Source organism: Poromitra crassiceps (genome assembly GCF_964638095.1).
Source record: "Poromitra crassiceps genome assembly, chromosome: 9".
NCBI lineage: Eukaryota > Metazoa > Chordata > Actinopteri > Beryciformes > Melamphaidae > Poromitra > Poromitra crassiceps.
In genome coordinates, this window is record NC_139630.1 from 43,156,952 (window position 1) to 43,229,040 (window position 72,089).

Sequence of the window (72,089 nt, forward strand, 5' to 3'; positions counted from 1 at the left end):
TGTCATCACAGAAGCACAGAAGGTGAAAGGCTGCAGGCTGCCAAAGTGTGAGCTGCCAGTGAATCGAGGTAAGGTGCATATTAGCATATATTATAGTCTGACCCTCCACAATCAGCCACAATGTCTCTTTACTAGAGCCCGACCAATACCGATATTAGGGAGTAAAAAAATTCCAATATCGATATATTGGCCGATATTCTTATATTAAATATACACATTATATTACACAATGTTTTTGCAATGATCCCTCAAATATCAAACACTTGACAAAGATATGACTTGACATGACTTAAGATATGTAATGTAGGCATGATATTTTACAGCTTATCAATAAACTTTATTGTCCAAATTGACATCAATGCAATGAAACAGTAAACTTAACTGGGGATTTAATAATTATAAATAACTAGAAATACAAAAACACAAATATAACAAATATAAAATATAACTTGAATTAAGAAAAAAGATCAAATATACACAACATGTTGTCTATGACTTAAAAAATACAAAATAAAAAAATATCGGCATATCGGCCAATAATATCGGTATATATTTTATCGGTAATATATTTTCACTAAGGAACCGACATTCTGTGGACGATTACCAACTGATTCCCAAAAGTGATCAGTGGAGTGTGGACTGCAGAATACAAGGAGATAGTTTTCTCTTTCTTTCAATTTCCTGTCTCTACCAAAGCCTGGAAAAAGGGAGCAACACACAGGAGAGAAAGCCCTTAGTGAAAAATTGCTGACATGGTGGTAGGGCTTAACACCTCCTCCTACAATCCTCATTAAAGGCCTCCTCTCCCGTATCCTGACCTGATCACTGCCTCAAATGACTGAGCTTCACTGAGAACAGTCCATCTCAAACAGTGATGTAGGATCATCTCCACAGTCCATCTCAGATCATCTCAAACATGATGTAGGATTATCTCCACCGGTCCATCTCAGATCATCTCAAACAGTGATGTAGGCTCATCTCCACAGTCCATCTCAGATCATCTCAAACAGTGATGTAGGCTCATCTCCACAGTCCATCTCAGATCATCTCAAACATGAAGGATTATCTCCACCACTCCATCTCAGATCATCTCAAACATGAAGGATTATCTCCACCGGTCCAGATCAAAATTAGACTCAGGCGCACATAAACTAAACCAGCTGCTCCTTCTCCCACTGCCTGAAATCAGTTGTCAGTCCTACTTTGCCTTTGTAAGCTGATGTTTTTCTGCAAGGCTCGTTTGAAACCTTTCTAATTGTTCGTGAGGTCGTTGGAGGTGGGCTTTAAAAACACAAAGTGTTTCTTGCTGCCCACTAGCGCATAAATAACTTAAAAGATGTCTTCTCCTGAACTCATTTTCACCTTATACAAGGAACTGCAGGGTTAGCAAATGCAACAAAACCTCAGAGCTGCAATTTCAGTGTGCGGATATTGTTGAAATATCGACATGTGGACAGATACAGTCTACAGAGTGAAAAATAAAGAAATAAAAAATTGCAAGTTAGCAATCCTCAAACAGAGGCAAACTTCTCAGACACCTAAATCAGCAGCATAAACTACATTTCAGCAGCACTAAAACAAACAGGCAGTCGGCCTAAGTTATCCCACCATATTTAACACACACACACACACACACTGGGGACGTCAACCCAATAGGCTAAGTGCCAAATAGCCCTAGTAACATATTATGTTACTAAACCCACCAACAACACAGTCTTGATAAAGCAGTGTAGTTTATAGTGACACAGCCGCAGAGGAATGGGAGGTGGTGTTTACGTGGCCGACAGAACAGCTTTCTTGATGAGCCAGAAATTCGGTGTACCGATGAAAGTATTATCACTGGGCTACTGGTGACTCCAACCTTCTGCAGTAGTACCTTCTGCTGCTGCCCGGTTAGATCATAGCCCAGCAAGATACCATCTCCCATACAAACATAATAGAATAAAAGCCATCTTTCACTCGCTCTGTGCCAGAAAAAACAGGAATCCCCCCCCACTGACTCCATCTGACTGGAATTGCCAATATGCGGAGATGACTCAAAGTCTTGTGGTGAGTTGGAGATAGTAGTGTGTCAAAGGGACGAGTGGGCAGAGAATACAGATCCCCACCCACCTAATAAATAGAGCATCTTGCAATATGGTGCGTATGCTTTCCTGCTGAGTGTTAGGGGAGAGGCCGTAACATTGGCTATCGGTCTGTCTGCAATATGGCAACGCTCACTGACAACGGCCACATGACAAGCGCATGATCTCATCTTGCCTAAACATTACATCCTGTTGGGAAATGCAAAATCCTTTAGAGACCAAAAGAGATATTTTTTTTATTTTAAACCAGGAAGTAAAAGGATATCGAGGTATCTTTGATAGATTTGCATTGATTAACATCTAAACTCTTTAAAAAAGCAAAATAATATATAAACTAAACTTGCTCCAAACTCATAGGTGAAAATCATCGTTTTGACCCTCACTCTAAGTCAGTGAATAATGATCAGTGAGCTTTAATATTTGGGATTTCTCCATCATTTATGTATACTAGGTGAAAAATGATAAAAATGATAAAAATTCATAGTTCAAAACATCAAGCTCTGGTTGAGCTGACACAGAATGACCCAATATTGACTCATTATAGCATTCACAAATTAATTGTGAAATAGGCTATCTGTCCATTGCTTATTAATAACACCTACTGATAATTTGCATGTATGCTCCTAAAATACTTAACTTATTTACTTAATTAGGTTTATTTTTTAATTAGATTTTTTTTTTTTACTGTTGAGCCCTGACATTGCATGTTTTCTGCTGACTACTGTGGTTTCTATACGGAATATGATATATTTAGACAGCTCTTTCTACACATTTTCATTTTCGGGTTAAAGTGTGTGGAAATCAAACACTGAATACTTCAGATTTTCTTGGTTTGAAATCAGTTTCGATAGGGATTCTGCACAGCACCAAACTTTATTGACCTTATTTCTCTCAGACTGCCTACATGATCACTGAAGCCTTGTTAAATAGAGTTGTGTTATTCAGCAGCACTGAGCGTGAGGCCAGCTGGCAATGGCATGTCTGCGTTTACATTGCTGACCTACTGTCCAATAGCCCGTCGGTGCTTATTGATTGTCAGCTGCACAGCCAATCATGGTGTAGCAACAGGCCAATCACGGCGCGGCAACAGGCGTTACACATAACGATGCTCGTACGGGATTGGCTGCTGGTGGACAGTGCCACCCATTAGTTCAGCTGCAGCCAATGTTTCTGCGCTGACAGATGAGTAAACATAGGGACCCAGCTTAACATTAGCCAACATTTCTCTGCTGGAGAATGACATCTGGCGAGTGGTTTCTGGAGTTTCTGCAGAGTTACATGCCTCCGCACAGTAAAAACTCCAAGGGTATGTGACCCTGTGACCCTTGACCCCCACCCTGCTGATCGGCCGTGTGCCTGGGGTGCTGAGTGACAGAGCAGAGTGGCAGATTAATTGCTGCGGGGCAGCGGCTGCCAGTCAGTGTCCCGAGGGTAATGGCAGACAGATGCTGGCAAACGCTGCTGCTAGGGATGTCAATTTTCGGTTAATTTCACTTTCGATTAACCGACGCTAATAATCGATTAACCTATCGGTTAATTCATAATTTTTTAATATTAAAAACAAAAAAAAAAAAAAATGTTTTTTTTTTTTTTTTTTTGTCTATTTACTCAATGAACTCATGCCCAAACAAGGCGTGTCTATTTAGATGCTGAAATGTTAATGCTTTTTGTGTTAGAATTTCTAACACAAAAAGCATTAACAAGCATTAACAAAAAGCATCAACATTTCAACACAAATTATTTTTGTGTTAGAATTTCTAACACAAAAAGCATTAACATTTCAGCATCTAAATAGACACGCCTTGTTTGGGCATGAGCTCATTGAGTAAATAGACCAAAAAAAAAAAATTTTTTTTTTTTTTTTTTAATATTAACTGATAGACCGACAGCAATAACCGAACAACGACGTTAGCGACGGTTAATCGATTAACGGTTAACCGTTGACATCCCTAGCTGCTGCTATAGGCCTAATCTGGGGCCATAAACACAGTGATTTAAAGATCTGCCCGTGTCTGCTTCTGGGATACAGAGCAACAGAGTGACAGACACACAATCTCAATCCCTATCCCTGCCTACACCCGTGGCATCTCTCTAATCTGCAGAATGTCTTCTCTTCACTCAAACTCTGTTTAATCTGGAATCTGGATACATACTGTGTCTGTATGGGTGGAAAACACAGGCAAGCATCGATCGCACCGTACTCTAAGTCACTTTGCCAGGATCAATGATAATGCCATCATTACCAACCACTGTGCTGTGAGGTGGTCTGCTGCTAAGCACCTGAAAGCTGCTTTAGAAGGAAGGCAGCACAGCACAGGCATAGAAGAGTGGCTTAAAAAAAATAGAGAGGCACTGAGAGGCACTGCATCACAGAGAGGCACTGCATTAGACTCACAGAGAGGCACTGAGATGCACTGTATTAGACTCACAGAGAGGCACTGAGATGCACTGTATTAGACTCACAGAGGCACTACATTAGACTCACAGAGCGGCACTGAGAGGCACTGCATTAGACTCATGGAGAGGCACTGAGAGGCACTGTATTAGACTCACAGAGGCACTACATTAGACTCACAGAGCGGCACTGAGAGGCACTGCATTAGACTCACAGAGGCACCGCATTAGACTCACAGAGCGGCACTGAGAGGCACTGCATTAGACTCATGGAGAGGCACTGCATTAGACTCACAGAGAGGCACTGCATTAGACTCACAGAGGCACTGAGAGGCACTGCATTAGACTCACAGAGAGGCACTGCATTAGACTCACAGAGAGGCACTGATAGGCACTGCATTAGACTCACAGAGAGGCACTGAGAGGCACTGCATTAGACTCACAGAGCGGCACTGAGAGGCACTGCATTAGACTCACTGAGAAGCACTGCATTAGACTCACAGAGGCACTGAGAGGCACTGCATTAGACTCACAGAGAGGCACTGCATTAGACTCACAGAGCGGCACTGAGAGGCACTGCATTAGACTCACAGAGCGGCACTGAGAGGCACTGCATTAGACTCACAGAGGCACCGCATTAGACTCACAGAGCGGCACTGAGAGGCACTGCATTAGATTCAGAGGCACTGCATTAGACTCACAGAGAGGCGCTGCATTAGACTCAGAGGCACTGAGAGGCACTGCATTAGACTCACAGAGAGGCACTGCATTAGACTCACAGAGGCACTGCATTAGACTCACAGAGGCACTGCATTAGACTCACAGAGCGGCACTGAGAGGCACTGCATTAGACTCAGAGGCACTGAGATGCACTGCATTAGACTCACAGAGGCACTGAGATGCACTGCATTAGACTCACAGAGAGGCACTGCATTAGACTCAGAGGCACTGAGATGCACTGCATTAGACTCAGAGGCACTGAGATGCACTGCATTAGACTCACAGAGAGGCACTGCATTAGACTCACAGAGAGGCACTGCATTAGACTCAGAGGCACTGAGATGCACTGCATTAGACTCACAGAGGCACTGAGAGGCACTGCATTAGACTCACAGAGGCACTGCGATGCACTGCATTAGACTCACAGAGAGGCACTGAGATGCACTGCATTAGACTCAGAGAGAGGCACTGCATTAGACTCACAGAGAGGCACTGCATTAGACTCACAGAGAGGCACTGCATTAGACTCAGAGGCACTGAGATGCACTGCATTAGACTCACAGAGGCACTGAGATGCACTGCATTAGACTCACAGAGACGCACTGAGAGGCCCGTCCTTGCTTTCACCTTAAACTGCCTGCATCAACAGTAATGTGTGAAGCCAGTGGCTGATGGTATGAGGGAACTTGAGCCTGCTTTATTTCACAGAATGGCTGCATGATAAGGACAAAGCAAGCACCAAATTGTCATTATTTTTGAGAAATACTGCAGTTGCGATATGAGTTGCAGGATACTTTTTTCAAGTGTAAAGTCTACATTACATTTGGGTGTAATGTGATATAGTTTGTGGGAGTATCTCCCCACTGATTATTATGACCATTCTCTCTATTATTGCGCCAGACGCTTCTCATTCTTGCTACCACACTGACTGAGTGTATTAGAAAGAAAAGAAAATGAGTGCAATTTTGCTGCCTTTGCGATATTATTCATATTGCAAATCAATATAATTATCCAGTCCTATTTTGGAGGCCAGAATCCTGCAACATTTTCATATCTGGAGGTCTTTGCACTTCTCGGGGGAAAGGCACAGCCTAGTTGATGACCCAGATAAAAAGCCTTTGCGCTACATGGTGAGCAAGCAGTGCCTCGGTCAGCACATTATCAGGCTCGCCTGTGAACAAAGCACGCTGCTTTAGCCTGCTAGTCTCACTTCATTTGATATGGAGCTATAGAAACTGCCATAGAGGCAATCAGGATCCAGGTCTTCATGCATGTTGGAGCCCAGATCAAAGAGCACAGTCAGTCTGTGAAATGAATGGAATTCTTGTGCTCATCTAGTGATGAATATCTAACAGGCCCTCGCCTGCAGTCTGGTTCCCACACACTGCAGGGCGAGTGCTGTATCAATGTTTGAACAGCCTCTGGGCAGCCTGGCACGGCTTTTTTTAGCCAGTCCTGACTGAGGTACTTGACGAATTGACCTTTTTCACGGCAGCATTTTGTGTCTAAAAGGCAGGGTAAACGCAGGTGCAACCAAAACATTAATGAGGGTTTTCCAACTTCCAATCCATTTAGGTGTTCCAGCGCTGCTGGGGCCCTCATTGATGTTTTGGTTGCACCCGTTTGCCCTGCCTTTTAGACACAAAATGCCTGCTGTGAAAAAGGCCCATGGAACAGGATTGGGAACACAGAGAGAGACGTGGCATCCAAATACAACGGGTTTGTACTTGACTGAAATCAGCCAGACTCAAGGAGGGTACCATCTCATCAACAACGTTAGCTAGCCCATCCGTGAGCGCAGCAGCTACTGAGCAATGGAACATCCAGCTCCAGAGTTCAGAGCCAGGCTGTTTGGGGTTCCTGCTCGCTGCTGACATGAGCTTCTGACAGATAGCGAGACGTGGGCTGAGGGATTTGAGGGCAGACAGAAAGATCACACAGCTTGTATTTTTAATAAGGCCCAGAGTAGCAAGGCTGCTAGCTACTGAAAGCACTGAAATATTCACAGGTTGGCTTTTTGATTTCTCTTTAATGTCTCTCAAGAAAATGAAGCAGCAGCTAACTCTTTGTGATAAGTATGACGGTAAGACCAGACCACTGCAAGGCCTCCATTCCACCAGCCTAATTAGGAATCAAATAATACCAGAATCACAATCTTGACTATGGCAATCTTGATTTGTCAGACAGCTTCTTTCTAATAAATTATTCTGGTACTGTGCAGAATCCCATACAGTTTAAATTGCAATCATAGAGGGAATTTTAAAATTGTCCGATTATCTTTTATATGCACAGAAAGCGCTGTATCAATGTGCATCACAATTTATATCCCAATCACAATGTTCTGGGGGGAAACACAACTCCAAGGAAATGTGACGCCCTACTACACAATAACAGTTACACACATTCACAGCTGAGTCGTTGTCTACTGTCGGCCACTGAGCACCTCCATCGCAGCAGTTGGGGAGATTAAATGCCTTGCTCCGGGGTAGACGTGTGCAGTGTTGGGGGTAACTCATTACAAAAGTAATATATTACATGTAATATATTACTTTTAGCATTAACTCAGTAATGTAACTTATTACCGGTAGGATTTCAGTAATATTATACCAGTTACTTTGTCAAGTAACAGAAGTTCCAAATTGAGTTAAAAACTTTTTTTAATCAAAGCACATATTTAACACATTGAGTGCCAGCCATGTTTTCATTCCTGTAGGTAAGTTGTGCCAGGGGTGTTTTTGATGATTCTGGCTCATTTTAGAACAGCCGAGGATTCTTTTCTGTTAAGAATTCATGAACACCAATCATCTAAAAATAACTAATAGAATGTGTGCTTTCTCTGTCTAAAAGAGTTAGTTTGCAGAGTTAGAAGTTATGTAGATATTAGCCGTTGAGTACAGCATGGTTTCAGCGTCTGGAAATTTATTCAGAGATAAATGGCTTTTTGTGAAACAGTCACTTTAACCATTCATTTTTGGCATCAGTAAGACCGTCAGACATTCTAAACAATAGTTTTGAACAGTAATTTCCTCCATAACAACAGGAAACACCCCTCTCATTCAAACTCCTCCCTCCGTGTGTCTTCTCCTCCTTCCTCCTGGCTCTAACAGCGGGCGTGTCAGAAGCGCGTTGCTGCTGCCTGCCTGCCTGTCTGCCTGTCGGGCAAGACGAGTCTGAAATGGATTACTGTAAAATCGCGTCGCCATTTCCTTGAATGGCTTGCTCCCGCGGTGTGTGTGTGTGTGTGTGTGTGTGTGTGTGTGTGTGTGTGTTCGCGCGTTGCTCCGCGGCTCTGGGGGGAAGGGATCTCTGTCCGTTCTGTGTGTGTGTCTCCGCGGCTTCTGACTGTAAAATCGCCAAGCCATTTCCGCGGGAGGCGGCTGCTTTTGGTCCCGTGGCTTTTGGGTCCCGTGGCTGTGGCTTCTCTCTGTCTCTGTCGCCACTTAGTGGTCGGTAAAATAGATTACACACATGCTCTTGCTCCAAATAGTTATCTCGAAGATGTAAAAGGGGTTGATTGATGTCCCACCGTCAAAAAAAAAAAATGTTTATGTAAGACGAGTTAGCTCGTCCTTGGCACTTAAGCGCTGGATTATGTAAGACGAGTTAGGTCGTCTATGGCACTTAATGAGTTAAATAAAGATAATAATTTCCTAATCAAATTGTGTATTTTAATGCAAATAACCACTATAGATGACAATAACAAAGGAAAAGGATAACATTTAGAATTTTGGACCGTTTACTGTGTAAACTTTACACTGACTTCAAGACTGTTTAAATTATTTTTCGGCATGGTTCTGGCACAGCGATGTCCTTCGGCTACTGCAGTTATTTTGCTGAAAGTAATGCAAAAGCACAAGTAGTGTAATAAGTAACAAGTTACTCTACAGTCACAGACAGTAATACTGTAAAGTGACGTATTACTTTCAAATGGAAGTAACTAGTATTATGTAGTATATTACAATTTTAAAGTAACTTGCCCAACACTGGTCGTGTGTTACCGTTTCTTTCATTTTCCCCGGCCCGATTGTCCCAGCCGATCTGAAGACGTGACCCAGCGTCCAGATTCTCTCATCTCTAGGCTACGGTCTGTCTGTCTGTCAATAGTGTGCAGCCCTACTTCCATGAAAAACTCCATTATATATATATATATATATATATATATATATATATATATATATAGGCTGGTGCAAAACACAGCATGTGAGCAGTGAAAATCGTTATACATGCAATTTTCTAGTGTACTGCAGCAACTGGCACAGGCCGACAAGCCTGCTGGGACTCCATGTTACCGTGTGCTCAGAGACTAGCCTTCCCATAATTAATTGTGATTTCATGGATGAGTTGGAGGTAGCGTGAGGGGGGGGGGGGCATGGAGGTAGCGTGTTCCCTGTGGAGTTGATGGAGGGGGGGGGGGGGATGGAGGCAGCTGCAGGGGAAGGCACAGTCATGGCACTATGAGAAGGGAGCAGCTGTTGCAGCCATGGATCATCACTCATCTGCAGAGGGCTGACTGGACCGCCCCAAGGACCTCTCTCCCCGCACCATGTTACAGAGGTGACTGTGGGACTATGGGCATAGAAAAGACGAAAACGATTGATGCTGCAGCTATGCTTGATATCAATATCGGTTTTAAAGCATCAAAAAAGTTCTGAAAACAGTGAAAAGTCAGAAAATGTAAGAGAACTCACATTTTCCTCTAGTTTATGGGTACCAACAATAAGCAAAATCAACTGATTCTATTTAGAGAAAATAATCTACTTTGTGGCAAAGACAGGTAAACAAAGTGCAGTTGTGGAAAGTGGTATCCTATTTCAAGTACCGCAGCAGGCCTGTATAGACCCTTTTCACGGAGGGCCATTTTGTGTGAAAAGGCAGGGTAAACACAGGTGCAAGCAAAACACTAATGAGGGTTTCCAACTGCATGATTGGAAGTTGGAAACCCTCATTTGTGTTTTGCTTGTTGCACCTGTGTTTACTGTTTACCCTGCCTTTTAGACAAAAAATGGCCCCCGTGAAAAGGGTCTATTTTCAGGGAAACATGTCCAGCCTTGGTGGTGGTGGTGGTACCGCAGCCAGCCTGTAGGGGCAGTGAAACATGTCCAGCCTTGGTGGTGGTGGTGGTGGGCGCCGCTTTCTGCTGTTGCTCGTTATGATCAAATACCACTGCAGTGATGACAATGAGGCCGTTATGATCGTCAAGAGTTCCTGTGTGATGATGACAACCCAATGCTGAAGCAATTAGACTGCTGTCCGTGTGGACCACCTCCTCCCACTCAGCACAAAGTGTGTGTGTGTGTGTGTGTGTGTGAGTGTGTGTGTGTGAGAGTGTGTGTGTGTGTGTGTGTGTGTGTGTGTGTGAGAGAGAGAGACAGAAGAAAACACCCTAAGCTACGCAGCTATTTAGAAACAAGGCTTCTCTACGAGTGATGCGTACTACGTATTCTAAGTCCATAACTAGTCATGTAGATATAGATAAACAGAGAGATAGAGAGAGAGAGAGAGAGAGAGAGAGAGAGAGAGAGAGAGAGAGAGAGAGAGATAGAGATAGAGATAGAGATAGAGATAGAGATAGAGATAGAGATAGAGAGATAGAGATAGAGAGTGAATGTGTTCATAATGACAGATGGGCCTGGGTGCAGTATGACAAGCTGACATGGGACAGCTGCTGCACATGTTCCTGTTTGAAAAAGAGAGCAGCCAAGATCTCATCTCATCTAAAATGGCGGCAAGGAAACGTGCTTTCAGGTGACTCGTGCCGTGGCATTAACCCATTGATACCTGATGCAGCATTTGTGTGTGTATCCCTTTAAGACCGCGAACCGCGCCACGCGGTCTTAAAGGGATACACACACAAATGAGGGATATACACGCAAATGCTGCAAAAACAGGCTGACAAAGCTGAGTGGATCCGTCCACCACTACAATGGCAAGTAGTGAGGCAAATGATGTGTGATGACCAACACAATGTATCATACTGGCTGGTGTTAATGTGTCCGCGTCTGCTGCTGTAAAGCTGGTGTGTCACAGGCTGCCATGCAGGAGGCAGGCAGCAGCACAGGTGAGAGTGGAGAAAGTGACAGCTAATTAAAGTCAGGCCAGACATACAGACACACAGCACAGCACCGACTCCCCCATGTCTCAGCACGGAACAACTCACATATCTAATGAGCTTGAACTGACATGGGGGGGAAACACCTTATGGGACACTTTGACGTTTTGAATTTGAGTTGGCTATTTCTCTTCTACCAGAAACTCACAGTTGGCATAAATGTATACGCTCTTCAGTTTCCCCCAAAAAAGGTTAGTTAGCATTGCTCACTCACTCCTCCCTACATCCATGGGACACGGTTAGCTGAAGACTTGCAGTTTGTGCTACCCCGTGCTTTCAATTAGGGTTTCACCAATATGTGTTTATTAAGTAGGCAGTTCAGAGTGACACCCATAACTTTGGATTGAATCTGCTATTTTGGCAATATTTTGAGCTGATATCTTATATATTTAAAGTCGACGCGGAGTCGCGGACCGTTAGTTTTCACGCCTCAGAAATCCTTTATTTGGCAGCGCGGAAAAACCTTTGAAATAGCATTAACTTCTAGCCTGGTAAACCCATCCTGATCACATGACCTCACATTCTGTTTGGCTGAAGAAGAAACGAATGAAGAAAACCATCCAACTACATGTAAAATCCCATGTGTCAAAATGTCCCTTTAGTTTAAATGCTTTGTGGTGCATCCATGGTCCGTGTGATGCTGCACCAACTGTATCGTCAAGCCGAGTGTCTTTAAGGGGACCTTCTGGGCTGGATGATTGCAACTGGTATTTGACCCGGTAATTAGCCCAAATCTGATTACAGGCTGCCACACAGTACTCATCTACAGGCTGCCACATGGTACTCATCTACAGGCTGCCACATGGTACTCATCTAGCCATCAGAGTCTGTCTGCACAATGAGGTTAGTCAGAGAGAAAGAGGACGACAGGGGAGTCTGAGAGGGAATTTAGCCTACAAAGTACAAACAGGCCCATCGGACACTCGTGAACTGTGAAGTAAACTAAAATCAAGTTCACGGTAAAGCAAGCAGGAGATACCATGCAATGTGTGCGCATACACTTTATATCAAAGGTGAAAAATAAAAGTGTAAATTAACTAGAGAGATGAAAGCAGAAGAAGACTACACAGGGGAAACGTGACAGATATTTGGCAAAAAATTGCAATAATGATAAAGAGAAAAAGATGACTTCAAAAGTAAGGCTGGTACACATGGCACTGTGTGGGAGAACATCTTAAAAAGAGCCTTGAGGTGAAAAATCCCAGCAAATGAACTGCCACAGACATCAAAAATAGATGCAGTTCCAGTCTATTTCCTGACAAAAATTATGACACACAAAAAATAATAATTTTGAGAAGCGCCTCATCCATGCCCAGCAGTTAGCCTGTGTGCAGCAGCAGCAGCAGTGCTTCTGACTGGCTGGAGACATCTGTCTGCTCCAGATAGCGGCAGTATTTCAGCATGATGAGAGTCAAGGCCAGGGAAGACCAGGGGGCACGTATCAGTTTGAATTGAAAGGCATTGCGCGCTGCCTCACTTCGATCACAGACCTGTGCCTGCCTTTAGCACGATCTTTTACCATAAACACAATGGATTTAAGGCTTAATTAGCATTCATTGCTGCACTTTGAGACAGTGTTCTGAGTCCATGTAAGCCAGGCTATATGACTTCATGCTACACTGGACCAACGCAGCAGTATTGACTGATTACTCACTGCACTGCCAGCTCAGGTGAAAACACATTTCCGCACCAAAGTCACAGAGAAAAATCCCTGTACAGCCGATTCATTGCAATTAGTGATTAAAGCAATTCTCTTCCAATCTACCGGACTAGAAATTCTGCTATTTCTTCCAGTTTCCACCCAGACACAGATCAAATATCAAGCCTGGTGTTGTAGTACTGAGTGAAAATACATCCCTCTCATTCATCAAGAGCTGGGGACATTTCACAAGCCACAGTGTCACAATTTGGAAGGGCGGGGCCAAACTTAATGAGTGGACAGGGCTATAATCACGCTTTATCTGGAGCAAAGTGAATCCAACCGTCACAACTGCAAAGCAGCACCTCCAAAAGCTTAGCATTAGCATTAGCATTACAACGGTTTGTCCAAAGCAGGAAGAAGAATGAGTGCAGCAGAAAAGAAGAGTGTTTCTGTATTCCACAGCGGAGGCTTGCTTCAGTGATTGAATACATGTCAAGCTCCCTGCAGCAGAGGCTCTCTGTGTCAAAGGAAATCTCTCTCTCTGTAGCATTATCTAAGGTGAAGCTCTGATGTCTGTAGCATTATCCAAGGTCTTCTCTGATGTCTGTAGCATTATCCAAGGTCTTCTCTGATGTCTGTAGCATTATCCAAGGTCTTCTCTGATGTCTGTAGCATTATCTAAGGTGAAGCTCTGATGTCTGTAGCATTATCTAAGGTGAAGCTCTGATGTCTGTAGCATTATCTAAGGTGAAGCTCTGATGTCTGTAGCATTATCTAAGGTGAAGCTCTGATGTCTGTAGCATTATCTAAGGTGAAGCCCTGATGTCTGTAGCATTATCTAAGGTGAAGCTCTGATGTCTGTAGCATTATCTAAGGTGAAGCTCTGATGTCTCTAGCATTATCTAAGGTGAAGCTCTGATGTCTCTAGCATTATCCAAGGTGAAGCTCTGATGTCTGTAGCATTATCTAAGGTGAAGCTCTGATGTCTGTAGCATTATCCAAGGTCTTCTCTGATGTCTGTAGCATTATCTAAGGTGAAGCTCTGATGTCTGTAGCATTATCTAAGGTGAAGCTCTGATGTCTGTAGCATTATCCAAGGTGAAGCTCTGATGTCTGTAGCATTATCTAAGGTGAAGCTCTGATGTCTGTAGCATTATCTAAGGTGAAGCTCTGATGTCTGTAGCATTATCCAAGGTCTTCTCTGATGTCTGTAGCATTATCTAAGGTGAAGCTCTGATGTCTGTAGCATTATCTAAGGTGAAGCTCTGATGTCTGTAGCATTATCTAAGGTCTTATCTGATGTCTGTAGCATTATCTAAGGTGAAGCGCTGATGTCTGTAGCATTATCTAAGGTGAAGCTCTGATGTCTGTAGCATTATCTAAGGTGAAGCTCTGATGTCTGTAGCATTATCTAAGGTGAAGCTCTGATGTCTGTAGCATTATCTAAGGTCTTATCTGATGTCTGTAGCATTATCCAAGGTGAAGCTCTGATGTCTGTAGCATTATCTAAGGTGAAGCTCTGATGTCTGTAGCATTATCTAAGGTCTTATCTGATGTCTGTAGCATTATCCAAGGTGAAGCTCTGATGTCTGTAGCATTATCTAAGGTGAAGCTCTGATGTCTGTAGCATTATCTAAGGTGAAGCTCTGATGTCTGTAGCATTATCTAAGGTCTTATCTGATGTCTGTAGCATTATCCAAGGTGAAGCTCTGATGTCTGTAGCATGATCCCTTTCACATCTCTCTTCTCACTGCTTCAGAAGAAGCAGTGAGAAGCGCTTCTGTTTGGTAACAGAAGAAGAAGATAAACCACAGAAGAAGAACATAAGCACTGTAAGCCCATCCGGGGCAGGTCAGAGTTGACTCGTTCTCTGTTGTGTTGTTAGCTTAGCAGCCTAGCTTGTAGGGGTGGGGGAAAAAATCAATTCACCTAAGTATCGCGATTTTTAATGTCACGATTTTTTGGATCGATCTTTTATTCCAGAATCGATAATCGCAAATTAAAAAAAAAAAAAAAAAAAAAAAAAATTTGGGTGCTTGCAGTCAGGCCACTCACTGAACAGCAGGCCAGGCACCGCCTACTGGTTTACTAGTGGTTTTATTACTTTATTAGTTAGTCTGAAGTAATAATTACACTTCAGGGTTAAAGTGGGTGCATCTCATTGTAAAATTGGACTTCAAACGGCCCAAATCTGGCTTCAAACGGCCCAAATTTCACGCGCGTTGGCCCATATCGGCCTGGCCTGCTTGGTATCTAATGCCCGGCCTGAATTATGATCCCAGTCCGCCCCTGTTTTTAACTATATCGCCCAGCCCTACTCATGATATATAATATACAGTCTCTAGTGTATGATTCAACTTTTCCCATGTTCTAATCTAGTGTAAAAAAGCAAACAAACTGAAAAAAGAAAAGAAAAAAATAAACAAAAATCGCAATAAATCGTAATATCGAATCGCAATAATCGTAGAATCGCAATACTTAAGAATCGCAATATAAATCGAATCGGCACCCAAGAATCGTGATAGTATCGAATCGGGAGATAAGTGAATCGCCACAGCCCTACTAGCTTGGCATATAGATATGATCTGATGTCAAGATTATGGACGATTCAATTAAATTGCCGCTCGTGTGGAATAAGGCCACATATCGACAACAACGGTTATCTATGTGATGGACACTCGGACAGTAAACAGTAGGGATGCACGATATATCGGCAATCATATCGGTATCGGCCAGTATCGGCCGATTTTTTTACATATCGGTCATATCGGTATCGGTCAGATGTTGCAATGTTAATATCGGTTATCATTATCAGCCAAATTCTTCACATTGATATGAAATAATGCAGTAAATCTATGATTTATGGGCTTTTCCAAAGGCTTTGCACATAAAGAAATGCATAACTTTTTCAAATTCAGTGTTAACATGTGTTTTTCAGTATGTACAAAATGTGATGATCATAAAAATGTGGTTTTATACAGATCATATCGACATCTGTAAATATCGGTTATCGGCCATAACAGCAATGTTAATATCGGTTATCGGCATCGGCCAAAATTTTCATATCGGTGCATCCCTAGTAAACAGAGCAGGCTGTCGACAGCACAGGAGGTTAGTTAGATAGCTATTTCATGTTCTCATAATTATATAACAACCATAATGAACTGCGATGTGACAGAAAATGTGTTATTTACAGAGCGCATGCAGCTTGCCCCGTTTGCAGTTGTATTGAGGTATTTAGCCCACTTCGTAGAAAATACAGAGATACTGTATATATCATGCCTGGACAAACCTGGCTTTAACCTGCAACCGTGTGAAGAGAACACAGTTAGTGGGGAAGGCAGAAACATGAAGACACCTTCCCTGAAAGCGTGTTCTGCTAACTAACAAATAAATCCTGCTGTTATCTTGCCACAGCAGTGGCAGCTTGCTGTGCCCCCCGCCCCCCCGAGAGCTCTTCCTCCCCCCTTCCTCCACCCCCGAGAGCTCTTCCTCCCCCTCCCCTGAGAGCTCTTCCTCCCCCCTGAGAGCTCTTCCTCCCCCTCCCCTGAGAGCTCTTCCTCCCCCCCTGAGAGCTCTTCCTCCCCCTCCCCTGAGAGCTCTTCCTCCCCCTCCCCTGAGAGCTCTTCCTCCCCCCCGAGAGCTCTTCCTCCCCCTCCCCCGAGAGCTCTTCCTCCCCCTCCGAGAGCCCCCCCCCCCCGAGAGCTGAGCTCTTTCTCCCCCCCGAGAGCTCTCCCCCCCCCCGAGAGCTGAGCTCTTCCTCCCCCCCGAGAGCTCTCCCCCCCCCCCGAGAGCTCTTCCTCCCCCCCTGAGAGCTCTTCCCCCCCCCCCCCCCCCCCGAGAGCTAAGCTCTTCCTCCCCCTCTGAGAGCTCTTCCCCCCCTGAGAGCTCTTCCCCCCCCCCCCCCCCCCCGAGAGCTCTTCCTCCCCCCCTCCGAGGCTGCACAGGCCGGCCGGCGTGGGCCATAGCAGATTGACTCAGCTCCTGACAACAGCTGCCAGCACCCCGCGAGTCTCGTCTTCCACACACACTGATGGATCGTGGGAGACGAGCCAGGGTGATTAGCCCGTGCCATGGGGGGAATTATTGCACTATACCACCCCAAAAGAGATTGCACCTGAGTGTTAACACTGCCATTCACAGTCACGCTATGTTAAACTGTGCTGTTGAGCCTGAACAGGGCTTGAGCTACGGCATGTCAATAACTGGCAGTGTTGTGCGTGTGGGGGCAGTTATTCATCGTCACACTATCTGGCACTGGACAGGACAAAGAGAGAGAGAGAGAAAGGGGAGAAAATCAGAGGGCAGAAAAGTGATGGCTTCATTGTGAGTGTGAGACTGTGCTCTGTTCACGGGACACCGTGTTCTGTTCTGGCAGTCAAACATTTACCTCGGCCCTCGCAACCAGGTGTTTATTTTCAACAGCTTTATACAGTATATACTTACTTTGTGCTTGACAGTGACACAACTATGGCCCACTGGAGGTGGACAAATGGGGATTCTATTTGAGGGGAAAAGTGTTGGTGAGAAAATGAATGAACTGAGAAATCCTAATGCTACAGCTAGCAGGCGAGGTGGTGTGCAGCTCTGCTGTTTGGCTAACTCTGCCAAGCCATCATCACCCGCCCTCTTTTCCCACAGCATTCTCTCTCTCTCAAACAGCACTGAGTTCACTCTGCTACATCTGTTCATCTCAAACAGCACTGAGTCCACTCTGCTACATCTGTTCATCTCAAACAGCACTGAGTTCACTCTGCTACATCTGTTCATCTCAAACAGCACTGAGTTCACTCTGCTACATCTGTTCATCTCAAACAGCACTGAGTTCACTCTGCTACATCTGTTCATCTCAAACAGCACTGAGTTCACTCTGCTACATCTGTTCATCTCAAACAGCACTGAGTTCACTCTGCTACATCTGTTCATCTCAAACAGCACTGAGTTCACTCTGCTACATCTGTTCATCCCAAACAGCACTGAGTTCACTCTGCTACATCTGTTCATCTCAAACAGCACTGAGTTCACTCTGCTACATCTGTTCGTCTCAAACAGCACTGAGTTCACTCTGCTACATCTGTTCATCTCAAACAGCACTGAGTTCACTCTGCTACATCTGTTCATCTCAAACAGCACTGAGTTCACTCTGCTACATCTATTCATCTCAAACAGCACTGAGTTCACTCTGCTACATCTGTTCATCTCAAACAGCACTGAGTTCACTCTGCTACATATTATTCTCTCTCAAACCGCACTGAATTCACTCTGCTACACCTCTCTCTCAAACAGCACTGAGTTCACTCTGCTACACCTCTCTCTCAAACAGCACTGAGTTCACTCTGCTACACCTCTCTCTCAAACAGCACTGAGTTCACTCTGCTACACCTCTCTCTCAAACAGCACTGAGTTCACTCTGCTACACCTCTCTCTCAAACAGCACTGAGTTCACTCTGCTACACCTCTCTCTCAAACAGCACTGAGTTCACTCTGCTACACCTCTCTCTCAAACAGCACTGAGTTCACTCTGCTACACCTCTCTCTCAAACAGCACTGAGTTCACTCTGCTACACCTCTCTCTCAAACAGCACTGAGTTCACTCTGCTACACCTCTCTCTCAAACAGCACTGAGTTCACTCTGCTACACCTGACTCTCTCTTTCTCTTGTCGTGCCTGCTGTTATTCAATAACACACAGAACAAGCCGTTGTAGGTTAATATATCTTAGCCTAACTTTCCCTGTCTCACAAAGCCCATGTTCATTCGAGTAGAAGCACACGCTCAGCTCCATACCGGAGCATTCAGCCAGGCAAGCAGAGTCCAGCCTGCTTCTCAGATGGACCGTTTGACAGAATCCTAAGCCAGAGGCAGCACCTCTGTTCACTGATTCACGCAGGCCCACATGGCAAGGACTGGTCAACTAATAATGACCAGGGCCCCGTTCCAATACCCATACTTGTACTTCTTTCTTGTAGTATGTACTGCCGCTGCCCTCACAAAGTATGGATTGTAGTGTGCAGCATGCATGCAAAATGCATACTATTGGGACACACTACATCTGTCGTCACGTGAGCTTCCTGAACTCCGACCTCTTGCTCACTTCCGCCGATGTCCGCAGCGCCACATTTGAGTTTTTTTTTTTTTTTTTTTTTTTTTTTCAATAAACAAAGTCTGGCAGTAACAAACAGTACATTATACAAAAAATTCAGACTAAACATTTACAAAATTGGAACAGACAATCAAATAAACAAAATAAAATAAATAAAGCAAAAACATTAAGTCAGAGATCTAAACAGGAATCAAGATATGCATGTTTTGGTACACACCATGCTTGTTTGGTTTTAACATATCTCAAGGCTTTCTTAAAGTTAATTATCTCATTCATGAACACGCAGCTCAGTCAGTGCAACGTAACTCCAGTAGGTGGCGGTAATGCACAAAAAGTTGTTTGCCAACCGCCATAAAACATTAGAAGAAGAAGAAGAAGACATAACTTCCTGCTGCGCAAAGGATTGTGGGGAAGTTTGGCTGAAGCAGCATGCATCGATGCATACTCCGAAATAGGAGCTGATGTAGTACAACATCCTGGTACTCTTGGCATACTGCATCTGACATACTATGTATTGGGACATACTAAATCTTTTTTTGCCTACTAAATAGTATGGAAGTATGGGTATTGGAACGGGGCCCATGTCTCAGTGTGCATTGTGCAACGCCACGAGGCAACATTTGTATACACTCATCTTATCAGCTCAATGCCAAATCACAAAGTGGGGTTGCAATAGATCATTTAGGCCCTGTGCATTTCACACCATTTGCCCAGATGACATTCTGGTGTTGAAATGAAAAACGGAACTTATCTCCTACACTGCAGCACGTGAGCGCTCCGTCTGGAGGAAGCTGGACTCACTCATTACATCTTTTGCCTATCTCATCCCTTTGGTATTCTTTGCTATAAAGCATCACGGAGCAGCTGGGCTGTGTGCAGTTTACTATCGTCACATTGAGCCCAGGTCAGACCTACTAGACTAGACTGTCCAAAAGAAACTTAGACAAACTTTATTGTCATTCAGAGAACAACAAGTGCATGCTAAATGAAATTTTGTTGCATAGGACTCAGCACAGGGTTAAGATAGGCACAGCCTAGGATTAAAAATATGGGGGTTAAAGTGCATGTAAAATATATAAAAAATATTGTAATATACTGTTTCTTGCTTTGTGGCACAGAAGCTACAGTTACGCCTATGCTAACTCAGTAATGAAGCAAAATGCTAGAGGCGCCTTTACGCCTATGCTAACTCAGTAATGAAGCAAACTGCTAGAGGCGCCTTTACGCCTACGCTAACGCAGTAATGAAGCAAACTGCTACAGAGGCCTTTACGCCTATGCTAACTCAGTAATGAAGCAAGCCGCTAGAGGCGCCTTTATGCCTATGCTAACTCAGTAATGAAGCAAACTGCTAGAGGCGCCTTTATGCCTATGCTAACTCAGTAATGAAGCAAACTGCTAGAGTGGCCTTTACGCCTATGCTAACTCAGTAATGAAGCAAACTGCTACAGAGGCCTTTACGCCTATGCTAACTCAGTAATGAAGCAAGCTGCTAGAGGCGCCTTTATGCCTATGCTAACTCAGTAATGAAGCAAACTGCTAGAGGCGCCTTTATGCCTATGCTAACTCAGTAATGAAGCAAACCGCTAGAGAGGCCTTTACGCCTACGCTAACTCAGTAATGAAGCAAACCGCTAGAGAGGCCTTTACGCCTACGCTAACTCAGTAATGAAGCAAACTGCTAGAGTGGCCTTTACGCCTATGCTAACTCAGTAATGAAGTAAACTGCTAGAGGGGCCTTTACGCCTACGCTAACTCAGTAATGAAGCAAACCGCTAGAAAGGCCTTTACGCCTACGCTAACTCAGTAATGAAGCAAACTGCTAGAAAGGCCTTTACGCCTACGCTAACTCAGTAATGAAGCAAACTGCTAGAGTGGCCTTTACGCCTATGCTAACTCAGTAATGAAGCAAACCGCTAGAAAGGCCTTTACGCCTACGCTAACTCAGTAATGAAGCAAACTGCTAGAGTGGCCTTTACGCCTATGCTAACTCAATTCGGGGCAAGAAAAACACAACGCGTGTCAACCTCACTGGGTCTTCGTCAGGCTCTCCAAATAAATACATCACTCTGTAAAGAACAGAGGCAGTAGTGTCATGCCAGAGACTGGGACTTGCAGACTAGGTGAGAAACAACAGATATATCTACAATTTACACCTCTGCCCGAGCTCAATGCTGCCCAACACCTCACACAGTCAGAGGCTCGGTTAATTAGCCAATAAAGCCATAGGGATTCGGACAAAGATTAGTGAAATAGCAAATAGGCCTTTATAAATCAGGCAGTGTTGTGAAATAGTCTGACTCTTTTGCACATTAGCTGCCTATATACATAGCAGGTGATGATTTGAGATTGAACACTTAATAGGAAAGCCTTCTTTGTTGTTGCCTCTGAAACATTACATTAGTACACTGCATTATGCACTTTGTTTCACACATTAAAAGACATACATCAATGATCAAAATGTAATGAAACAACGACAAGTGTGAAAAAAATGGAATGTGAAAATGTGAATTGTCATGTTGTTTGATCAAATTATCCAGTCTAGAAAAAAAAAAAAATAGTGATAAAAGTGATTGAAAAAAAAGTGATAAAAATGCGAATCTATAGGCTAAATGGACCTGCAGAGACATGTTCAGATCATGCAATGGTTCAATTAATGTACCTGACTGAGACAAATTAATTGACAAGAAACATTTCACGCAACTCCTCTGGTAAGGCGGGAATTCATTTAGACTGTGGTCTCAGAAAAGTGAGTGAGGACTGATTTACTGATTAGTGGTTACTGAAACATACTTTAATATCATCATCAAAGCTGCTTGCAGGCAGCCACTGTTAGTTATCACAGACGTGCTAAGCCCCACCCTAATGACGGCTACAGGGTATATATCCCAGATGGCAGGGGTGAGGGAGCAAGAGTTCAGAGAAGATGTGAGCCGAGTCTACTAGGTTTGCATGTTGAGTCACCTCATCCTCCTGGTATTCTCAATATAGGATGTAGGATGCTTTTCACCACACTTTGTCTTTTATAACAATACCCACTCGCTTTTTGGAGCAACTAGGGTTGGGTTTTCTGATATAATAAGGTTGCCCCATGCGACCCTACCTGTGACTTCAAAGTGCAGAAATAAGGTGAGTTTAATGCCCAACACAGATTTCCTAAAGGATTTTGGCTAGGCGAATGGAGGGCTCTTGTGTAGTGTTGACATGCAGCATCTAAGAGCCTGAGGGTTAGATGTAGGGAAGTCCTACAGGTCAAAGAGGGCTGTGCTCAGCGCTTCTGTCAAATGACTCGTTGGTTCCCATACATAAACTACAACATGGATAGGCCTATTTAGATCATAAAGGGCAAGTTCACCAAAACGTTGGAAGGCTAAACACACATTATTAGCAGACCAACACAAAGACATTAAAAACATAGAAGGACCAACTTGAGTATGGGGACATGGTTTACATGGCAATGTTTTACCATACAATTACTTATTTGTTACAGCCAATGCCAATTTATGATTTCCAACTGTATTGTTCATTCATAAAAATAAATAATAATAATAATAATAATAATAGAGTAGAGCAGTGAAGCCAAATTCCATTCAAAATTGTCAACTTAATGCTGCCTTGGTGATCAGCTGACAGAGCCGACTGAAACCTTTTCTGAATGTTTGGGAGCCACTCTTCAATTCTGCATACAACAGACACACCAAACAGCACTTAACCTAGTTCAATAAAAATAACAAAATGAATGCACTTTTAGAATTGGTTCGTCAGTTATGGACACAATTTTCTCCCACAAAAATAAATTGATGGACAGTATCGAACATTTTTAGCTAAGCAAACATTTGAGATTGTATTGTAATTATGCGTATGTCGATTTGACCAGAACACACTTGTGAATCTCTAAAGGCCTTAAATTACCGGGTAACGTTATGTATGCTTGCTCATATGCAGGAGGACAACATTAAATTGGCATATTTTTGAATGGAATTTGACGTGCCTTTCTCTCCACACTTTAGAGAACGACAACTATCGAGGTTTGGGGGTTTGGCAACCGAAGAAAGGCCCGAATATTAAATTGTGTTCAGGTTCCAAACACTTCTAGAGGCACCCGTGGCAACTGGCAACCCAGTAACGTTAACGTTACCGCTGTAACGACAATGCACCGCCTACAAAGTAACGTTACACCGGCTAGGTTGACGTGTGCCTCTGTGGAGATCAAAGCAAAACACACTCACGACTTCCAGTAGCTGCACAACTGCCTCAAAGTCTTTAATAAAACTAGATAGCTTTCGCATTTGCAAAAGGTAACGCTAGAATTCCCACAAAGACAGGAAAATATGAAGGAATTTCAGCCTGAGCTGTGCTGAAGATGGAAAACGCACAAGGGGCCATATCATGTCTCATCTGGCCAATTAGCTAGCCTGCTAGCCAGCAGCAGCGGTCACAACAAGCTGCTGCAGCTCTCTACTACTACCAGACCAACGTTAGCATCGGTAGCTACTCACCCAGTATCAAACTCCAGCACGTCCCCAGACGGCGCCACGGACGTCTAGTAGGTTTGTCAAACTGGACACATTTTGCGATGTGCAATTTGCACGAGTAGTCTCTCAGACAGCCTACGGGCTTTAGCGTTTTCCGTTCCCAGTCACAGCACCATTAAAAGCTGCATTGTTGGAGCGACGGCTGGGCAAATAGCACACACCAAAGCATTGTGGGAGACGGTGTTGATTAACTGCGATGCTGTCCGACGTGAAATATTGGGAAAGCCCTCCATCTCGTGGTCACCCTAGATACTACATGTATGAAACATCACAGATGTCTTGGGAAACTGTTGTTGCATTGCAGCAAATGAAAAAATCACCGTGAATTAAAGAGCTTTTAACTGAATTTACTGAAACTCATAATAATAATAATAATAATAATAATAATAATAATAATAATAATAATAATAATAATAATAATAATAATGCGTATAACAATAATATACTGTATATTTCATGTGCCGTATGGATAAAGTGGAAAGTGCAACAAACGAGACGAAAATTAGAATGAAGAAAGATGTGAAATGATACCATACATGATGTGCAAAAAATAATGTGCTTCATATTCAGGTGGGCTACTACGGCTAAAAAAGGCCATATATCGCTTTAGTGTCTGCACTTTAGAAATAGCTTTGCTGTTCTGGAATATGTATATGTTTACAATCTTAATGAATGCAATGTACTATTCCTACCTACGAGAAATTGTATCGAATTGTTGTCAATAAAATAAAATATATAAATCAGCCGTACCGTAGGTGGCGGTAGAGAGCAAATTCACAGCCAGAAGAAGAACCTCCAGTCGTGGGGTGATGACGTCAAACGTGGAAAATGGAGAAGAGAAAACACATGTCTGCTTTTGCTTTGTATCAAACGTTGTCACCACCGTCGCCTCCTCCAGTCAAGAAGCCGTCCCTGCAGGTAGACTGTGAATGTGGTATATATTCTGGGTCTGTGGTTAGCGTGTATTAATGCTAGGAGCCTCCTAGCATTAATACATAATAGCCTCCTCAGAGGAGGCTGTTGTATGAAAATAGCACAGTCCTGTGTCCTATCATGTGCAAACTGTATGTTGAAGTCACTTGTGTGTTCACCCTGATTGCACAGCTGCATTTGAGTTAGTCACATTGCAAGGATACTCCAGTTTTTGTATGCACTGTAACATTAGGTAACCTTACATATCTTCATTGCCTTTGTCTCAGTGTTCTCATGCTTGTTTTTCAGGTGCCAGAGAAGAAGAGAAATCGAAAGGAGAATGCTGTCACAGCCACTAAAGTCCCCGCAAAAGCCTTCACCAAGGCAGAGAAGAAGAAGATGCGGAAGAAGCGCACCAAATCTGCACAGAGGGAGGAGAGCTGGAAGAGCGTGACAGAGGTGGGTAGTCGGCACCCTCCCGATGGGTAGCTGCTAGTCTCAACGCCAGACCCATGAGAGTTCTTACGCTGATACACTACGTTACTGCATGCGTTACTCTCTGGGTCTGGGACACTTTCCCACAGAGGGCTGGTTATGGGAGGGAATCGTTCACATGGCCAGTCATATGCCAGTGATGGCTTCAGTCCTCTCCAATCAGTAACGACTTTGCGATCAGACAACACGGCAGGCGCAGCACATTTTTCTAACAGCTCTCTCATCGGTGCTACAACCTGTCACTCATTAAATTTCAACCCGCCTTCAAAACCAGCAGTGGCTGTTAACTGGCACAGACTCACTTATGTAGTATGCGGAGCGCAGCGATTCAACATAATATTTGAGTCTGGGGAGAGACTAGGTAGCTGCTGACTGTGTGTGTGTGTGTGTGTGTGTGTGTGTGTTTTTAGAGAGAGTGAGTAGGGCTGTCACAATAGCCGCAATATTGCAATACCGCGCTTTAGACAATCCAACCGTGGTGGATGGCAAGCCGTTCGCGTTCACTTCTTTACCCCTGCAGTGGTGCGAACTATCCAGGGTGGGAATGTCCCTCGTACTACAGCGCATTACATGAGTAGATGGTTAAGTTAAGTTATCCTTTATTTATCCCCACGGGGAAATTCATCCTCTGCATTTGACCCATCCTCTACTAGGAACCTTCCTAGAACTAGGAGCAGTGGGCAGCCACTGTGCAGCGTAAGGTCTGCTTTTCAGCAGTGGAGTGTGGAAAGAGGGTCAGATCCCCATGTCGTGTCCTCTGCCTCTCGTGTTCACTTACCTTCAGATGTTGATAGACAACGATTTGGCTCCAAAGCGTATGCTGCAGCCATCCTGCCATAAAGGCTATGGAGAGAGATGGGTTTTTGCGCATCCCTCCCTCACCTTGGTGAAGCGTTTTTAATGAGTCTGACGAGAGAAACCTGCCGTGCGCTCTCTAGCTCCACAGAGAAACCTGCCATGCGCTCTCTAGCTCCACAGAGAAACCTGCCTTGCGCTCTCTAGCTCCACAGTGGGATTTACCCCTGGTGCTGCACGCTCTCAGGGCCCTTCTTTTGAGCCAGCCAGCCCAAACTCTCAAGATGCTAGCCTTGAACAGCTCTCCTCCTAGCCCTGACCTCGACCTGTGTATATGTTTAAATTTAGACGTATTTATTCTGTTATTGGGTTGTCTATATCTCATGTAACGTGTGCAGCAACTACACCAATACAATTTCCTTATATGTGCAAACATACTATGGCCGAATGAAAGGATTCTGCTTCTGACCTGAGTGACCTATGTTGGTCTTGCCTTTCTATTAGAGAGGATGGGAGCGCAGTAACTTTATAGCCAAATCCCTCATTCACATGCCGCGGTGCACTCTCCTGACAGTTATCGCATATACTACTGCACTGTTGAGCCAGCTGAAATCACCTTCACCGCGACAGCCCTGTGAGTGAATGTGTTTGTCTCTCCATCATTCCTGCAGGAGGAGGCATGTGTGAAGGGAGATGGTGAGGCACTGGACGCCTTGCTGGCCCACCTGGCAAGAGTCAGCAACAGCAGGGAGAGAGCGAGCAAACTGTTCCAATGGCTCATCCACCCCATTCCTGCCAACACCTTCTTCAAGTGTGTGTGTGTGTGTGCGTGCGTGTGTTGTTGTCAGTCCCCCCCTTCCCCCAAGGATTACCGCAGCAAGACAAACTGCCTCCTAGCTTCACAGAAATGTGAAAATAAAATAAAATTTCTGATTTTTAGACTCCGGAGCACAATATTCACTCAGTGTGTAGAATGAGTATTTTGCTGCACAATTAATCCAAATTTAATCGCAATATGGCCCTTTCTAATCTAATCTAATCGCAGGAGGCGTAATATGTTTTAAAGGCAAAATGTGTGTGACAATACAATTTTAAATTAAATATTGTCATGCTGCAGAGATGTCCTGGCCTACGCATCATATTCAGACTTAAGAACACATCTTTTGTGCAGATCCCGGCAAAAATCACACCATAACCATTTTGATATGTTTTTCGATGAAAATGAGAATGAATGTAAAAATTATCATTCCCTCTAGGATGCACGCACCGATATGAAAATTTTGGCTGATGCCGATAACCGATATTAACATTGCTCTTACAGCTGATAACCGATATTTACCGATGTCGATATCTGTATAAAAACACATTTGTATGATAATCAAATTGTGTCAAATTTACTAAAAAACACATGTAAACACTGTGAATTTGAAAAAGTAATGGATTTGTTTATTTCCAAAACATTTGGAAAAGCCCATAAATCATAGATTTGCCACATTGTTTCCTCTCAATGTGAAAATTGTGGCTGATACCCATAACCGATATTAACATTGCAACATCGGACTGATGCCGATGTGTTAAAAAAATGACTAACATCGGCCGATACCGATATGTATGCCGATATATCGTACAACCCTACTCTAATATTGCAAATCATATCACAATTGCAATATCAGTCAATATCAGAATTAGACGTTTGTTTTTTCATAATCTAGAAACCCATTGGTTAAACAAAAAAAACATTGTCAGGCTCGAGAGATTAGTTTTTTCAAAATTATGCAGCCCTACTTTGTATTAGGGCTGCAACTAATGATTATTTTAATTCTTGATTATTTTCTCAATTAATTGATTAGTTGTTTGGTCTATAAAATGATGAAATGAAAATGATGAAACATGTTGATCAGTTTCTCAAAGCCCAAGATTATGTCCCCAAATGTCAAAAGGGTTTGTCCACAACCCAAAGATATTAAATTTACTGTCATAGAGGAGTAAAGAAACCAGAAGATATTCACATTTAAGAGGCTGGAATGAGAGAATTTTGCCTTTTCCCCCATAATTTTCGAAATAGTTTGTGATTAATTTAATAGTTGGCAACTAATTGTTGCAGCTCTACTTTGTATCAATCAAAGAAAACACAAATAAGAACCGATTCAGTCCATTACATATACAGAAATGATAGAGTGTGTTTAAATTAGTATCTTTTCATTGGAATATTCACTGACTGTTTACTCCTCCTTCCTTAAGGGAAACGTGGGAAAAGAAACCCATTCTCGTAAAACGTGAGAATCCAGACTACTACAAGGGCCTGTTTACCACAGCAGAGTTTGACCGCATACTGAGACAGGTGAGAATCCCATGCATTACACACACTCATCCCACCCGAGTCGACTATCCGCTATCGATCAGCTATCTTTCTGTCACCCATGCTCAGGACGATGTCCAGTACGGCGTGAACCTGGACATCACCAGCTATAGGAACGGCAAGAGAGAGACGCACAACCCTCCAGGGAGGGCACTGCCGTATACTGTGTGGGACTTGTATGAGGTGAGGACACAGTAGCTCATCTCAAAATATACTGTCTATCTACAGACGGCTGAGAAAATTAAAGGAAAAACCAACATAAAGTGTCTTAGTAAGGTGTTCCATCAATTTGCCTCGGCATTGATTCTACAAGTCTGGAACGCGACTGGAGGGATGGAACAGCATTCTTCCAAAAATTGTATTATTAATTAATTAATTGATAATAATAAAATAATCTATGTAGTGCTCATCCTCTCATACTGTATGTAGTGCTCATCCTCAGTCTCTTCCCTTTCTCAGAGTGGCTGCTCCCTCCGCATGCTGAACCCCCAGGCGTTCTGCTCCTCTGTGTGGAACGTGCTGTCCATCCTTCAGGAGCAGTTTGGCAGTATGGCCGGAGCCAATGTGTGAGTATTGAATGAGACAGAATGATCACTGGAATCTTTGGTATACAATGTAAAGAAGAAGAAAAGTCTTCTCATTAAAAGGTGTGTTGTGGTTTCCCAGATATCTGACACCGCCTGGGACACAAGGCTTCGCCCCACATTATGACGACATCGAGGCGTTTGTGGTTCAGCTGGAGGGGAAGAAACACTGGAGGGTGTACAGCCCGAGGTGAGCCCAGGAACATTCATACTGTAAGCTTAATAAGGTTAGGTTAGTAAAGTTAAACAACAAAAAATGGGGAGCACGGTGGAGCAGAGGTAGCACTCTCGTCTCACAACAAGACGGTCTAGGGTTCGATTCCCGCCAGGGGCGCTGTTGACACTGGGGTTATGTCTCCCCATGCCTTCGGTGCCCAGGTGGGTTATCTTGTGAGAAAGGGCCTTTCTGTGTGGTTTTTGCATGTTCTCCTCATGCTTCCCTGGGGTTTCCTCCATATATAACCCTCCACTAAAAAAAAACATGCAGATCGTAGTCTGACCAGCGGCGGTTGGAAGAAGTTGGTCCCCGTGCACTCCACTGCAGCTGCCCAGCGCTCCTGGCTTGACCATGGAGGAGGACGAGCCAGGATGGGTCAAATGCGGAAGACAAATTTCACAGCGCCTCTGCATTGATGTGTGTCTGTGACTAATAAAAGATGGGGTTTGTCTGTCCAATTGTATAATAGATCATTATAATACGGCTTCTTTTTTTAAATAATGGGTTATATTACGTGGTTATCCAGTCACAGAAGAAAGGAGATTGAATTGTAGGCAGGAATGGTGAACTTGATGAATACTTTATTTATATTGATCTATTTTGTTTTTCTTTGACCTTCCATTTCTAATACACACCAATAGCAACAGTAAGGGAAGGGATGCTGAGGAACTCATTCTGAACATGTGTTGTGTTTTCCTGACCTTTTCAGGACAGAAGATGAGGTTCTGCCCGTGCTTTCAAGTCGTGAGTAAAAACAAAACAAAAACAAATCTTCACCTTCAGTTTGCTCTCAATAGTGAAATCCATTCATTTAATATCATCTGTGTGAGTGGTTGCAAATAACTATTGGCATTTGCTTCTGTGGGTGTGGTTTACTGCATCAGGGCTTTGCTTCTATGGGTGTGGTTTACTGCATCAGGGGAGTTGAGTGTCTGGCAGGTGGTCAGTCATTGAGAATAGTGGATTGACTTTCAAATACTACACTGTTATTGAACTTTCTTCTGGCACTCACTCTGTTGTACTCAGTGTGGACAACCCCATCTATCTGGAACCTAAGTAGGCTGAAACAAACTGGGAGGGGGAGGAATGGAGTTCATTTGATCAATAATTGGTGGTAACTGACTGTGGGTGTAAATGACATTTCTACGGCAGCCACCTGTGTTTTCTCATAGGCCGTTGTGCATTTCTTCTCCAGCCAACTTCAGCCAGGCGGAGATCGGGAAGCCCATCCTGGACGTGGTGCTGGAGCCCGGGGACCTCCTCTACTTCCCCCGGGGATTCATCCATCAGGGTGACTGCCTCCCGGAGATACACTCCATGCACATCACCCTCTCCTCCTACCAGAAGAACAGCTGGGGAGACCTGCTGCTAAAGGTCATGCCGTTTGATTTTCACTGTGTAGAAACTGATCGTTGGAAGAACTAGGCAGTATGAACAGACAGAAAATTAACTTCAACAACAAAAATCCAAAGATTTTTTTTTTTTTGCAGTACCGGACACACTGAGTGACAGGTGATCTCTGCGAAGTTAACACTGCAGAAACACCACAGCCATTAGTGCGTAGCAGCAAATATGGAGACAAAATTACCACTTTAATTACAGCATATAAAGTATTTATTGAAACACATGGTGCAGAAACATACTGGATACCAGCTGCAAGAGTAACGCAGTAGCAAATGCATTATGTATATTTACATTCACGTTCAATATTAGCATTCCATATGTAGTCTATTCTGAGGAGGGCATGACTCAACCAATAAAGGTTTTGTAATCTAGTTAAATTAAATGATTTCAATATTTTTTTTTTTTTTTTTTATCAGCATCTGTCGACCATGGGCTAGTCTATTGTAAAGAGGGCATGGCTCAACCAATAAAGGTTTTGTAATGTAGTTAAATTAAATTATTTAAATAATTAAAATCTTAATGATCAGCATCTGTCGACCATGGGCTGATGCCACACATCAGTTTAATGTGTAATTAACAACTAAGGGTTTTATATGTTAGATATCATCAAGATAGGCTTGCGCTAATGCAATATATCTACAAATGCAATGTAACTACAAATGTAAAATACGGTCAGTAGTAGATATGAGTGCAGGAGTTCAGTATTCCAGTCAGTGTGGCTATGAAAGTATAAAGTAAGTAAACAAAGGATCACAATAGTGCAATAAAGCAATTAAAACAAACAAGACCAACTAGGTGAGCACAGTTCTGCTCACCTTAACCTAACTATCTCATCCCCAGCCAGGACCTTATTTACCAACAATGTTCTAGATGTCTACTGCTGACAGTCTAGTTGTGTTTTTCAGGTGGTTCCAGCAGCGTTGGAAATAGCAATGGAGGAGGATGTGGAGTTCAGGCAAGGCCTCCCCCTGGAGTACCTGACATACATGGGAGTGCAGAACTCTGACAAGGTCAATGACTTTACTGAAATTGTATTTTCTTCCAACAACCATCACCCGCCTTGTGTCCTCACCCAGTACTGACAGAAGTTGTTTGCGCAGGACGACCCGCGCAGGGCGAAGTTCTTCTCTCAGGTGGAGAGCCTGATGACCAAGCTGACAAGTTATGCTCCGGTGGACGCTGCCGTGGATCAGAAAGCCAAGGACTTTCTCCACGACTGCCTGCCTCCCATGCTCACTGCAGGTAAATGACGCACGCATCGGCTTTCTTTTTTCGGTTTTCCTCCCATTTTCTCACCAATTGTACTTTGCCAATTCCCCCTGCTGTCCTGGCCGTTGCTCCACCCCCTCTTCCGATCTGGGGAGAGTTGTAGACTAGCACATGCTTCCTCCGATACATGTGAAGTCGCCAGCCGCTTTGTTTCACCTGACAGCGAGGAGTTTCACCAGCAGGATGTAGCGTGTGGGCGGATCACGCTATTTCCCCCAGTTCCCCTCCCCGTGAACAGGCGCCCCGACCGACCAGAGAAGATGCTAGTGCAGTAACCAGGACTCATACCGCACCGGCTTCAGTTCCCACCTGCAGACACGACCAATTGTGTCTGCAGGAACGTCTGACCAAGCCGGAAGTACCGCTGCCGGGAATTGAACCCGGGTCTCCACGGTGGTAGGTAGAATCTCAAACTGCAATGTAGAACTGAAAAATGTCTGAATTGTACAAGAAATCCACATCGTGAATGAGTTTGAACTGACCCCAGCCCTGGGTAAATACTTCATGTTAGGGTGGTAAAACATCCACATGCTTTCTTGCCGGCGCTCAACTCTGTGACTTATTCATGCTATCTCCCACAGAGGAAGTGAACAGCAGTGTGCGGGGAGCGCCTGCCAGGTGGGATGGTGGGAAAGCTTTGTATACAGGCTCACACATAACCACCCAGACCCGCGTCCGGCTGCTTCGTGCTGGGTGTGCCAGGTAATACAGCTCTCTACTCCAGTGCTTCTCAAACTTGTTTGGCTTCAGTACCCCCTTTTCCCTGATTTCTGAATCCGAGTACCCCCTTTACCCCGACCACAACATTTTGCTTAGAAAACGGCAAGAGAAAACCATAGCATATGATGCAATGAATGAATGATAACCCACCCTGTGAAGAATAAAACATTACTGTTACAAAATTGAGTGAAACATTTATTTTAATGTTTCATTTATTTTCATGATCTATTCTTACACTTTTCCATTTCTCTCAAGTAACTGCAGTAGTACCTCCACGTACCTCAGTTTGGGAACCACTGCTCTGCTGTATCTAGGGGTGGGAGAGGGTAAATTATGGCAAAGAGCGCAGATGCTCGTTAGGTTATAGGGACTAGAATCAGATTTGGTTTGCCTCCCTCTCCTCCCAAATTATCTCATCTTGCAGGATGACAGGTTACCCATACTCTGTCCAGTAAACAAGCAACTTGTGAGTCTATGTGGCTTTTGTTTACAAGCCCTGGTTCCCTTGTAATTGCTTGTAAACCTAAAAGAGCCAAATACTTTTCCACTATGGTTCGGACCACAGGAAATTAATGGTAGCTGTCGCCACTCGCCACACCCTCGAGCAGAAAATACCATGTACTGAAAATACCATGGGTATGAATCTGGATCCGATCCTATTTTTTTTCTTGCATGACAAGCCAAAAGGTCTGTATTAGCATGGCAAAGATGTATCTTTCATCTTCAATATGTTATATTTGTTGAATTATCTGTATCCTGGTCTTTGCTGCTTTAATGACCCATCTTAAATGAAAGCAGAAAATGTCTCACATGTGAGTTTTCCTTGGTCTGGCAGGTTAGGCAGTGACGGGGAGACGGTTCATCTCTACTACACCACAGACAACTCCAGAGTTTACCACAAGGAGGAGCTCAAGAGTTTTGAAATGAAAGCAGAGGTAGGGATTTGGAGATCCTTGTAAATCTAATGTTTTTTTGTTCATTGCACCTGATGTTGTAATAAGTGTTGTTCTTTCAGCATACCGACGCCATGGAGTTTCTGATCCATTCGTACCCCAAGTTTGTCACAGTGGGAAGTTTTCCGTGCGATGAATCAGAGGACAGGGTATGTTTTTTAAATGCTGCTACATATTCACACTCTTGTTTTGTCACTTGCTAATACCAGTGACAAACCTGCTCACCCGTTTCTGCATAGGTGCTCAAACTAGCACAAGGGATAATCATATTATCAGATTGGATTCTGTGTGTTGGTAAATGTAATAGTTGAATTGTTCCTCATAGATCTCTTCCTTTCCTCTCCAGCTTGCTTTGGCTGAGCTGCTTTTTGAGAGGGGGGTTATCCACACCGCAGAGCCTCTGTAGCGGTTGTCCACGTTTCATAGTTCCACTGCCTGCACGACTGGATTCAAATTGCCTTAATATGAAGTGAGATGTAAAATGCAAAACATTTCTGGTTTCAGCCAGTCTTCATAAGCTGCTGGAATAGTCATGCTGGTCAACACATTTATGAGTTTACTCTGTTCAGCAACAAATAAACCAGATGTTTTTTTTAAATAAATGAATTGAGGTTATTTGTTATGCAAACAAAAAATACACCAGATTTCTTTCTTTTTTACAAGAATGGGACATTTTTTATTATTTGTTGATACAACTCAAAAACAGGTAAAGGACTCTTCTTAAATAATCTGAGGATTAAAGCAGTCATTCACACGACATGTTGAAGCTCAAACAGCACACATTCCAGGGGCTAGTGGGTCTACTTCCAGGTCATCTCCTCACCAGGCTTCAGTTCCCTACAGAGGAGAAAGAAAGTTAGAAGGAAGCTGTGAAACAGACTAATAAGCTGCTTAATACTACTTGGTGAAATTAGTCAGTTTGTGGTCATGTTTGATTGGGTTATATAAAAGAATGATCTCATGCGTTGTAAAATACATTTGTTGATAGCTCAGTGTTGCACCTGCAACTACCCCTAATGGTGCACACCATTGGTAAGTTGATGTACAAAACCAAAGAACATGTCATATTTCTTTGAAATATCACCTGATCCCTGGTATTCGCTGATAACGTGAGTGTCACTTTCTGTCATGTGTACTTAGACTTTGCTTTTCTCCTCACCTGCTGTACAAAGCACTCTTGTTTCTGAAAGCTGTCAGCTTCTGGTCCTGTTGTTTGTCAAGGTACCATCCAATCACAAAGCCCATGGGCACCAGTATGTTCACCCAATGCTCACGCGCAAGTGCTATGAAGTTGACCATGGTTCCTATAAAGATGAGCAAAAGACATAATGCAATATTACAGAAAACTTGACTACAAATTTCTCCACAGGGATCATGAAAGTTTGATCTAAAAGCATGCTGCTACTAGATTGGATGATGAGAATGCAGGCCTTTTTCTGCAGTGCAGATTTTGTCATCACAGCGCTTGATGCTAACCAGTGCAACTCCAGCAGACTGCTAATTATCACTGACAACGGGATATGATCAGATGCCTACACAAGGCCAGTGGGAAAGGACTGGAACTGTGCCAGCCACTTCAGCCAGTAGCCAAACATAATAATTAAAGGCTGTATTCTTAAAAGAATAAAATGTACCGTAGTTGGTTTATAAAATTGTCTGGTCAATTTTGGCCTTGTGCCAGTTGATGTGGTTGGTGGGAAAAAATGTTTCCTGCTCTGCACAAGGAAACATCTGTCAATGACATTGCAATTGATGGAAATTGTATGCTGTACCACAAGGTGCAAACTATCTGGATGTTCCTGGAATAACATTTTCTTGGCAACAGCAGATTTCCGTGTGTGGACACTGGGCAGTTAACACTTACACTTTATGAACTTTAAGAAATGTATCTGATTTATGTCTGCCACAGTAGGATTTAAAAAAGTGCTGCTCCTGCAGAATAAATTCAAATTGCTGACTTAAAGAGGAATGATTTCGGGACAGTATGTATTAGCAGTCATTACTGTCTCATATAGCGAGAGAGGAGCTATTCCACCTCATAATTATATGTCAGTCACACTGATGTACAGTAGGCTGCTGACTGTTATAAATCAAATTTGATTAGTTTGCTATTTGGTTGGGGAATTTATAGCAACACAATACAAAATGAAACCCGTATTTATGTTCAATTCAGTCAGACAAACTATTGGGACGGTCAGTTGAACATAACTAGGCTACCATATATCAGTATGAGGTCACTCACACTTGACTTTCATTCATAATCCAGTGCTGATACTCAATTTATTCAGTGTAGCAGCCAGCAGCACCCACTGTAGCGTTAGCTAGATTACGCTAACTGATTAGCATTAGCCACTTAAGCAGGGTTCTTTGTGAACTGTTAACGCTAGAGTACAAATGTATGTCACTGTACGGTAGCAGCGGTAACGTAATCATTGTATAGTAAAATGACAGAAGGCATGAGATTGAAATGCATAAAATATTACCTTTTGTTTATACCAAGCAGTGGCCTTCAGCTCCTCACTCACCGGGCAGAGGACATTGGATTCTACCAACTGTGTAAACAGGGAGTGGTGTTCACTAGAACAATAACAACACAATATTGTCATCTGAGAGAGGTCCTTAGTGCGTTATTATATTAGGTAACGTTACAAAATTAGATTTCTGTTCAAATAGTATAGTATGTTAAACGGGGCATTTGGTACTTCGACTAAAAATGCCCGGCTTCTTATGTGCACCCCCTGCCATACTTGGTACATCCCTCTGACCTTTCACACATGATGCAGCGGCAAACATGTCTGCTTGTAAAAAGTGTACTCACAAAACGCTAGTCAAAATGCCGTAATATTGGAATTATAGAGTATCGATCTTATTGTGTTTCTGTTTCAATAGACGTAAACTTGTATTATCTCATAGTTACTGGTATGTTATATGTGTCTTTGTCAACTAAAGTCACTTAAATCCACCTGCTAAGATGTAACGTTAGCTATGCATGCTAACTAGACAACGGTTGTCAATTCATTTGCCATTGATCCAACGAGGTAGCTCTAGCTAGCAAGCTAGCTAGCTCTAAATCTAATATTGTTCGGGCGTTTTTTTTCTATTTTACCAACTTATCTGGTAGCCAGCAATATGTTTTGCATATTCAAATCTATTATACATCTTACCGCTAACGTTTAGAATTGTGGCCATAGCATTCCTTTGTCTCTTTAGAGTAGACTCTTGAATGACTGTCGTGAAAGTGAAAGTATACTAATAACCTGACTAGAACCATATTTAATTAAGGATACAGCTGTAGGTAACTCATGGGTGTGATATTGTTTATATGTCACTGTTTTACTCTGAGACTTTTTGTTTGTACCTGCAGCTTTCCAGCTGAGCAGAATGACGTCCATTATCAAGTTGACAGCTGTGTCAGGGGTGCAGGAGGAGTCTGCCCTCTGCTACCTGCTCCAGGTGGATGAATTCCGCTTCCTCCTGGACTGTGGCTGGGATGAGACCTTCTCCATGGACATAATTGAAGCTATGAAACGGTAACTACAGGATCCATCACATCTGATAAGCATCACGTTTGCCCCCCTTGTTCTGTGAATTGAAGCATGTGTGTGCTCTTTTTTGATGTTCCTTGGTCCCACAGGTATGTTCATCAGGTCGATGCCGTGCTGCTCTCCCACCCTGATCCAATACACCTGGGAGCACTACCGTATGCTGTTGGGAAACTGGGTCTGAACTGCACTATCTATGCCACTATACCTGTCTACAAAATGGGTCAGATGTTCATGTACGATCTTTACCAGGTGAGAAGGGAAACATTATTTATGCATGTAAATGAAAAGAAGGATCCGCACACCAAAAGAGTTCCCGTTTGCAGAGTTCCTCCTCAGACTCGGCTTTAGCTCGAAATGTCACACGAATACAACTCTGCAAACAGAGCTGTGCGCCACGGATCCTTCTTTTAATTTCTAAGTTATTTTTTGATCCAGCACCCACCCAACCTAATGGGCAATGTGATGTGTGTGTTACTATTTTATGAATGCATGTAAAGTCGCTTTTTGATATGCTTGAATGCAGGATTTCCATATTTTCCGTAACTATTTTGTCATTTCCGTTTAGTCTCGAAACAACAGTGAGGACTTCACCCTCTTCACTCTGGACGATGTGGACTGCGCTTTTGACAAAATCCAGCAACTGAAATACTCCCAGATTGTCAATCTGAAGGGTCAGTAAATTATAGACCATTATGGATCAGGAGTCAGCCTCATTATCTGTCAGATATGTATAACTGAATCTTTCTTTGAACCTGATAGGGAAAGGACATGGTCTCTCCATCACGCCGCTTCCAGCGGGTCACATGATTGGTGGGACTATTTGGAAAATAGTGAAGGACGGGGAGGAGGAGATTGTTTATGCTGTGGACTTCAACCACAAGCGAGAGATGTGAGTAGAGTGGAAATACACGTGAAATGGAGGCTGGATGTTTTCAATTCAGTCAAACTGTTCTCTCATGTCCTGTTGTTTTATTGTTTTATTTTTCTATTCCAGCCATCTGAACGGCTGTACGTTGGAAAGCGTGAGCCGTCCATCTCTGCTCATTACGGACTCCTTCAATGCTGCATATGTGCAGCCCCGCCGCAAACAAAGGGATGAGCAGCTCCTTAGTAAGTAATCTTCACAGGATTCTATAGTAATACCATAGTAATAAATATATCCAATCTGTATGTATGAGCCGGTGTATAATAACTGTATCAGTGATCAAACAGCCTTAAGTGTTACAGTATGTCACACATTCTTTTCTAGTTCAGGAAAGTGATCAATTTTCTTTTTTTCTTCTCTCTCTCTCTCTCCCTCCCTATATATATATATATATATATACACACACACACACTCATTGAGACAAAAAACACAAGTGCACAAACAGGAGCAGGAAGTAGTACATACATATTTTCATATTTACACATAGGGATAGTTGCATGTACCATACAAACATAACAATCTATGTTACAACAAAGCTCTCATATCATATAATTTAAGCCTAAAAGATGTTAAGATCCTAGTGTATGTATCAACAAGTTTAAAATAGCATCTGCACCGAAAATAAATTCTGCCTAAAAACAGAGCACACATGCTAATTCAGATTCAAAGTAGCGGTGTATTTTCACTTATTTCAGTCCTTTTTTTTGTCAGTCCTCAGTGCTTGTCTTCTTTGATATTGTGTAAAAAAATGTCTGGACAGGGTGTGATGCTTTAAGTTAACATTATGTGAATAGGTCAGTGATTTTTTTCCTCCTCTTATTTGATTCAAAGCTAATGTAATGGAGACCCTCCGTGGCGACGGCAATGTCCTTATTGCTGTGGATACGGCCGGGCGGGTGTTGGAGCTGGCTCAGCTCCTGGACCAGATTTGGAGGACGAAGGACGCCGGGCTGGGAGTCTACTCACTAGCTCTGCTTAACAACGTCAGCTACAACGTGGTCGAGTTCTCCAAGTCCCAGGTACCAACCACAGATCTAGCATTGCAATAAAAAAAGATTGTACAGAAATCCTTTTTTTGTTCATTCACCATGAGAGTTCAGATTTGAGAATTGGAATTTGTATATTTGACAGCTAGAATAAATGTACAGGAATTTATCTTGGTAGAGTTTGTGTATGGGACATGATGTCTCATTTACTGTTCATTGCAATTTGATTTCTTGGTGAATATAGCATTATTGTTAACCCCCTGGTTCCTTGCAGGTAGAGTGGATGAGTGACAAGCTCATGAGGTGCTTTGAGGACAAGAGAAACAACCCCTTCCAGTTCCGCCACCTGTCCCTGTGCCACAGCCTGGCGGACCTGGCCCGCGTGCCCAGCCCCAAGGTGGTGCTGTGCAGCCAGCCAGACCTGGAGTCCGGTTTTTCCCGGGAGCTCTTCATCCAGTGGTGCCAGGACGCCAAAAACTCTGTCATTCTGACTTACCGCACCACACCCGGAACACTGGCCCGCTACCTCATCGACAACCCCGGGGAGAAGATGCTGGATCTGGAGGTGAGAGCGGTGACCATGCCTGCTTCACTGTGGGCTTTGGATTTATCTCGCCGTGCAGCATTTGCCCTATGGGAAGCTCCCGTCTCGCACGTTCGGTTTAAGCTCAGAAAACGATGTGTGTCACTCCAGCATAACACCATGTCTTCTCATTAATAACAGGAAACGATGTGTGTCACTCCAGCATAACACCATGTCTTCTCATTAATAACAGGAAACGATGTGTGTCACTCCAGCATAACACCATGTCTTCTCATTAATAACAGGAAACGATGTGTGTCACTCCAGCATAACGCCATGTCTTCTCATTAATAACAGGTGAGGAAACGAGTGAAGCTCGAAGGCAAGGAGTTGGAAGAATACCTCGAAAAAGATAAAATGAAGAAAGAAGCGGCCAAAAAACTTGAACAAGCAAAGGAGTAAGTCCCAATATAGGTGAACTCATTATTTAGTATCTATTGGTTTATTTGTCAGGGACAATCAGAGGGCTACTTCAGAGCTCCCTTTGTGAGTGATGTAACAGGTTTGAAAGTTAACTGTGAAGCCTGGCTCCACACATATCATGGCGTGCATGAAGAGTTGAGCTGCCTAGGGGCTATGTAATGTCTTATCATTCTAAAGCAGTTCAGATTTGTCTTTACTGTCTTCCATAGCTTTTTAACGTGTTTATCAAATTAAGAGTTGGGAGTCCAAAATTACACATATGCATTTAAAATCATTGACTTCCTCTATTTCCTCTTGATTTCTTTTTTTTGTAAGCTTATATTTTGCTTTCCTTCTCATGGAAAAACCCATTGACACAGTCTTATTAAGATTCAGGATTAGATTATTGTTTTTGAGCCATTGGGATACACCCTCCATTTTGTTTGATCATTGATTCTACAGATCTCTTTTTCATGCCTGTCAGCATTACAAGATAATTAGTTGGTTCTTACCATTTTACAGTCTGTTGACAGCAGAAACAGCCAATTATGTGAAAGTCGGCATTTCTAACATCACGACAACAAAAATGCAAAACAGATGTCTGCGTTTGGTTCACCGCCAACCTAAAAATATGCGGTTTGGATGGCAATCTGGGATGAGTGCCGCTCATGCTCTTTCTCCTGTGTTTCTCTTTCTTAACCCCACCTGTAACTATATCATCATGTATGTCATTGAAGATGTTTGCCCTTGAGAAAATAAAGCTAGAGTGTTTGATGTGATGCACAGGGTGGATGTGGACTCCAGTGATGAGAGTGACACGGACGACGACATGGACCAGCCAGCTGCTGTGAAAACCAAACACCACGACCTGATGATGAAGGCCGAGGGCAGCCGCAAGGGCAGCTTCTTCAAACAGGCCAAGAAGTCTTACCCCATGTTCCCCACACACGAGGAACGGATCAAATGGGACGAGTATGGCGAAGTCATCAGGTACTGCAACGTCCATACATGTATTTAACATCAGATACATAGATGATAGATAGTGGATGAGGAGTGGTGAATTCCATTCCATAACAGATAGACAGACAGACAGACAGATAGATAGATAGTTATATAGATAGATAGATAGATAGATAGATAGATAGATAGATATAAATTGACTTATTATTGTATTGTGCTGTTATGTTTTGTTTTTATTATTTTATTTTTATTCTTGTGCTTGTTGTTTTTGCTTTTATGGTATTGTTTTAATTGGTTGACATTGTGCTTTAATTGGTTGATATGTGATCTTGATCTCAATGTGAATTACCTGATTAAATACAGGTGATACATACATACATACATAGAATTCTGACTTTATGAATTTCAACTTTTTAGTGTATTTTAACATACATAAACTATTGTTTTCTATTCATAGGTCAGAAGAGTTTCTGGTTCCTGAACTGCAAGCCACAGAAGAGGAGAAAAGCAAGTTGGAAGCTGGGTTGGCCAACGGCGATGAGCCCATGGACCAGGACCTGTCTGTGGTCCCCACCAAATGCCTTTCCAGCGTAGAAAACATAGAAATCAGGTCAGTGATCATCTACAGCTGGCTGCCTCGGAGAATCTGTTACCCATATTAAAGGACTAGTTCACCCACAAATGAAAATTCTGTTATCATCTACTGATCCTCATGCCAAATAAAATACAGGTGAAATGTATTAGTCCATATTGCGTAACACACAGGGAGGTGGCCAGCACAACTTGGTAGCAGCCTTCTCCAAAACAACTGACATCCTTAGTGCGTTATTGAACAAAACAAAAACAAAAACAGCCAAACAATCACACTGTGATTAGAAAAACCTATACACCACTATTTGTTGCAAATCAATCAGCTGTAGTTCAACTTCACTTCAACTTCAACTTTATTGATATCCCGAAGGAAATTTGGTTTGCAGCAGGCATGTGGACATATAGTACAAAAACGTCAACATCATCAGACATCAGGTGACACAGAGACACACACTCCAGGAGTGATCGAGTTCAAGTAAAAAAATGAGGGCATTGCCTCCATAAAGCAGCAACAATAAATAGTAAATAGTGCAACATAAATTTTACATCAATCAACGTGATAAGAATACTTTGCACTGCAGAATAAATATGTAAAAGAAATAGTAAAAATAGTAGAGATCAAAAACATAAGAGTGCATAGACCCAGGAGGGAATAGGGAATCCATAATCCTAGCCTAGCAGATTGAGCCTGTCGATAGCAACAGGGATGAAGGAGGCTCTGGCGCGCCGCGTCCTTGTTTTTGGCATTCTAAAACGGCGGCCAGAGGGGAGGAGGTCAAACTCCTGGTAAAGTGGATGGTCAGGACAGTCTAGAATAAGTTTGGCCTTATTCCTTACCCTCTGTAAGTAGATGTCCTGAAGCTGGGCTTGCTGCACGCCAATCACCTTACTGGCTGCTTTGACAAACCTTGCCAGCCTATTTCTGCTGGACAGTGTGAGGCAGCCAAACCAGGCCACACAACAGTAGGTGAGAACAGATTCAACGAAGCATTGATAAAACATAATCATTAGAACCTTACAGACTTTAAATGTGTTCAGTTTTCTTAAAAAGAACAGGCGCTGCTGGACCTTTTTGCAGACAGCATCAGTGTTTGTTTCAAAGTTCAGTTTGTTGTCTATAATAGTACCTAAGTATTTGTACTCTGGGACGATCTCAACTTCCATATCCTGAATGGTGGTATAAGAATTAACAGGTCGAGATTTACGGAAGTCAATGATCATATCTTTGGTCTTCGAAACATTAATTTGCAAGAAGGTGTCATTACACCAAGATATGAAATCGTCCACTATAGGACCATGCTCAGTCTCATTGTCATTTAAAAGACTTACAATGACTGAGTCATCGGCAAACTTCAGGATATGCCTCTTCTCATACATACTCCTACAGAAGTTAGTGTACAAGATAAAGAACAGTGAGGAGAGGACACAGCCTTGGGGGGAACCAGTGGAGGAGAATAGCTTTGAGGATAACACGCCATTAACCCTCACACACTGTGACCTGTCCGTCAGGAAGTCCACAATCCAGCCAATAAGATTTGGGTTCAGATTAAAATGAGAAATAAGTTTCTCTGCAAGGAGATAAGGCTGGATGGTGTTAAATGCAGACGAGAAATCAATAAATAAGAGCCTGGCATGTGTTTTTGGGGCCTCCAGATGTTGAACTAGAAGATTTAATAAAGTTAGGGTGGCATCCTCCACACCCCTACCTGCTTGGTAGGCAAACTGGAGAGGATCTAATTGACGTTCGACCTGCTTCAGTATCTCCTGCTTTACCAGCTTCTCAAAGACTTTCATCACCAGAGAGGTGAGAGCTATAGGTCTAAAGTCATTTAGGACTTTAGGGTTTTTGTTTTTTGCTACAGGGACGACGGTGGCATGTTTCCAAACCTTGGGTACGGTCTGTGTCTGGAGAGACTGAGTGAAAATAACCTGAAAAATGTCACTCAGTTGTGAGGCACAAGACTTTAGCACTCGGCCACTAATATTGTCTGGTCCTGGGCTCTTATTAACCTTGGTTTGTTTAAGAAGCTTAGTGATGTCAGAGGGATCAAAGTCAAAGACAGAAGTGTCCCTCACAAGTTCGCGGATGTCATTGGTTTTTTCATTAAAAACATCTAAGTTGAATCTCAAATAAAAATTATTCAATTCATCTGCGAGCTGAGAATCAGAGGAAAAACCATCTAGAGAGACAGAATTATTGCCTTTTTGAAGGCCTGTCATTGATTTCATGCCATTCCAAACAGACTTGAGGTCATTGGCATTGAATTTAGATTCAATTTTTTCCTTATAGGCACTTTTCGCCTTTGTAATCTCGGCACGAACAACTTTTTTAATTTCAGCATAGGCAGTTTTATCTCCACTTCTGAAGGCAGCCTTTTTCTCCCGTAGTAGGCTTTTCAGATCCTTTGTGATCCAGGGCTTGTTGTTCGGATAGGATACAACCACTTTATTTGGAATGACACTCTCAGTACAAAAGGAGATATAGCTACACACTACATCTGCTAGTTCATCAATGTTGCTGGACGATTCCTGAAAAACGGACCAGTCAGTACAGTCAAAGCAGCCCTGTAGTGCCAGAGTGCTCTCCTCACTCCACACTTGCACTTCACGTGTCTGCACTTTATCCCTGCGCAGCACAGTCTTATATGTGGGGAGCAGATGCACTACATTGTGGTCAGAGGAACCAAGAGGGGGGCCGGAAACAACTAGTTAAGATTTGTACTAAATTATGGTGTGAATGTAGGTATTTTTGGAACAACTGGTCTCCACTGACCAGTTATTTTTTGAGATGGCTATGGAATTATGCTGGTAACCTCCCTGTGTGTTATGAACAAAATGCACCTGTGTTTCAACTGGCATGATGGTGTGAAGATGACAGAATTTTAATTTTGGGGGGAACTATTCCTTTAAGAGATTTGCGATTCATAAATCATATTCATAACCATGAATCTTCTGTATGATTTATAAAGGATATATAATGTATGAACTGTGCTTGTGACTAGAACTCCGCTGGTTTCAATCCGCGGAGTTGCTGGGAAAATGTGTTGAGAATGAGCAAGGCACTCGTCCCCCAGCTGCTCCAGTGGAGCTACTCAACAGTAGAGTGTTGTGGCTCCTCCCCCAGCTGCTCCAGTGGAGCTACTCAACAGTAGAGTGTTGTGGCTCCTCCCCCAGCTGCTCCAGTGGAGCTACTCAACAGTAGAGTGTTGTGGCTCCTCCCCCAGCTGCTCCAGTGGAGCTACTCAACAGTAGAGTGTTGTGGCTCCAGTGGAGCTACTCAACAGTAGAGTGTTGTGGCTCCTCCCCCAGCTGCTCCAGTGGAGCTACTCAACAGTAGAGTGTTGTGGCTCCAGTGGAGCTACTCAACACTAGAGTGTTGTTGCTCCTCCCCCAGCTGCTCCAGTGGAGCTACTCAACAGTAGAGTGTTGTTGCTCCAGTGGAGCTACTCAACAGTAGAGTGTTGTTGCTCCAGTGGAGCAACAACACTCAACACTCAAAGTCATTTCTTAAACTTAATGTGTCAAAAACAAAAGAAATGTCAATCGACTTTCGCAGACAGGCTCCCATCCCCCCATCACCTACCCTTATAAACGGGAAACAGGTAGAAGTGGTCAGCCAGTACAAATATCTGGGGACAATTCTGGACGACAAACTGAGTTTTGAGCCTAATGTGAAGGCAATTCTAAAGAAAAGCCATCAGCGCTTGTTCTTTCTAAGGAAGCTAAGAAGTTTTAACGTAGACAAGTCACTTTTGAAAATGTTCTATTCTTCTTGTATTGAGTCAGTCCTCACCTTTGCATTTATTTCTTGGTTTGGGAACATAAACTTGACAAACAAGAACATGCTAAAGAAAATTGTCAGGACGAGCTCCAAAATCACTGGCTGTAACTTGAATGACCTCTGTCTTCTACCGTATATAAGAAGAGGGTTCTTAAGAAGGCTCAGGGTGTCCTGCGTGACCCACAGCACCCTCTTTACCCTGAGTTTTCTCTCCTTCCTTCTGGGCGCAGGTATAGGATGCCCAGCTGTTGCAGGAACAGATACAGCCATTCTTTTGTTCCTGAGGCTATTCACTGTCTGAATTGTTGAATTCAATAGTAGCCTACTTCATGCCCCTTTTACTGTTTTAATTTACATGGTTTCGTGTCCTTTTAAATGTATTATGTTTTAAGACATCCCTACTTTTTACTGTTTCATGTCTGTTTTTTTTAATTACATTTTCGTTATGCTGCATATGAATTGCCCCAAGGGGGATAAATAAAGATTCTACTACTACTACTCAACAGTAGAGTGTTGTGGCTCCCAGCTGCTCCACTGTATTAAAAGCCTTTGTCCTCTCTTGGTTCCTCCACAGGGCCAGGGTAACGTACATAGACTATGAGGGTCGTTCTGACGGCGACTCCATAAAGAAGATCATTAATCAGATGAAGCCCAGGCAGCTGGTGATCGTTCACGGGCCGCCAGAGGCCAGCCTGGACCTGGCCGAGTCCTGCAAGGCTTTCACCAAGGACATCAAGGTCTACACCCCCAAACTACAGGAGACTGTGGACGCCACCAGCGAGACGCACATCTACCAGGTCAGCATTGTTCATTTGATTTGACCTTTTTAAGTAGAGTGAATCCAGTAGCCTGTTTTGTGTTTGCATATTATTCTGATGTGGATATAAATGACCTAATTCACTACAAGGTTTGAAATGACCACCTGCCAAGCATCAAATGATGGTCAAATTTGTCCTTGGTGGATACATCAACAGGGGTCACGCCCACTCTGACCGCTAAACCTTTTGATATGATGACAGTTTGAAATGCATCTGTCTATTATTTATATACAGTCTTTGGACTTGGCCTGCTTTCAAAACCTTTCCTGCTGGCCACTGAGTCGAGCGAATCGAAGTAAAACAAAACAAAGGCTCTGATTGGCTGCCCGTCACGCTGGCTCTAGTCTGCACACAGTGGTAGCATCTAAACTTTTGAAAACCTCTCCCAGTTCTTCACTGTCTGGATGTTAACTAGCCTGGCATTAGTGGAAACTTGACGTTATTATTATGTGGTGACACGCAGCAGGTGTGAGGCCACAAAAAAGAACAAAAAATAATAAGACCAAGAAGATGGAAAGGATCCAATTTATAGTTTCATTGAGTTAACAATATTTAAAAGTCCAAATCTGCGCTTGTCTCTTTATTGTTTCACACAGTGACTGAACACAAAATACACACCAAATAGAATTACAGCAGGCCATGTGAAATACTTCGAAACTGTAGTCTATATTAATAATTTTGGCAAATAAAATTCACTATCCTTTCCATTCTCTCTTGTAGGGCTGGACAATATGCCCAAAATCTATATCACGAATGATACTTCAGTCGATACGATAATTAGTGTTAATTAGTGTGTTAACACTATAAAGACCATGGGAGAAACTGCCAAGACTGCCCATTTATGTTACAATGGATGTCTGCACCTACTACAAACATGTCTGAAAAACAAATGTGTCAAGTCTATTGTATCTTGCTTGAACGCATTGTACTGACTGAACACCCTGTAATGATGAGTCAGTAACTGATGCTGTAAAATGTAGGGTATATTGAAAATATTTAAAATGTATTGAAAAAGTATTTGATGGCGATATATCTTGATATTGATTCATTGTCTGCCCCTAATCTCTTGCCATGTGACGCTGCAGGTGCGGTTGAAAGACTCCCTGGTGAGCTCTCTGCAGTTCTGCAAGGCCAAAGACACAGAGCTGGCTTGGATCGATGGCGTGCTGGACATGCGGGTGGTGAAGGTGGATACGGGCGTGCTGGTGGAGGAGGGCGAGAGGGAGGAGGCCCCGGCCGAGGAGGGGGCGGGCGAGCCGCAGGCCATGATGGACGTGACCCCGGCCCCCGACCCCAGTGTCGAGCAGACCGCCGTGGCTCAGCGCACCATCCAGAGCCTGTTCGGAGAGGACGAGAGAGCACCGTCTGAAGAGAGCGACGTCATCCCCACCCTGGAGCCGCTGCCCCCACACGAGGTGAGGGGGGGGGAATCCGTTCTTAGTTGTGAGCATTTGTTGCCGACTTTAAAGCTTCACAAGAATACAATTTTTACATCCTTTTATGAATGATATACTGCTCAGTAAAGAGCCGTCACAAGTTGTAGGACATTATCTTCTCAAGTGCTATTAAATGCAACAAACATCAGTAGTCTCACTTTAGTCACTTATACAGGTCAAGTGAATTGTCTCACGCCTGACTGAATTGACTCTGAATGTGTGAGGACAGCCTGATGAGAGGGTGCCACGCCTTAGTTCAGCTTCACGAAAGTGAGATTACGATGGGAAATTAACAGCAGCCATTTTGGCTCCGGCTGGGAAGTTTGTCTTCTCTAAACAGTCATTTTGGCAGGTAACCTCATCTCAACACTCACTGTTATATGCAGATGACTTTGGCTGGTGAAGTCATACAGGCAGCAGGCGGCTTTTAGGCCCCACCAGCTGCTGCTGCTGCAGCCAGCAGACCTGAATGTTTTTGTTTCCCCCCCCTCCCCTCCTGAGAAACATTGTTTTCAGTAGAGGTGATTTGGCCCCGGGTGAGTCGCAGACAGGAGAGCTGATCCCATCATAGCTGCCCTTAGGATTCATGACCAGAGGTGGTGCTGTGGCGAGATGACATCTCACTGAATCAGAATAGACACGCAGGATATTTTCCGGTTTTACCTTTCTAGACATGAAGAGTCTTTGTTTAGAAACTGCTGGAAATGGTCTGCCGATGGCGAGAAGAGTGGGCCGGGGGAGGGGGGTGCGGTAGGGTGTATCGATAAAAATAAATGTGATATGGAAACAGCTTTAGCGAATCTGTAACCAAACTTGATTCAAAAACATGCAGTTTTAACAGAGGATGCATTCCGACGCATTCAGGCGATAAGGTGGGGTGGCAATGTGCCAAAAAAAGTGAGCACTTGCCTTTGTTACATCGCCCAAAAGCAGCCAGTCAAAATAGTGGTCGCACTAACGTTACACTGTGGATGATTTTACAAGTGGCATTCAAGTCATATCTGACTCGTTTTCAATTTATTTCTCCCCACAAAAGATAGGCTATATGTCTCGATATAGGCTGATGCAACTCTTGCATTTTTACATAGTCTACAAGACAGACAGGTCGGGAGGAACAAACCATTCAAGCCATTCGCAGCACTTGAGGAAGCCGTGAGTTTGCTCATTTAATTTGTTGATATAAGCGATTGCCCGAACGATTAATTAATTAATAGGCTACGTGAACATTAGCGAGTACTTTAGCCTATGCAGTAGGCTAAGTAGTAGGCTATCATCTCCTTGTTGCATTTTTAAACTGGCAGATGGGGGAGAAAGAAACGATTCAACTTTTACTTGTTTACTCACCTAATTTGGCTCTCTTCCAAATAATCCAGCCACGTAACTACGTCCATTCATGAAATGATTAAATAGCACCGGGACATTAATGGTTTGTAAAGTGCCATTTAAACCACCCGCCCACTCTGACATACATGATCCGGAACATGAGCTGCCGGTGTTAAACAACAGCCGTTTTGCCAACAATGCGGATCCTATACTAGGGTCTCAGATGGTCATGATCCGCACTCGCGGGAGTGCGCATAAGGCGGATAATTGTTTCTAAACATGCAGGCCGACCGGCTAGCAGCTGGTCATAATCCGGTAAGGGAGTAAGAGTAGCCTTTGGCCTTGTTGACAGAGTGACAGAGTGGGAGGGAGATGACGTCAGAGTTGATCTTTCACCACTGCACTGTGTGAAAAGCTGTGGGACTTCTTCTGGTCATTTTTCAGTGACTGACAACAAAGCAACACACTGAGAACAACACAGGCCCTGACTTTCAGTGCGCATTATTTCATCAGTTTCCGCACACATTTACATCAATGTCTTAATAATCAACCAATGAAAAGAAAGCGTGAGGCAGATTCAGCAGAGACTGTAATGTCATGTGAGCATTTTGATTTATGTATCTATTTTTAACAAAGTTGGTAAGTAGAAAGAGATGAAGCAGAGGAGAGTACAGAGCTACAAAATCGTTAGCCTCATAGCATAATTGCCTAAATTGTAGGGGTGGGGGAAAAAATCGATTCACCTAAGTATCGCGATTTTTAATGTCACGATTTTTTGGATCGATCTTTTATTCCAGAATCGATAATCGCAAATTAAAAAAAAAAAAAAAAAAATTTTTTGGGTGCTTGCAGTCAGGCCACTCACTGAACAGCAGGCCAGGCGCCGCCTACTGGTTTACTAGTGGTTTTATTACTTTATTAGTTAGTCTGAAGTAATAATTACACTTCAGGGTTAAAGTGGGTGCATCTCATTGTAAAATTGGACCCAAATCTGGCTTCAAACGGCCCAAATTTCACGCGCGTTGGCCCATATCGGCCTGGCCTGCTTGGTATCTAATGCCCGGCCTGAATTATGATCCCAGTCCGCCCCTGTTTTTAACTATATCGCCCAGCCCTACTCATGATATATAATATACAGTCTCTAGTGTATGATTCAACTTTTCCCATGTTCTAATCTAGTGTAAAAAAGCAAACAAACTGAAAAAATAAAAGAAAAAAATAAACAAAAATCGCAATAAATCGTAATATCGAATCGCAATAATCGTAGAATCGCAATAATCGTGAATCGCAATATATATCGAATCGGCACCAAAGTATCGTGATAGTATCGAATCGGGAGATAAGTGAATCGGCACAGCCCTACTAAATTGCCTATATTATAGTAGTAGTTAAGCCCACTAGTACAGAGATTCTCAACCTTTTCCATATTAAGGACCTCTCATTTAGTACTCATTACGGCCACACCCCCATTTGGTGAGATTGTGTCTCTTGGGTCTAAATCTGAAAATATTTTGTAATATTGTTAGATATGATTTTGTCTGTATTGTAGGTAGAAAACTTTAATCGAAATAGCCATTCTTCTACATTCTTTTAATGGGGAAATTTCCCCGCTTTTTGACTAGTTAATTTCAGGCACTGCAACAATACAAGGACAATGAGCCAATACTTTGCAGTTCAATGTGACATTACAGCAAGGGGAGATGCTAAGAGGGATGAGTGCACAACACAGGTTCAGCCTAGCCAGACAGCACTGTCTGAGCTCTCTCCTGTGTCTGACCTCTCTCTCTCTCTCCTGTGTCTGACCTCTCTCTCTCCTGTGTCTGACCTCTCTCTCTCTCTCCTGTGTCTGAACTCTCTCTCTCCTGTGTCTGACCTCTCTCTCTCCTGTGTCTGAACTCTCTCTCTCTCCTGTGTCTGACCTCTCTCTCTCCTGTGTCTGACCTCTCTCTCTCTCTCCTGTGTCTGAACTCTCTCTCTCTCCTGTGTCTGACCTCTCTCTCTCCTGTGTCGGTCCTCTCTCCTGTGTCTGACCTCTCTCCTGTGTCTGACCTCTCTCTCCTGTGTCTGAACTCTCTCTCCTGTGTCTGACCTCTCTCTCTCCTGTGTCTGACCTCTCTCTCTCTCTCCTGTGTCTGAACTCTCTCTCTCTCCTGTGTCTGACCTCTCTCTCTCCTGTGTCGGTCCTCTCTCCTGTGTCTGACCTCTCTCTCCTGTGTCTGACCTCTCTCTCTCTCTCCTGTGTCTGAACTCTCTCTCTCTCCTGTGTCTGACCTCTCTCTCTCCTGTGTCGGTCCTCTCTCCTGTGTCTGACCTCTCTCTCCTGTGTCTGACCTCTCTCTCTCCTGTGTCTGACCTCTCTCTCTCTCCTGTGTCTGACCTCTCTCTCTCTCCTGTGTCTGACCTCTCTCTCTCCTGTGTCTGACCTCTCTCTCTCCTGTGTCTGACCTCTCTCTCTCTCCTGTGTCTGACCTCTCTCTCTCTCTCCTGTGTCTGACCTCTCTCTCTCTCTCCTGTGTCTGAACTCTCTCTCTCTCCTGTGTCTGACCTCTCTCTCTCCTGTGTCGGTCCTCTCTCCTGTGTCTGACCTCTCTCTCCTGTGTCTGACCTCTCTCTCTCCTGTGTCTGACCTCTCTCTCGCATCACGTCTCCAGATTCCAGGGCATCAGTCGGTGTTCATCAACGAGCCGCGCCTGTCTGACTTCAAGCAGGTCCTGCTGAGAGAGGGCATCCAGGCCGAGTTTGTGGGAGGAGTGCTGGTGTGCAACAACATGGTGGCCGTCCGCAGGGTGAGTGTCCGTCCCCCTGGCACAGCGAGCCGGCTATCCATCAGCTCTCTGCTACACCAGTCACCACCAGGTCTCCACACAGCCACTGAGAAGTGGCCAGCCCACAAGGCATAATGGCACTAGTGTTTTTTTTTGCGCACATTAGATGCATTACAGAGAGATTTCTATACGTTTATGCTGTGCCGGCCATGCCCATATTGTGGCGCTGCTGCAGTTTACGTTTTGGAAACGGTGGCCCGGAGTCGGACAACCTACTATAGAGTGGTCAGTGCACCTGGCTGCTGAAACACAACACACGCTCCGGGGGAACAGATGTCTCGGGTCAGTGTGCTGCCAACTTGGCCAGCCAGGGGAGTGCATTGTCTTTCATTGTGCTTGTAGAGGTGCTGTATTTCAATGTATTACAATGTTTGTTTACCAACACTGTGGTCTTTTGGGGTCACGGGGCGTCATGCTTCCTATTACAATGTTTACCAACACTGTGGTCTTTTGGGGTCAAAGAAATTGCACTCAATGTACATTATTGATTAATATAGGTTTGCTCGATCAAATTATTAACAGTGATTAATCAATAACTGAAAATAGATGCAACGCAGACACTTATGAACGCCTATTCACCTTATTATTTGCCCATATAAGGACGCTTCCGCATAATGTAATTTTGTAATCGTATTTCCGTTTTAGACCCGGAAGTAGATTACGGTACTCCTTCCTTTATCATTTTTAGGCTTGCCAAAAAGCTGTTTTCAAGCAAAAAAACAAACTGTTGCATAAAGTTTTAATATTTTTTCAGATGAGAACGTAACATTCCAAATATGTGACCAGTTTATCAGAATAACTCCTATTTGGACATTTTTAATGAGCAGCGAGGAGCGCTGGCTGTGTGACCGGTCGGACTAGCTAGTACCTCCTACTGTAGGCTACTGGCAGTGAGAAAACACTGTCGACGTGCTTTTGTAACTAACGTTAAATGCTGACTGGGTACAGCCATCGGCTCCTCGCAGCAGTAAGGCTATGAGCATGTCTGAAGTTGGCCGCAGTGTAGCTGCTGAATGTCTGCAAACTTCATTCATAGTTTACAGTTTATCGATGTTTACCGGCCGGCTCACGCTGAACCGGAAGAACAAATACAATTGCGTCTTACACGGAAGAGAAAAAGTGGGCGTGGCAACATAAGGTGAATAGGAACAAATGGGGGAAACAGATGCACTATAGAGGTGAACAGTGAGTGGTATAAAGGTGCAGTCCGTGTGTGTGAGGGTGAGTGCATGCTGTGTGTAGTGTTAATGACCCCTGTAACCTGTGCCTTTCTGTCCTCTCTGCAGACGGAGGCCGGGCGCATCGGCCTGGAAGGCTGTCTGTGTGACGACTACTTTAAGATCCGGGAGCTGCTGTATCAGCAGTACGCCGTGGTCTGACCACAGCAGCAGCACATGGAAACACAGAGACTATGCTTTGATGCTTTGAGGACTTTACCCAGAGGAGAAGAGCGTACCGCACTCGGGCTACCTCTGCACCTCCAGCTGTTTCCTTTCAAATGTTGTTGTACATTTTTCCCTTTTGATATCTTTTTTCGGTTAACTGTTGTTGTTTTTTGTACTGTTATTATATTATTAGTTTCCCTCCCTAAAGTGCGAGGCAGATGCTTTCCCCTGACTGACCTCTCTGTGCAAACAGGCGCTGCAAACCTAAAGGTCTCCTTCTCCTCCTCCTCCTGCCCCGCCCCCTCACACTGTCTCAACCCTAAAGGTCTCCTCCTCGTCCTACCTGCCCCGCCCCTCACACTTTCCCAACCCTAAAGGTCTCCTCCTCCTGCCCCGCCCCCTCACATTGTCCCAACCCTAAAGGTCTCCTCCTCGTCCTACCTGCCCCGCCCCTCACACTTTCCCAACCCTAAAGGTCTCCTCCTCCTGCCCCGCCCCTCACACTTTCCCAACCCTAAAGGTCTCCTCCTCCTGCCCCGCCCCCTCACATTGTCTCAACCCTAAAGGTCTCCTCCTCGTCCTACCTGCCCCGCCCCTCACACTTTCCCAACCCTAAAGGTCTCCTCCTCCTGCCCCGCCCCCTCACATTGTCCCAACCCTAAAGGTCTCCTCCTCCTGCCCCGCCCCCTCACACTGTCCCAACCCTAAAGGTCTCCTCCCCCTCCTCCTGCCCCGCCCCCTCACACTGTCCCAACCCTAAAGGTCTCCTCCCCCTCCTCCTGCCCCCTCACACTGTCCCAACCCTAAAGGTCTCCTCCTCCTGCCCCGCCCCTCACACTGTCCCAACCCTAAAGGTCTCCTCCTCCTCCTCCTGCCCCGCCCCCTCACACTGTCCCAACCCTAAAGGTCTCCTCCTCCTCCTCCTGCCCCGCCCCTCACACTGTCCCAACCCTAAAGGTCTCCTCCTCCTCCTGCCCCGCCCCCTCACACTGTCCCAACCTCATCCTTATGCACGCAATGGACAAAAGGATGTTTGTTTTGTTTTCCTCCCGTTTTGTAATTAAAACGGTCTTTTTCAGAAATACCATTGCTGTGGAAGGTTTGTCTTGCATGTCCTCTCACTAGGGCTGGGTAATATATTGATATTATATCGATATTGTGATATATGAGACTAGATTTTGGATATCGTGATATGACGTCTTGTCTTTTCCTCATTTTAAAGGCTGCATAACAGTAAAGTGATATAATTTTCTGAACTTACCAGACTGTTCTAGCTGTTCTATGCCTTTACTCACTTAGTCATATATCACATTACTGATGATTGTCAAAAATCTCATTCTGTAAATATTTTGTGAAAGCACCAATAGTCATCACGACAATGTTGTCGATATCGAGGTAGGCTATTTGGTCAAAAAATATCAGGATATTTGATTTTGTCCATATCGCCCAGCCCTATCTTTTGTTTTTGTGACATTTCACATGGCTTTGACTTACAGCTGAACATTTAGCCCACTTCATAGAAAATACAGATGTTTATATTGTGTATTGCCATTCAGCCTAAAAATACCGATATCAATATTGCCCAGCCCTACCTCTCACATGGGTTGAATGGAAAGAAGTGCAGTGTTGTGCATGTGCTAGGGCTGCACAATATGCAAAAAAAAAAGATATTGGGATGATACTAACAGAGATTGCGATATGTGATACGATTTTAGTGGTAATGGTAATTTTTGTATTTCATTTTCACTGAAAAAAATAGATTTTTACTGGGGTCTGCAGCACCAAACAAGCACGTTCCCTTACGTCTGGAGAATATGATTTGTCGGGCGGGGCATCTCTGTAGCATCACAATGCTTCATTTAATGCTGTGTTGTGACACATTTAACCTTTATCCAATAATTGCCAGCTCCTGCCATTTGGATATTGCACTCTGCCATATTGCAGATTGCATTCGATTGAGATTCGATTAATTGTGCAGCCCTAGCATGTGCCATTCGTAGTACACTGCCTAGGTCGACTAGTTAGTGCAATAACACCAGATGGAGACATTTTTCAGCCGTATATCTGCCAGTCTCTGAATGCCTATATGAAATGTGTCCATGCAGCAGGGCCATCTGTAATGCAGGGCTGAGTCTGAGATGACACATTGTCCCCGAAGTGATAACTGGGATTGAGAGGAATTCAGCCCGCCTCGTAAATAGTGAGGTAGGATTAACGTTTCACTTTATATTCCAGGTAACACACTCTCGCAGCAGAAACTGTTTACTGTTTTTTTTTTGAGAGAGAGTGTAAATAATAATAATGAAACGGTTCACCAGTTTGTTTTCTTATCTTTTCTGGACACATGGATATTTGGCATCATCACTGCGGTGTCCCAGTGAGGTCTAACCAGTCAGGTATCAGGACCTTGGGCGATAAGAGGGAGAGTTAACTGGCGCGGGGGATGGGGGGCAGGGGGGTCGTCTTTGGCAGAGTGGTGCATCCGCTGCAGCAGCGGTGGCACATTGACTCGGTTGATTACGTTTGCACTGTTGTGTGAATCCTCCACATGGCCAGCTGTGGAATGGCACTTTTATGGCTATATACCCAAAACAACCCCCCTGCTGACAGTACGTGTGACATCATACTAGTAGGTCATGGAGACTCCTCCCTCACCGGTATGCAGAGTGGGGTACGTGTGTGTGTGTGTGTGTGTGTGAGAGAGTGCTGATCATGCACATGATTGGAGGAGTTAGGCTTGAGCACGGATGGCTGGCTGGCTTCATACAGTTGCATAACATACAGTTTTGCACTTTAGAAACATTAAAATTTAAATGCTTTTAATCCGTGGCTCACACAGACAAAAAAAAAACTTCCATGTCACCAATGATGCCTTTTTGTTTTTTTATTCACTTATTTATTTCCTGGTGAACTTCAGTAACCTGTGACAGGAAGACAGACGTTGAGTGAGTGAGAGAGAGCTAGAGTGGAGATGAAGAGGAGAGAGAGGCTCTTCTGTGCCACAGAGCATGCCAGCCCTGCCCGGTCACTACTTTTCATTTTGATAATTGACCCGGGAAGGGCAGAAATGTCCATCAGCTAATCCTCTTAGCCTTCATAATGCTGACTCTGTCACAGAAGCCTCTGTTTTAATGTAACAAGCAGCTAAGCCTGCGTGGGGGCCGAGTTGCACCGAGGCCGCGCTGCTCCCCTGGAGGCCGGCAGGATGGTCCACTCGCAAACTCCAACAAGTGTTGTGACAATCTGTCGGACCACGCCAGATGTTAAATCCACAAACTGCCCCCCGCGAGCGGTTTTCACGCCTGGGGCAGGATCACAGCTGCACCACGCAGGAGCATCTTGCTCATTCATGTATATCCATAACATCAATGTAATCATTTGAAAGGGGCTATGAAACACTATATTATATGAATATTCAAACAGCATACAGCAGAAGGGGGGGGGGGGGGGTCCTGTCATATCCAGCTCTCAAAGAGGAATTTTGGCTTGTCTTTTGGATAAAATGGACAATCCCCTGAAAGTTGTTTTTCCACTGTTGCTTTATATTTTAACCATGTGTTGACAAGATCAAGGAAAAGGCAATGCAGTGTGCAACCCTTTGGCATCATGAAATGCATTGTTCCAGATGGTTTGTTTCATGCTCCCATACTTAAGTTCAGATGTCTTTATAATTCTGTTTCACCCATCTCGAGCAATGCAAATAGATTAAGTTGTAGAATAGTTTTGATTTTCCACAATTTTTCATACTCATAACAGTCAAATTAACAGACAAGTAGTGATTCGGAAACACATTTTCCAGAGAGACAACTTAAAAGTCCAGTTGTGTGTGGAACTGCCCTTAAAGCCATCTTCAGAAGCTATGGGTAGTTCTTTATGCGGGCTGTGGAAACTGGGTTTCGTCTTTCTGTTTTCATACTCTCTCTTCCTCCTCACTCACTTCCTCTCTCCACCTCTCCCGGGACTCTCCCCCGGGCTTACTGTCCATCTCTTTCCTAATTCCTGCCCATCTCTGGGTAATCCCTTTGTGCCAGCATCCTCCTGTAGTCATGGTCCTCAGCGAGGGAGGCGCTCGTGCCCCCTCACACTTAAGATGCACCTTAACACCTGGAAAGGCTGGGTTGAGTGAGAATCCTGAATTACACCATTACTGAGGTGATCCTCTTATGCGACCTGCTCTTCTCGCCCATCCACAAAGCAGGAATGCTCACGAGCACAAATCCACAAAGGCACTTGATGCCAGATTGTCCACAGTCCACAATATTAGCATCTGCCATGTTGCCTTTGTGAGAAAACAATGCTTTTTGTTGGGCGCGTTCGTGGCTCCCTGACAGAGCCGTGTGGATGACTTGGCGATCGTGTCAGATATTCAGGACAGATCACAGGAGATTGTTGTGCTTGGCTCCAACACAAACGCCACATTCTCTCTGTTACCCGAGGCGACGGGACACGCGGGGAGCACGTTCTTGGATGAGGGCCGTGTTATTAGCCCCTTAGCAAAGCGCATTGAGGCTGACATGCGCTTCCAGCCAGTCAGCAGAATGGAACCTGGCTGGCCTGCTCTTTCCGCTCAGCACATCAGTGGTACGCGGCCTTATCTGATGTGACGCGGCTGACACCACCTGGAGAGCTGCGAGCGAGGAGACCCTGCCCATGATTCATTCAAGCTTAGCGACGTGAGGAGAATGAGCTTTCTGTGTGTTTAGCCCCGGCAGAAGACTCCCAGATACCCAGGCCGGGCTCTCCCATCACGACAGGAGGCCGCATGCCAACGTTGAATCATCTCATCGTATGATGTTGATGTGAAACTGAGTCGAGGGTGTGTGAGGAGCGTGACTTTGGAGAAGTGACTCAGCACCACAACCTTTGTCTGTGTGCAGTTCAGTTGTCGCTGACACTCATAGGGGTGGTCAGCAGACCTGGGCCAAATAATGTTTCCAAATGTTTCCGTTGATGAGGATATCGATGATATCGGCACGTCATCATCGGAATCGGCCGATAAAGGCTTTCAAATGAAATATCGGCATCGGCCCGAAATGAGCATTTCTGCCAATATGACAGGCTTTAATTATGCCCAAATGCTCGATGCTTATATAAATAAGAAATATGGCATGTTTTACATAACCTAAGTTGAAGTAGTTTTCTTATTTTACCCAGTGAATGTGTACATATTGAAATGCATTGTATTTCTGTCTGCATCTGCCGGTGGGCCATCACGATAAGAGTAGACATAATAATAATAATCCACTACAGGAGAGACTTGATGTTCTCTGAAATTAGGTAGGGAAATATGTGCACATATATCTGTATCGGCAACTGGCCAAAAGATATCAGTAAAAAAGCCAATATCTTGCATCCTACTTTTAATCTACTCAAAGCATGAATTCAGATAGTGTCGGCTAAGTTGCCAATCACAGAAAAATAATGCTAAATTGAGATTTAAATAGCCTAAACGTGCTGGCACTCGAAAGGCAAACCCCACCCATCTCATGCTGAAGGCAGGATCAAACTAATACTATTTCAGGTCTTATATCCGTGTAAATGTGATCTGGTGCAGCTCTGACAGAAACTGAGTGGAGCAGTCAATGGATGGGAAGCAATCCAAATGGAGTCAAAGGTTTTTACTGTCCCTCTTCTTCTACTCACTGTTAGTCTCTCAAGCCAAACTATCTCTTCTACCATCTTTGAATGCTCCAAAGACAGTGGCCCCGTTCCAATACCCATACTTGTACTTCTTTCTTGTAGTATGTACTGCCGCTGCCCTCACAAAGTATGGATTGTAGTGTGCAGCATGCATGCAAAATGCATACTATTGGGACACACTACGTCTGTCGTCACGTGAGCTTCCTGAACTCCGACCTCTTGCTCACTTCCGCCGACGTCCGCAGCGCCACATTTGAGTGTTTTTTTTATTTATTTTTATTCAATAAACAAAGTCTGGCAGTAACAAACAGTACATTATACAAAAAATTCAGACTAAACATTTACAAAATTGGAACAGACAATCAAATAAACAAAATAAAATAAATAAAGCAAAAACATTAAGTCAGAGATCTAAACAAGATATGCATGTTTTGGTACACACCATGCTTGTTTGGTTTTAACATATTTCAAGGCTTTCTTAAAGTTAATTATCTCATTCATGAACACGCAGCTCAGTCAGTGCGACGTAACTCCAGTAGGTGGCTGTTAAAAATCCCAAGCTTGATTTCTGGACTTCATTTACCATAATGCATCACTCCCTCACCTGTTCCTCTTGCACCTCACCCAGCTGCTCACAATTACCTAATCACCCTGCACACTCCCTTTAAAACCTCAGTCAGTTTCACTCCCAGTTGAGAGCTGGCCTGCCACCATTGTGCAGCACCAAACCGACCAACAAATGTTTGCATCACTGTGTTAGACTCGAACCTGCAAGGTGATGCCCACCAGTAAGTAGACAACTATGTACCTTTTTATGTTAACTGTGTACCTTTTTATGTTATGTTTGATTTCTTTACCTGATGTCATGCATCTGAGTTATGTTTATCTTGCCTATGAACAGGCCCTGTCCGACCAGTGGAGCCACACACCAACCGGTGTGAAACTTATTTTGACCTTAATTTAGTGGATGCATAACAAATGTAAGCTTATATTCCTTTTGTTATTTTTAGTTAGTTCTGGTGGGCACATCAATGTACTAATACTTTGTTGTTTATTATTGTACAGAAATCATCCATCCATCCGTACATCCATTCATCCATCCAATCAACCTGCGCCGAACCTACTACAAAATAAATGGTTAAACGGCCCTTGGATCCTTGTGTTTTAATGTGCACACCAGTCAGAGGCTCTCTGATCCATACAAACAGTTTCCTCAACCAACATCTTTGAAATCTAACTATCCCACCAATCACAGTCTTTTTCATGGTCCTTCGAACAGCCAGATTGAGCCTCTGACTGGATATGGATCCAAGGGCCGAACTACAGCTTGGGACGGATGCAGGCATAAGACAAGCAGAGAGAGGAGGCCACCACCATACCTCCAGGACTACCACACCAAATTCCAGAACCAGGCCAGCTCTCCAAGGTCCAACCTGCTGTGGCACCCAGCCTTAAACCTCCCATGTTCCCCAGCCCTATTGTTAAACCTGCTGTGGTGCTCAGCCTTAGTTTAAACCTGCTGTGGTACCCAGCCTTAGACCTCCCAGGTTACCAAGTCCTATTGTTAAACCTGCTGTGGTGCCCAGCCTTAGACCTCCCATGTTACCCAGCCTTAGACCTCCCAGGTTACCAAGTCCTATTGTTAAACCTGCTGTGGTGCCCAGCCTTAGACCTCCTATGTTACCCAGCCTTAGACCTCCCATGTTACCCAGCCTTAGACCTCCCAGGTTACCAAGTCCTAATGTTAAACCTGCTGTGGTGCCCAGCCTTAGACCTCCCATGTTCCCCAGCCCTATAGACCAAATCAGCGGGATGTTTACATTTACTTCCGGGTACCCCTGAGGTCCACACATTATAATGGCGGTGGACGGCACAAACTGACGTGTTGAAGACAAAAACAGACAAAGAAGACACAAATGGTTCGTCCGTGTTGTGTTGTTGTTTAATATCATTCATAACAACACTTTTCACTAACGTTAGTGGAGACCAGACTAGCTAATTTACCTGTTGGACCAGACCAGAGTAGACTTGAAGCTAAATTAACTTGGCATCAGTAGCTCTGTCTGTAATAACCTCGCGTCACCAGGCTCTTCTCACGAGTCTGCAAAAGAAACAGCGAGTTTGACAGAAACAAACGTTATTAGCTAGCTAACACTACATAAAACAAACACAGAAGAAAGGCTAGATACGTCGGACAAGCATGTTTACCAACCGTTTAACCATTTAAATTGAAAGTAGTCGGCCGAAAACAGCGAGAGGGTTTGACAGCATTTATTTGACAACACGCACATTTAAACCTGCGCCTTCCCCAAGTGGTACCCGGAAGTAAATTTGTTTACATGGTGACGTCACGGTGATTTGGTCTATTGTTAAACCGCTGTGGTGCCCAGCCTTAGACCTCCCATGTTACCCAGCCCCAGGCCGTCCAGATCCCTGCCCCTTGAATGCACATGCTGCCCATTACCTCCATGGGGCAGCCTACTAGGAACTGTCACCTGACCAAACCAGCTTGGTATTCCACTTAATTCAAATACTCCATATTTGAAGGGGCGGCTGTTAAAAATCCCAAGCTTGATTTCTGGACTTCATTTACCATAATGCATCACTCCCTCACCTGTTCCTCTTGCACCTCACCCAGCTGCTCACAATTACCTAATCACCCTGCACACTCCCTTTAAAACCTCAGTCAGTTTCACTCCCAGTTGAGAGCTGGCCTGCCACCATTGTGCAGCACCAAACCGACCAACAAATGTTTGCATCACTGTGTTAGACTCGAACCTGCAAGGTGATGCCCACCAGTAAGTAGACAACTATGTACCTTTTTATGTTAACTGTGTACCTTTTTATGTTATGTTTGATTTCTTTACCTGATGTCATGCATCTGAGTTATGTTTATCTTGCCTATGAACAGGCCCTGTCCGACCAGTGGAGCCACACACCAACCGGTGTGAAACTTATTTTGACCTTAATTTAGTGGATGCATAACAAATGTAAGCTTATATTCCTTTTGTTATTTTTAGTTAGTTCTGGTGGGCACATCAATGTACTAATACTTTGTTTATTATTGTACAGAAATCATCCATCCATCCGTACATCCATTCATCCATCCAATCAACCTACGCCGAACCTACTACAAAATAAATGGTTAAACGGCCCTTGGATCCTTGTGTTTTAATGTGCACACCAGTCAGAGGCTCTCTGATCCATACAAACAGTTTCCTCAACCAACATCTTTGAAATCTAACTATCCCACCAATCACAGTCTTTTTCAGTGGCGGTAATGCACAAAAAGTTGTTTGCCAACCACCATAAAACATTAGAAGAAGAAGAAGACATAACTTCCATAAAAGTTCTTTGACTTCCTGCTGCGCAAAGGATTGTGGGGAAGTTTGGCTGAAGCAGCATGCATCGATGCATACTCCGAAATAGGAGCTGATGTAGTACAACATCCTGGTACTCTTGGCATACTGCATCTGACATACTATGTATTGGGACATACTAAATCTTTTTTTGCCTACTAAATAGTATGGAAGTATGGGTATTGGAACGGGGCCAGTCTGTATGTTTGCCAATTAAAATTTGGCCAGAGGCAGACCAGAAGGAAGTTCAATGGTATTCAACCAATCACAACACATAATAAACGTAACCGAGGCAGGTGATTGGGGAAATGAGCGGACGTTCCGCCTTAAGGCGGTACATCCTCTTTGGCCAACTTTCCCCTCCATGAAGTACAGACGTAGTTGTCGGGAGCTTTTGCAAATAGTGGTAGACAAGGTCTTTGTTTTACTGGCTGCAGGCAGTGATACACAGAGCAAATGTCTTGGCTCCTCATGCAGTTGGCTCGGCATTGTTCTTTCAATTACAAAGGAACTTCATTCCAGGAAACTTTGTTTTTGCTGAAAGTGTTGCCCATCGCCCCTCAAATGTTTTGGCTGCCTGTGAGTAATAATCTATATAATAAAGTTGTGTCTGTGTATCTTTTATGCACGCCCACACTGCAGGTCGGATTGGGCTGAAAATGTGCATGCCGGTGGTGTATGATCTGGAGAAGGTCATGGGCAGGTTGGACAGTTCAGGAACCACCTGGAAAGTCCTGGAAACCACATCCCCAGCACACCCCAGGTAGAGAATAAGTGACTTCCCAACTACTTCCTTCAAATCCCTCCCACCTACACTTTACCAGAATACACAATGCCTGGAACTATAGCGTTCAGTGTGGAGGATGATGAAATCGCTGCATAAAAACCTCCTGGCTCATTGGTTTTATATAGCATAATGCTATATTGGTTTTATATAGCATAATGCTATATATGCTATACACTGAGCTATGAGCTATACACTGAGCTACTTGAGTGGAACTGCCCCTCAGTCTGTTTCCCTGCACTGCTGGCCGGCCACATTACACTTTGGATCGTGTCTGCGATGCTATCTGTGCAGAATGAATGGGCTGTATGGCTCTGCAGGCGTGACCTCTGCAGCCCGTCTCAGTGGGACTCTCCACTGTGCCTCGCAAAGGGAAAAGGTTGCTCTCTGCCCGCTGCTTTCTGCTCGGCAGACAAAAGAATAATGAAGTTATTTATGTGCGGCTCATTTTGAATGTCTCTGCTTGCTCCTCCGGACCCTGTGTCTGTGGTCGGGCGGCGTGCAGAGTCCCCAACAGTAAAAAGCCTTCATCCAATTTCATGTCATCCTGAAGCTTTTGCTTGTATGAATAAAACCATTCCAAAAAAGACAAAGTCAAATAGAATGGCTTGGGTCCACGGGATGAAGGTGGTATTTTGCTACAGGAGGTGAAATGCAGAGTTGGCACAAAGGAAAGGAAGTAAGGATGAGATGGTCTGACAGAATCTATTAGACTGTGGCAGTGGAGTGTGGGACCAGAATGGTGGACTGGGACATTACAGCTTGGGTAAAAAAAATTAAATAAGTGGGACATATGTGACATTTTGGGATATCAAATCAAAGGTAGAGTCACCAGAAATGAATCACTGTCGCAGTTCCCATTTGGAGAAGTGGAGACATTTTTGCTTGTGACCCAGCAGCAGACAGGTCTCCACATCTCCAAACTGGGACAGCGCCGGCTGCATTCTACTGCATGTAGCATGCTGACTGTCGGCAAGTACCTCATACAACCCCACATCAAAAAATCACAACTATCCCTTTAATGATCAATACACTGAGGCAGGTTAACCTATAGTTCTTGCTGGTGTAGTAAGAAGTGGTATCAATCCTAATCTTTGGTAGTGGTGTATAGCAGTGCTTCTCAACGTGGAGTCCGTGAGGGGGTTCCAAGGGGTCCCCAGGAAACGGATGAATTGTTCAACTTCACCATTATTTAATTGACAAGACGTGAACGCAGTTAGAGAATGTAGAAGCATGACTGTTTGGATCCTAGTTTCTCTGTCATCGCTCTCCCTGCAATGCAGATAGTCATGGGATTCAGGGCAAAACCACATCTAACAATAAAGACAATCTCTTGGGTTCAAGAGACAGAAATCTCATCCAAAGGGGGTCCGTGGCCCTAATGTGTGCTAAATTAGTTGTCGATATGAAAAAGGTTGAGAATCACTGGTATATAGTATAGTGAATAATATAGTATAGTGAATCACTGGTATGTAGTATAGTGAATATAGTAGTGAATCACTGGTATGTAGTATAGTGAATATAGTATAGTATAGTGAATCACTGGTATATAGTATAGTGAATATAGTATATAGTATATAGTATAGTGAATATATAGTATATAGTAGAGTGGATCACTGGTATATAGTATAGTGAATATAGTAGAGTGAATCACTGGTATATAGTATAGTGAATATAGTAGAGTGAATCACTGGTATATAGTATAGTGAATATAGTAGAGTGAATCACTGGTATATAGTATAATACATAGTATATAGTAGAGTGAATCACTGGTATATAGTATAGTGAATCGCTGGTATGTAGTATAGTGAATATATAGTATATAGTAGAGTTAATATATAGTATATAGTAGAGTGAATCACTGGTATATAGTATATAGTGAATATAGTATATAGTAGAGTGAATCACTGGTATATAGTATAGTGAATATAGTATAGCGAATCACTGGTATGTAGTATAGTGAATATAGTATAGTGAATCACTGGTATGTAGTATAGTGAATATAGTATAGTGAATCACTGGTATGTAGTATAGTGAATATAGTATATACTACTACTATATAGTATAGTGAATATATATAGTAGAGTGAATCACTGGTATATAGTATAGTGAATATATAGTATAGTAGAGTGAATCACTGGTATATAGTATAGTGAATATATAGTATAGTAGAGTGAATCACTGGTATATAGTATAGTGAATATATAGTATATAGTAGAGTGAATCACTGGTGTATATAGTATAGTGAATCACTGGTATATAGTATAGTGTGTGGTTGACCGGGTTCCCCTGTGCTACAGACAGCTGATAGTGTATGGGGGTGAGTGTGTTTGCTTGTCCTGGCGATGAAGACAGCAGCACAGGAGATGATTGCTGCCTCCAGAATACACAGATTAGACTTGTGTCGCTCGTCTCTCTCTGCCCTGTTTACTCTTCACAGACCGAGCAGGCAGACAAACCCGCTCAACATTCACCATGAATATTGCATTTTCCCTGCAGCTGACTTAGATGCTTTTGCAAGGAGTAAAATCAGCAAATCTCCAGAGATGGTTCGTGTGTGTGTGTGTGTGTGTGTGTGTGTGTGTGTGTGTGTGTGCGTGTGTGTGTGTGTGTGTGTGTGTGTGTGTGTGTGTGTGTGTGTGTGTATCGTTAGTGGCAGCCTTTGGGTAAAGTGGGCTCGACAATGGTGAGATACTGGCATATTGGCAGTCAGCCTGCTAGCTTCAAATAATTGCTATGATATTTGTTAGAAGGCCAGCTGTGCGTTAATGCAAGATGTCACACAGTCATCCCTCCCCACCACACACACCTCTCATGCACGGGACGTCCCGGCTCGCTGTGCTGCAGCCGTCCTCGCCCCCCCCTCGCCAATCCTGTCGGGTCAGAGAGACTTTAAAGCTGCAATCTGGAATTTACCTGAGCATTCAGAATTTTGAATTGTTCACAAAGTTCCTCAAGAGTTCAACTTGTAGGTGAAACGGAAACTTTTAAGAACTTTCATTTCATGCAAACTTAACTCGCTTGCTTCACCGATTCCACCATTATGAGAAACTTTTCAGGCATGGGAGGGAGTGAGCACTGGTTTTAAACAGCGAGGGAGGAGACAAGATGGTTTTTTAAAAATTAAATGGACTGAATGGACCGTGAGGAGCTTTGTTCTGGAGGGAGGACAGGCTTTACAGACAGTAAACCTAAAGTCCCTGGAAAACAGAATCCACAAAAACCTTCTAACTATTAAATTTAGGGTCTTATGTGAGTAATTGTGTGCCTCAGAAAGTAGGAGACATTACGGTAGTTTCAACCCAAACCCCCAAAATCGTCACTTTTCTACAAGGTCTGGATTTCCACTTCCTCATTGAAGAGAGCGGTGCGCACGGTGCTAAAATGAATGATCTTATCACGTCATAAGAATTAATCGAATCACATACACGCACGCGCACACACACACACACACACACACACACACACACACACACACACACACACACACAGTAGCGCTGTGCACTCGCAGCGGCAGAGTCTCTCTTCCTCTCTGTCAGTATGCGCCGAGCAACGAGCGAACACACACACACACACACACACACTCCATCTCTCTTTCCTTCTCTCTCTCTCCTTCTCTGTCTCTCTCCGTTTCCCTCCCTCTCTCTCTCGCTCTCTCTCTCTCTCTCTCGGAGGAGACCTGCAGTGCTGCATGCACACACACGGGACACGCCCACACAGTCAGCGGGAGAAAAGACAGTCTAAAATCTAATTGATTCTCATGACTTTTGTCATGACTGTCAAACCTAAATTTATATACTTTGCGACGTTCATCATCGTTCAAATTTGGCTGGTGGCTTATTAACATAGGTTCCTGTGATGTGATGAACTCAAAATGCTAAATAATAAAAAAAAAAAAAAAATCTGGTTTCCAGGGACTTTAACGATGAAGAAATGTATATACTATAGTCGACGGTCGGAGAGACGGCAACCCGGTACGGGATGGGTTAGCACCCCAGACTGGTTCTCTCGTGAGGGAGAAATCCACAAACGCTACTGATTAGTCTCCCGAAAATCTGTGTAAACATCGGCGCGGCCTGGGGTCCTCCAGGCTAGAGCGAGGTGCTCGGCGCAGCCGGATGACGTGCAGCGCACAGGCCTTCTTGAGGCATCTTTTCCACTGGATGCCTGACAACCAGGCATATAGCCCGATGCCTGTGTTGCTGGGAGGGCCTGGTAAGACGAAGGAGGAGAGCGGCTGGGAGACAACCCACAATGGCTTAGCCTCCATGCACTGAAGGGTCTTTCAATGCTGCGGCGTAGCACTAGCTTTATTGCAGCGGATTGGGCATGATCAACCCTTCCACGGGCAACGTTGCAGATAGAGTAGGAGGGCTGATCCGTGTGCGGCTGCTTCTGGGATGTGGGTCGGGGTCTTAATCGGCCTCGGCTGGGTCAACTGAGCGAGGGTGTATGATGTTGAACTGACCCGAAACACCTTACGACCCCAGTCAACATCACTGATGACGCGTCCCAGCGCATGCTGAAGTATGTTTAATGTAACTATATAGCTCTGGGTTCTCTGACCAGTGACAACTAGGAATAGACTAGGTGACAACCAGGTATAGATTGGTGACAAACTGGAGAGACAGTTGACGGTCGGAGAGACGGCAACCCGGTACGGGATGGGTTAGCACCCCAGACTGGTTCTCTCGTGAGGGAGAAATCCACAAACGCTACGGATTAGTCTCCCGAAAATCTGTGTAAACATCGGCGCGGCCTGGGGTCCTCCAGGCTAGAGCGAGGTGCTCGGCGCAGCCGGATGACGTGCAGCGCACAGGCCTTCTTGAGGCATCTTTTCCACTGGATGCCTGACAACCAGGCATATAGCCCGATGCCTGTGTTGCTGGGAGGGCCTGGTAAGACGAAGGAGGAGAGCGGCTGGGAGACAACCCACAATGGCTTAGCCTCCATGCACTGAAGGGTCTTTCAATGCTGCGGCGTAGCACTAGCTTTATTGCAGCGGATTGGGCATGATCAACCCTTCCGCGGGCAACGTTGCAGATAGAGTAGGAGGGGTCTTAATGGGCCTCGGCTGGGTCAACTGGGCGAGGGTGTATGATGTTGAACTGACCCGAAACACCTTACGACCCCAGTCAACATCACTGATGACGCGTCCCAGCGCATGGTGAAGTATGTTTAATGTAACTAGAATAATTACACATTCTTTGATGATCTTCCTCCTAGGTCCTTCAATGAATTGCTATATAAAGCATCCCAACAGTCTGCTGTCTATATTCAAGGGTTATTCATGCATGGATGGAGCCAAACACTTGCTGGACAAAGCACCATATGATTACACTCCTGACCCAGAAGGGTAACACTTCTAGTGACGTTTGCTAAGCATTCCTTGTTAGAACTGGTTCCTCTTTCTGTTGAGCTTCACATGCAACAAGCCACATGATCAAACCCATGACAACCCACTGTTAAGCACACACGTTAGCACATGATGCACATTTAGTCACATGACACAATGGCCCGCCCCCCTTGTTATGTTCCATAAGGAGCAAAGCCGTGACTGCACTTAGAGAGTGGGCTCTCTTTCAGGATCAAATCAATCACGACACACTGAATGACACCAGGGAATAAACGTGTGGATCATCCCAGCAATAATGGATTGAGTCAAACAGTTCATTGTTAACCTCCTTGACATTAAGTCAACAGCGATGACGTGCCGTGTAATGATGACACATGCTTGGCATTTATGTCAACACCGTTACATTCCACTGGCTGTTCCTTTCCTTTTGACATCTGCCCATATTAAAACCAAGCCGTGCCGTGCCATGTCAAAAACTGCAGTTCCTCGAGTGGCCACTTGAGGCTGGCTCCAAAAGGGAGTCAATCCCCATTCACCCCCATGTTAAAGTGCGTGACTTTACTATGATTAAAACACTCCAAGACCATATCTTTATACAGTCTCTGATTAAAACACTCAAGACCATATCACAGTCTATGATTAAAACACTCCAACACATATCTTTATAGACTTTATACAGTCTCTGATTAAAACACTCCAACACCTATCTTTATACAGTGACAGTCTATAATTAAAACACTCCAACACATATCTTTATACAGTACAGTCTCTGATTAAAACACTCCAAGACCTATCTTTATACAGTCTCTGATTAAAACACTCCAATACCTATCTTTATACAGTCTATGATTAAAACACTCCAAGACCTATCTTTATACAGTCTATGATTAAAACACTCCAAGACCATATCTTTATACAGTGACAGTCTATGATTAAAACACTCCAACACCTATCTTTATACAGTCTATGATTAAAACACTCCAAGACCATATCTTTATACAGTGACAGTCTATGATTAAAACACTCCAACACCTATCTTTATACAGTCTATGATTAAAACACTCCAAGACCATATCTTTATACAGTGACAGTCTCTGATTAAAACACTCCAAGACCTATCTTTATACAGTCTATGATTAAAACACTCCAAGACCATATCTTTATACAGTGACAGTCTATGATTAAAACACTCCAAGACCTATCTTTATACAGTCTATGATTAAAACACTCCAAGACCATATCTTTATACAGTGACAGTCTCTGATTAAAACACTCCAAGACCTATCTTTATACAGTCTATGATTAAAACACTCCAAGACCATATCTTTATACAGTGACAGTCTCTGATTAAAACACTCCAACACCTATCTTTATACAGTGACAGTCTATAATTAAAACACTCCAACACCTATCTTTATACAGTACAGTCTCTGATTAAAACACTCCAAGACCTATCTTTATAGAGTCTCTGATTAAAACACTCCAATACCTATCTTTATACAGTGACAGTCTATGATTAAAACACTCCAACACATATCTTTATAGACTTTATACAGTCTCTAATTAAAACACTCCAACACCTATCTTTATACAGTGACAGTCTATGATTAAAACACTCCAAGACCTATCTTTATGCAACTGGCCACAAATCTCTTACTCTCTCTCTCCCCGCAGCGAGAAGCACCATTCACACACGTTATCATCTTTGCTGCAGCTCAGTGGCCATGCAGTGGGACCTGCAGAAGGCAAAGGAGGCCATGTGTGTATGTTTGACCAAGCATGGGAGTGTAAAGCAGGGGCTAAATCTCTCTAAGCAGCCCCTGGCTTTGGTCCCCGATTGCCTGCCTGCTGTGTGGACAGGGGCCTGGGGAGGCTAATCTGTTGGCATGGGCACGGGTCACACATATTGATATGAGTGGGGTGTGTGTGTGTGTGTGTGTGTGTGTGTGTGTGTGTGTGTGTGTGTGTGTGTGAGAGAGGGAGAGTTGTGCACGGTGAAGACTCAAGCCGCCAGATGAAGACGAGACCTGGCGATGGATTCAGCCCACACTAATAACCGCCGAAGCCTACTGTGCTCAACTAGCAGCCTTTGTAAAAGGCCTCTGTCGCTTCTTGAAGCTAACGGGGCCTGGTGGTTTTTGGAGGGCTGCCTCACACACTGTATCAACTGATCTTACATAACCTTGGTCTGCAGGAGATTGCGGTTCGAGTATGCTGACCCCCTTGACCCCCTGCCTACATGCGGCTCGGTTTTTGCTTAAGTGGGCAGCTGGATTCGCACAAGCTCACAAATACGGTTGGGTACTGAAACCCGGCACCACTAAGGTCCCGGTACTTTTACAACCGGCACTACGGGTACTACCGGTACCGAAGTGCAACTCAGATTTAGGTGCCTCATTTAGGTGCCATGCCAGAGCTGCTGAGTGAAATATCTGCCCTCCGGTGCGCTGAAACCGCCGACACATGCACCTTCACTAACATTATAGGCATAACACATAACATTATCGTTTGAAATCGTCTTCAAATTTAAAAAAGAATCTCTTTAAATCCACTTTAAATTTGAAAAAGTATCTGTTCAGGCAGATTAAAGTATCGTTTTAGCAGCGCATCAGAAAAATACAAAACAATACTCATCCCCAATCACGATCACACGACAAATCCATATTGCCACGCTCCAATCTATTGGTTTGAAATGCGAACCACCAGTGGTTCGGACCAATCAGTGTCCAGAGGTGTGTGACAGCGTGAAGTGAGCCTGTGATAGACAGATGGTTTCCTCCAATCACCTGCCAGGTAGTTTTCTTTGAAAGTGCCCGCCCATTTTAAACGGTTTCCAGAGCAAGTTCCCAGATTGTTCTGTGATACAAAGCATCTGGCAGCAGCATCAGGTTATGGCGGTGGGAGTTGACAAGCAGTTTCAGCCTCGTCAACCCGTTTCTGTGGACGGCTACGAGGCGGCTGCATGCGGTTCTCCTGTCTGTTATCTTGGCAGTTAAGGTGACCATAGGTGGGCCTGAGCCTTAACCCTCATGAGTCACACGTGTGTCACTTTGTAGTCATGAGTCGCACTGGTTGCGCTCAAGTGTGTACGCCGTCTGTTTTTAATTGCGATAGGCAAGCTATTAAAAGTTCAACAATGGGAGCCGAGTTTATTATTGCATTGGTCTATAATTAGTCATTACTGCTGGTTAATAGGGGGGGGGGGGGTCTCTGCACACTGCAGTGGAGATGTGTGTTAAGGCCTCGTAGATGGAGAAAATGTCTCGCCAACATCACTGCAAAATTCCAAATATCATCTAAACATCCAATCTAAACATATAAAGTTGAAGCACACTCTTTATTTTGATGACATTTTCTACACATAGAAAATGTATAAAAAGGAGACCAGCATCAACTATTTCAATGGTTCAACATGGTTCAAGCAGATATATAGCTGGAGAGCTATCAGCCCGCACACTCACCGGATAATTTAAAGTCTTAAGGTGCACGGCACAAGAGTTTCTTGAAGCAATAGAGAAGGAGCCAGCACTCAGAGAATCCTTTTGAGGGTTTTTATTCCTGTTGCACCACAACGTACGCATTTCAGCGTTAGCCTTTGTCAGCGTTGTGACGACGCTGACGAAGGCTAACGCTGAAACGCGTACGTTGTGGTGCAACAGGAATAAAAACCCTCAAAAGGATTCTCTGAGTGCTGGCTCCTTCTCTATTTCAACATGGTTCAAGGACATCCAAATAGTGTCCAAGACATACAGTAGCTAATCTTGGACAAATACTGACAACAGGGTATAGGCTACATAAGTCAACGAATCATGTCACTTCCACATATTACCCATTCCATACATTTTACATTTTGAGGTTCAGGGGCTAAGACTAGCCAGCTGCCTAACACAAGGTGACAGCTCAAGGTGACAACAGCTAACACCCACTGATAGATGTTCAGTGACACTTGACCTTAAACAGTCACATGCCGGAACCTGCCGGGTGCTGTCAGTCTTCTCATAGGCTGTGCTGATTGCAGATCTGCAGGGTTGCTACCTGTCATACACTAATATGGGATACCGGAGGATAGACCCACTGTAAAGGATAGATTCAAATTTT

General features: G+C 43.9%; 3 protein-coding genes across 3 annotated transcripts; 2 read left to right on the forward strand and 1 right to left on the reverse strand.

The window, feature by feature from the left end:
- The first annotated feature begins 24,415 nt into the window (after positions 1–24,415).
- riox1 (ribosomal oxygenase 1) lies at positions 24,416–33,867 on the forward strand. Its single transcript, XM_083643612.1, has 15 exons — positions 24,416–24,502; positions 24,806–24,955; positions 26,458–26,597; positions 28,028–28,127; positions 28,215–28,328; positions 28,605–28,711; positions 28,812–28,919; positions 29,656–29,690; positions 30,142–30,320; positions 31,256–31,360; positions 31,451–31,592; positions 32,201–32,321; positions 33,175–33,274; positions 33,355–33,441; positions 33,639–33,867. Exons 1-15 carry the CDS (start codon positions 24,431–24,433, stop codon positions 33,696–33,698), a joined length of 1,620 nt encoding a protein of 539 aa, XP_083499738.1. The 5' UTR covers positions 24,416–24,430; the 3' UTR covers positions 33,699–33,867.
- An 87-nt stretch (positions 33,868–33,954) lies between these two features.
- Positions 33,955–35,932, reverse strand: ndufb1 (NADH:ubiquinone oxidoreductase subunit B1). Its single transcript, XM_083643618.1, has 3 exons — positions 35,776–35,932; positions 34,452–34,596; positions 33,955–34,129 (listed from the first exon to the last, which is right to left on the reverse strand). Exons 2-3 carry the CDS (start codon positions 34,589–34,591, stop codon positions 34,093–34,095), a joined length of 177 nt encoding a protein of 58 aa, XP_083499744.1. The 5' UTR covers positions 34,592–34,596; positions 35,776–35,932; the 3' UTR covers positions 33,955–34,092.
- A 143-nt stretch (positions 35,933–36,075) lies between these two features.
- On the forward strand, positions 36,076–53,895 carry cpsf2 (cleavage and polyadenylation specific factor 2). The gene is made up of 15 exons (XM_083643610.1): positions 36,076–36,211; positions 36,657–36,822; positions 36,927–37,086; positions 37,403–37,508; positions 37,597–37,726; positions 37,832–37,947; positions 38,594–38,781; positions 39,023–39,313; positions 39,629–39,729; positions 40,520–40,723; positions 41,151–41,303; positions 45,640–45,862; positions 46,969–47,298; positions 51,294–51,428; positions 52,754–53,895. Exons 2-15 carry the CDS (start codon positions 36,674–36,676, stop codon positions 52,844–52,846), a joined length of 2,379 nt encoding a protein of 792 aa, XP_083499736.1. The 5' UTR covers positions 36,076–36,211; positions 36,657–36,673; the 3' UTR covers positions 52,847–53,895.
- Positions 53,896–72,089: the final 18,194 nt, after the last annotated feature.

Excerpts from the sequence above, each read along its gene's own strand:
- riox1 (XM_083643612.1), top strand. The coding sequence starts at position 24,431 with ATGTCTGCTTTTGCTTTGTATCAAACGTTGTCACCACCGTCGCCTCCT. Across the intron at positions 28,128-28,214 it reads TTGACCGCATACTGAGACAG|GACGATGTCCAGTACGGCGT; the intron begins GTGAGAATCCCA and ends ACCCATGCTCAG. Across the intron at positions 31,361-31,450 it reads GAGTGCAGAACTCTGACAAG|GACGACCCGCGCAGGGCGAA; the intron begins GTCAATGACTTT and ends TTGTTTGCGCAG.
- ndufb1 (XM_083643618.1), bottom strand. The coding sequence starts at position 34,591 with ATGGTCAACTTCATAGCACTTGCGCGTGAGCATTGGGTGAACATACTG. Across the intron at positions 34,130-34,451 it reads AAGAGTGCTTTGTACAGCAG|GGAACTGAAGCCTGGTGAGG; the intron begins GTGAGGAGAAAA and ends TCTCCTCTGTAG.
- cpsf2 (XM_083643610.1), top strand. The coding sequence starts at position 36,674 with ATGACGTCCATTATCAAGTTGACAGCTGTGTCAGGGGTGCAGGAGGAG. Across the intron at positions 37,087-37,402 it reads TCATGTACGATCTTTACCAG|TCTCGAAACAACAGTGAGGA; the intron begins GTGAGAAGGGAA and ends ATTTCCGTTTAG. Across the intron at positions 41,304-45,639 it reads GTAGAAAACATAGAAATCAG|GGCCAGGGTAACGTACATAG; the intron begins GTCAGTGATCAT and ends GTTCCTCCACAG.